This window comes from Carassius gibelio, chromosome A14, assembly GCF_023724105.1.
Source record: "Carassius gibelio isolate Cgi1373 ecotype wild population from Czech Republic chromosome A14, carGib1.2-hapl.c, whole genome shotgun sequence".
NCBI lineage: Eukaryota > Metazoa > Chordata > Actinopteri > Cypriniformes > Cyprinidae > Carassius > Carassius gibelio.
In genome coordinates this window covers 23923675-23986174 of record NC_068384.1, presented here as the reverse complement: position 1 = coordinate 23986174, position 62500 = coordinate 23923675, and the positions used below count along the sequence as shown (strand labels likewise).

General features: G+C 41.2%; 1 long non-coding RNA gene across 1 annotated transcript; it reads right to left on the bottom strand.

Moving 5' to 3' along the window:
• Positions 1-37411: 37411 nt before the first annotated feature.
• Positions 37412-37929, bottom strand: LOC128026917 (uncharacterized). The gene is made up of 3 exons (XR_008186566.1): positions 37815-37929; positions 37626-37738; positions 37412-37550 (listed from the first exon to the last, which is right to left on the bottom strand). It is a non-coding gene; the product is annotated as an uncharacterized LOC128026917 (long non-coding RNA).
• Between the last annotated feature and the right edge of the window lie 24571 nt (positions 37930-62500).

The window sequence follows — 62500 nt, the reverse complement described above, 5'->3', positions numbered from 1 at the left end:
TTTAATTATTGATAAAGCCATTTTACCTGTCCCATGGTTGGCTATCATGGATCAGCAATAACATTCAAATTTTTAAGTCTTAATACATCAATTTAACGTAATGGAAACTCTATGTCATGGTGGAAGAACTGAATGAGAACTGCTTAACAATAAAAGAACCTTGGCTTAGCTGGCTGGGTTAAAGAGGCCCTGGGAGGAAGAACCTATTGATTTTAATTACACTGAACAGCCCTTGGGGACACAAGGACTTTGGCTGTTTATTTAGCCATTGCCTCTCACTGTGATTGTACAGGCTGAGATAAAAATCAGTCTCCTAATTATTACCATAATAAGCTTGAGAAAGGCTGCAGGCCTTGTCTTTTCAATTTAAAGAGAAATCACTAGGAGGAAGAGGAGGATAAAGACATCAACAAGTGCTTAAAAAACAGTTTACTATCGATATATATATATATATATATATATATATGATTTTTTTTTTAAAGCCAATAAAACTGGTTTGGTACCTTTACCACACAACATCAAGCAAATGCCGGTGTAGAGTTAGTGGTAAATTGTAAAGATGCAAAATTTGCTATTGTGGAGTATATCAAAATTTCTGTGACCTGTGACTGGACAAGGTTTATTCCATAAAGGTTCAATTAGATCCAGATCTGATAATAGTCTGGACCAAGGTTAGATGGCAGCAGCGATTGTACTTTGGAGAAGGAAGATTAAAGCAAGATTAGTTGAATCTAGACAAAGCTAATGTTTGTCATCCTAACTCGCAAATCCTGCAGAAACTAAAAAAAAAAAAAAAATTATAGGGCGTCATAAATGGCTTGGAAGTCTTATTTAGAGGGTGAAAACAAGTTCGGAGTTTTAAAGTCTGAGACAATGTTGAATTTGAGTTTTTTTTTTTTCATTTAAATCTGGAAATAAGCAATGGTTTAGGATTAAAAAAAAGTTAAATAATAATAATAAAAATATTCTGTAATAAAGAAGAGAAAATGTAATACTTTGCACTTTTTTTCTAGCTCACTATTCAAATTTAAGTTCGATTTAAAACAATATCATAAGGTTTTGCTTTTATTAAAGAGAGACAATAAAAACAAGACTATAAAAACAACAAGACAGCAAAAGAACGTTTTAAGATTTAATTTTTTAGTGGTCAAAGACTTTTGGTCTCTGCCGTAATAAATATGACATACTTATATAAGTTTTCCCAACAATTTATATTTTTATTTTAACAATAACTGTAGCAATGAACTTTATATTAATTTATGTTAGCTATTGATAATTTTGATATATACAACACCACATAATGAAGTTCTAGTGCAGTGGCTTTCGACACTGGTGAAATTTCAAGCTCTAGTGTGGAACAGAATATTTCAGGACCACATATCGTAACCTTTAAATTCGGTAGCGGCAATAGCATTCCCCTGACAGGCTGGAAACACTGTCCCTTCCTTTTCCTCAGCCACCATGTCTAACAGAGTGAAATTGACCTGTATTAAGGTCCTCTCACTCTGGCTAAATTATTTGATCATGGTCTCTGACAGTTGTTTGAGTCAGTAATTGCTTGTTTATTGGAGCAGTGGGGAGGAGGTCAATGGTGGGCTGCGGGACAGGTGTGGAGGGCTGGCAGACAGGTCCAAGTCGAGAGCTGGCCATTGGAGATAAGCAACTCAGCTGCATGGGTTGGTGGCTCTATCTCACCGCCATAAGCCTGGTAATCTGCCACTTTTTGTAATCGGCATCCCAACCTACCCCAACATCCAGCAAACACTGGCCACAAATACTGTCTTTACACCTGAAATATAGCCTGTATTATTTTCCACTCGTCCAGATATTCCTAAATGTCAATTACATGGAGGTCTGTTGGGAGATTATAAGTACATGGGAGCAGACAGATGAAGCATCCATGTATTTTTCTGCCTATGAGCAAGGATTGTTAGATAATTAGGTGTTTTAGAGACAAATTCCATCCAAAGTCGAAATTGGGAAATTCATAATTAATATATTTTTGTCAGATAATGCAACAAAAGCATTTGATGCTACGAAAATAAGGAGCAAAGGAACTGTATTGCTAGCATGATTTTCAACAGAAAATATTATTTAGAAGTTTCCCAGTTGGAAGTTCCAATTTTTTGAGTTAAACCTGCTGAATATACACCTTATAAATTTCCATGCTTGTCTAGGATGGTTAAATCTGTATCGATATTATTAGTCTAGTTCAACTGGCCGGATTCCAAATCGCATTAAAGATTGTGTGTGCCTCCCTGCCCTCGCTACATTATAAGTGGGGATACACACAGTCGTGGTATGCGTGGTTTGCCTGGGGTCGAAGCAAGCTGAGTCGGCTCTCGAAGGGGCCGACTGTCCACATTGTGAATGATTGCCAATGCGGATGCTTCAATCCTGGAGGGCTATCTTTGAGGAGGGAGCCTTTACCAGCATTCCCCGCGGTAATGGCCCCACTTTTGCCGAGGCAGAATGGCAGCTGCACTCGTGGGGTTCGCAGGGGGATCTAGTAGAGGGAATGGAGACAGGCGAGTCCTTATCTCCTTCATCTGCCAGATCCGGAGCCCAAACCCTGGGTTCAGAAGCACGCTCGGCGGTTTCTTCCCCCCCAGGGTGAGGGATCAACTCTTCAACTCTCTTCCTCAGAGGAGGTTGATGTGGAGACTGTTAGTGGGGATTCGCCACCCCTATCGCCCCAATATGAGGAGCAGTGGGAAGTCGTGACCTAATGGTTAGAGAGTCGGACTTGCAATTGAAGGGTTGTGATTTTGAGTCTTGGGCTGATAGGAATTGTGGGTGGGGGGAGTGCATGTACAGGTGCCCTTGAGCAAGGCAACAAACCCCCAACTGCTCCCTGGGCACTGCAGCATAAATGGCTGCCCACTGCTCCGGGTGTGTGTTCACAGTATGTGTGTGTTCACTGCTGTGTGTTTGCGCACTTTGGATGGGTTAAATGCAGAGCACGAATTCTGAGTATGGGTCACCATACTTGGCTGAATGTCACTTCACTTCAGTTGGAGGTAGTTACTCACACAGTAGATAGATTAAAAATCGACTGGCCTGCCGAGAAACATTATGAGCCACAGAGAAGCAAGCTTCTTTGAACGCTTTCTAAGGCAACCACCTCCACGCTGGAGACTTCTTTCTTTCCCGATCTCCATGATGAAATCGCAAAATCGTGGAATCATCCATACTCAACCCTCCTCTTCGACCCAGATTCACTATATTATGGCAATGTTATGGGGCTGGGAGAGCGGGGTTATAGAGTGATGCCACGGGTCGAACAGATGCTCGCGGGTTATCTGTCGCCCGGATTGACATTGTCTCTGAAGGCTCCGGCGTTGCTTACTAAGCCACTTAAAATGACATCTATGCTGGTGGGCAAAGGTTATGTGGCAGAAGGTCAGGCTGGGGCATGCCTCCATACTTTGGCAGTCGCTTGTGCTCCCCCATGTCGGGACCGAGGGCCTCAGCGATGCTCTGAGTTCTGGCAATCATGAAGGCCAGGAAGTCCACGACAAAGAAATCCTGATGCCAGAGGCTTAGGTTTACAGAGGGCAGCCCCTACTGGGGTAGAGCACGGTCCTCCTCAGTATACAGTCTCCGTCTCACCTCAGTGCCCTCGAGAGGTTGGTCTGCCAAACCCCGCCAGAGTTTCAGGGTGCAGCGGCTTTCAGTGAGCAGTTATTACCGCCCATGAGTGTAGCGGAGCTGGGACGCTCGCTGCCCCTTCAGGGGCCTCTTACACCAGAGGTCAGTCTCGAGAGACTGATTTCCTTAGTAGATTATTTAGCAGCGTGGAAACTACTGCCAAATGTATCTCAGTGGGTCCTGTGTATGGTAGAAAAAGACTACTGCATTCAGTTTGGCTTTCCACCGCCGATATTCAATGGGGTTACACCAACAATAGTCGGCCCCCAGCAGGCTCTGGTGATGGAAGAGGAAGTAAACCACGATGCAGGCACGTCTGTCTCGGATCGAGTCAATCCTCACGTCAGTCGAGAGAGTCAAAGAAGACCAGTTACTCACTGTCAAACAGTTTTAGAGATTGTTAGGTCTGATGGCAGCTGCGTCCAATGTGATACCTTTTGGCCTACTGTACATGAGACCCTTACAGTGGTGGCTCGAGTCCAAGTGTTTTTTCCCAAGGGGGAATCCACTTTGAACTATCAAGGTCATGCGTCGATGCCTTTGTGCCTTAGACATGTGGAAGAGACCTTGGTTCTTTAATCAGGGCCCGGTGCTGGAAGCTCTTTGTTGCCGTGTAAGGCTAGTGACAGACGAGTCCCTCACCGGTTGGGGTGCGGTTATAAGTGGCCACCTTGCCTGCGTTCTGTGGAGCGGTCACCATCTGACATGGCACATCAATTGTGTAGAGATGCTAGCAGTGTTTCGAGCAATAAAACACTTCCTCCCAGACCTAAGGGATCACCATGTGTTGGTGCATACCGACAACACATCGGTGGTCTCTTATATCAATCACCAGGGGGGTCTGCGTTTGCGCCCCTTGTACAAGCTGGCACACCACATCCTTCTGTGGTCCCAGGGCAAACTCCTCTCGCTCAGAGAAGTGTATATTCCTGGGAGATTGAATGTGGGAGCAGACATACTGTCAAGACGGGACAAGGCCAGGGGAATGGAGGCTTCACCCAGAGGTGGTGAAGCAGATATGGAAATTGTTTGGCATAGCCCAGATTGACCTCTTTGTGACTCAGGAGTCATCACAATGTCCCCTCTGGTTCTCTCTAGTTCATCCAGCTCCTCTGGGTCTGGACGCTATGGTACAGACCTGGCCGAGGCTTCGTCTGTACGCATTTCCCCCATCGCTCTGCTCCTGGGAGTTCTGGCAAGAGTACGCCAGGACGGGGTCCTTCTGTTGTTAGTGGCCGCGTTCTGGCCGGGCCGAGTATGGTTCGCAGATCTGATTTCTCTCCTCGACGGCTCTCCGTGGGAGATTCTGATCAGGACAGATCTACTCTCTCAGGTGCAGGGCAAGATAATTCACCCTCGCCCGGAGTTGTGGAAACTGTGGGTGTGGCCCCTGAGGGGGCAGAGTTCATAGAATTCGGTCTCTCAACCGAGGTTGTTGAGACCCTCCTCCAATCCAGAGCTCCCTCTACAAGGAAACGGTATGCCCTGAGGTGGAAACTCTTCCACAGTTGGTACAGTTTTTCAGTTTTTCCAAGCTAGGCTCTCTATTGGGTTAACCCACTCCACCTTAAAGGTGTACGTGGCGGCCATTGCTGTAGACACCCCCTAGTTACACATTTACTCCACAGTGCGCTGAGGCTGAGGCCTCCAGTACGGTCCTGTGTTCCCCCCTGGGACTTGGGTGTGGTTTTAGAGGCTATCTGTAAAGCTCCATTTGAGCCAATACATGATATCTCAGATAGACATCTGACTCTTAAAGGGTGAAATGCTCGTTTTCACTCAATATTCTGTTAATCTTGAGTACCTATAGAGTAGTACTGCGTCCTTCATAACTCAAAAAAATCTTTATTTTTATTATATTTATAAGAGAAAGATAGTCTGTACCGATTTTACCCAGAAAAACACGAGCGCCTAGAGGCGTGAAGTGTGGGCGGAGCTAAAGAACCACGAGCGCCAGTAGGCTTTTGCGTTGAGAGCGCTTGGAAGCTGTGACACACATCCAGAGGCTGAAATTTAACAAGAGCAGCATCAGCAAAGGCGTCTCTATGTGGTATGTACTGAAACTGTATATATTTGCTTAGCGGTTTTGGAAAATGACTAAGTTCCACTTTATGTTTTTTTTTTTTTTTTAAGCTGTACATGTGGAAAGTGCAGTTTGATGACATCGCATGTTGTTTACTTGATGTGCTTACGCGCTGATAGCTAAGTTAACAACACAGAGATATTTGAAGCAGTTTTAGTCACCGCATGTGGTTCCAACACACGATTGTGACCCTTTTTCGTTGGGACTGCATTATCCTTAAGAAATAAACAATGTGCAAATTCGGCGTCAGTTTTTAAAACAAGCAACTTCGAAATGCAGGGAACAAACAAAAACACTTGCACAACTCCGTTAATGCTCTGTAAAAATAAACTCCATCCACTGGTCCCTTAATGCTGTTTCTCTTTTGGTAATCTGTGCAGGGTTGTCTTGCCCTGGCAACCAAAAACACACTTCTTTTGTGACTTTTCACGACGCTCTCGCGAATGCCGCGAATGTGAATGCCTGTGCTCAGCCTGTCAGTGCTCTGCTATACGGGAGCGCGCGCTCTTCCGGCAGAAGTGCCTTAGGACCCATATAAGGAAATTCCGCTCCATCTAACTTCACACAGAGCCATAGTCGAAAAAAACTTTCCGAAACTTGTGACAAACCGGAAGAGGTTTTTTTGGAACAAAAATACTCCTTCAAACGTACAACTTAATTTTTGAAACTTTGTCCATGTTTAGCATGGGAATCCAACTCTTTAACAGAGTAAAAAACTCAGTATGCATGAAATAGCATTTCACCCCCCCTTTAAGACTGCCCTGTTACTGGCCATCACCTCTCTAAAGAGAGTTGGAGATCTTCAGACCCTCTCGGTGGCCCTACCTACCTAGACTTTGCCCCTAGTATGGCCAAAGCATTCTTATAACCTCAAGCGGGTTATGACCCTAAAGTTCCCTCTGTTACGCCACAACCCATAGTACTGCAGGCCTTCTGACCTCCTCCCTTTCGGGAGCCAGACCAGGAAAAGCTCAATTGTATGTGTCCAGTTCGAGCGCTGGACGCATACGTCCACAGAGCTGCCCTGTGGAGAAAATTAGACCAATCGCTTGTTTGCTATGGTCCTCCTAAAAAGGGTTTCCCTGCCTCTAAGCAGACCCGAAGTCATTGGATAGTCGAGGCTATCAATATATCCTATGAGTCCTCTAGTCTTCCCCCTCCTTTGGGAGTCAAAGCTCACTCTACTCGGGGTATGGCGACCTCTAAGGCCTTTTCAATAGGTGTGTCCCTCTTGGACATCTGCAACGCTGCGGGATGGTCCACGCCCTCTACATTTGTCAGATTTCACAATCTAGATATACAAACCACTCCTGACTCTTCTGTTCTCTCACCTCAGCTGTGCTCTTCGGATACACACTAGGCAGGAATTTCGAAGTCTGGCAGCTTGGGCACATCGTTCCCCAAAGCGCTCGACGCAGCTCGAGTTCCTGAAGAGGAATGTCCCAAGGTTACGAATGCATCGCCATACTTCTGGCACCTCTGCCGGCGCTTGCTTCCCTACATGAAGCTGAAGCCAGCATAATACAATAACTTTGTACAATAAACAGATGTAATTATGGATGCTTTGATCCAATACCCAGGATCGATATCATTATCGGATCCGATACTGGCATTTTCTGCAGATCAATCTGTTATTGTTGAGCCTCACAAAATGCACAAAAACATTATAAAGCACCAAAATGTTTTCGTGCACATATTTCAAGTTTTCTGAAGCTAATCCATAGTCCAATGTGAGGTACAGAATAATACTGAAGTCATTAAATTCAGTTCACATAAACTCTTCTTTCCACTGTAGCTTTCTGTCATCCTCCATTCAGCAATCAAACTGCATTGGGTTACTACAGTCTAAACAATGAAACTCCCTTCAAGACCGGACAGTAACTGATGTTTAAAACTAATGCACAGATTTAATACACTACATTCAATATGGTGTGTAAATGTTTGTAAATAGATGCATGTTTGTTTATGTTTGTGTGTTGTAACTTCAATGTAAAATTGTCTATGTAAACTCAGCTGCTTATCTTGGCCAGAACACTCCCGTAAAAGAGATTTTAATCTTTAATGAGTCTTATTTCCTGGTTAAATAAATAAATAAATATCTCTTCCCTTTGTTCTAGCGATGTCAGTTTCGTGAACGAATTGTTCGATTTAACCGGTTCTTCTTAGTGAACCGGTTGAATCAGTTCACCAAATCGGACTGAATTGTTTGAACAAGTTTTCTAGTTTCCAGTAATCATTAATCCACAAATTACTTAAATTATTCACTTTTTTAACGTGAGTGACACTCTCTGAGTCGAAATTAACCAATATCCCGGAGTAATTAATTTACACAAACAGTACACTGACTGAAATGGAAGCTTTAGCCTAAGTTCTGCCAGGAAGACTCAATCACTTCGTCACTAATTACCTTCATCATTATCCAATCACGTCTTTATACTCCTGTATAAAAGGTCATACTTACACATGTTTTGATGCCGACGTGACGACATGGCAAATGCTGATGCGACAACAACCGCAGATTCTGACGCGATTGTTCCTTGCTCAAGCTGTTGTGTTTATTCATTTACTTGCTATAGTTAAGTTCGTGTCCCGCAAACTATCTAGAGTTTGACGTTCCTCTAAGATGCACACAGGATCGTTGGCTTAGCTCCGTGTCACAGTGATTATCTGCAGTCGTTCGTGTTGGATGATATACAAGCTTTTCTCGGCAGAGGATGTGAAACATTGGCGGAGTTCCGTGTGCTTTCCAGGGTTGCCAGATTTTCTCAAAACCGCCAGTTACTACTTAAAAATAGCCCAATCGCATTCAAAAAGGATTTATCGGTAGAATTCACATTCTAGGGGCTATATATGACACTATTGGGGTCACCTCAAACCCCGGACAGAAATAGCAACCCTACAGAATCAAGGCTGCCGTTCTCTTTCGGCATCTCGCCATTTCTTCATCAGTCTACAGCATTATAAGTATCATTTTGTTCTATGCACTTGTGGCGCCTGGGCATTAATTTTATTCTCTGCATGGATTTATACTCACACGTTCAAATGAAGCACTGGGCGTTTTGTGCTTGTTTATCTAGCAGACTCGCACAGCATAATTAAGATGTTGATCATAGTGCATGCAATGTTCTGAATAACTCCTTCGTAATGAGGCACTTTAAGGCTCGTAATAAACGCTACAATCTTTTATACTGATAAAGATTGTTCGCATTTGTTAAAAATATGCTTTGTCTAGCACACTTAAGATTCATTGTTTTAATCCTATGCTTTAATCTTTGTTTATTCAGTCATTGTTCATTTGCGTCTATTCCTGAAATGCTTCATACTCGAATGGGATTCTATGGTTGCAGATGCAGGGAACCGCTGCTCTCACCTCATCTTTACATGGCTTACTCTTGGACTAGCGCTATTATGAACACTGGATCTACCAAGCTGATGCGTATATGGACCCTTTCATTTGAGTCGTAGGTAAGATTCGACTCAATGCTCCGCAGGCATCTTAAAGTTAACGTGACAAGAAGTTGCTGCTGACCTTATTTCAGAGTAGTGACATATCTCCAGTTTAAACCGGATATTAATTAGCAGGCATGGTTTGTTTGCGCTCCTGGTCTCCGTCTCACTCATAGCAAACTAACGGCTGGAGGGGTTTGTTAAGGAGGTTCTGCTCATGCTGTCAAACTGACGTTATCAGGAAAAATTATGCATTTCAGAGTGGAAATGTTCAGATTGTTCAGAAGACAAACAATGTTTAATTGTTTACATCAAGATTAGCAATGTGTGCTAGTAAGCTTAAGTCAATTCAATTCATGCTGACTTTAAACTTCTTTAACTTTTGATACTTCAACTTTTTGAAGAAAAAAAATTCCACTTTTGCCAACATCTGCTAATTTTCTTCGTTTAAAAGAGACCAATCCTTGTTTATATTCCAAAGTGTTCATAAATTACAGCAATTTAGTTTGGATAGTGCACTTTAATGCCTAAAAAAAAACAACAACAAAAATAAATTGGGGGGGGGGGTGACAGTTAAGGGGTTAAGCTACAATCAAGGCTTGTTTATTTCGCGCATCTACTGGTGTTGGTTCATTCGTTCTCTTTACTCTGCTGTTGCGGCCTTGACTTTACACTTTAGACTTTCAGACACCTGTGCCCCTCAGCCAACCCGGATTCTTCAATCTGCCCTCCGTTAGCAGACATAATACTAAACGACCTGCTTACGTCAGCTAGTAATCACATTTCTAAGGCGTTGCTCCCCCTACAATCAAGCCTACACGTCTGCATGGTCCGCTTTCTAATGTTTTTCCTTCCAAATTTCTGTGTTTCCTATTCTAATTTAGACCGTTTGCTCCTTTCTCGCCTGTAATAAAAAAAAAAAAAAAAAAATCACAATCTTAAAATTTCTCTTTGCAGACTCCTTGCCAGCATTTAAATCTACGCTAATCCTAATTTTCAAAGCCTTTTCTGAATATTCAGTTCTATTACTACTTGAGGGGTTAGCTAAATCTTCCAACAAAATTAAAGACAAACGTCTGCCTATTACCCTGCCCATATTGCAAAAAATTAATTACTTCCATCTGCTATGGCCTTCTTTCTAAGTCCCTCAATATTCTTCTCGAGGCAGTGTTTTCAAAATTAATCAATTTGATCCTGCTCGCGGCATTTCCTTTCAGATCTATGATTCGGACCTAAATTCTTCACACTCTTCCTCAAGCACTCAAAAACCGATGTGCAAGTTTCTGGTGTCACCTTAACAAATTCTAAAATCAATAATAAATTCTGTCCCTTCTCTGCATGGTGAAATATCTTAAAATCCCACCTAGAACTTCTAAAAACGCACCACTCTCTATTTTACCTAACGGAGCACCCCTTTCCAAGGCCTGTTTTAGAACTCACTTCACCACTATTCTCAAAAGCTGCAGTCTACCCCCCTCTCTCTATACTGGCCATTCATTCAGAATTGGGGCAGCTACTTCAGCAGCTGAACGAGGGATCTCTACATCAGCTATTAAGATCATGGGCAGATGTTCTTCCTCAGCATTTGAATCATACATCAGACCTTATTCAAAAACCATTCTCGACGCTCCGCAAGCTCTCCTGTAACTAATAAGGTAAATTCATGCAATTACTGGTGGTGGTGTTACTATATCTGTATGGTCTTTCGAGGACTGTCTGTGTCTGGCCTATCGTGGCTATTTCTGTACGGTCTATCAAGGCCTGTCCATGTCTGCCTATTGTGGCTGTCCGTGTCTGGCTATCATGGCTATTTTTCTGTACGGTCTATCAAGGGCTGTCCTGTGTCTGCCTATCGTGGTTTTTTCTGTACGGTCTATCGAGGCCTATCTGTGTCTGGCCATCATGGCTATTTTTCTGTACGGTCTATCGAGGCTGTCTGTGTCTGGCCATCATGGCTATTTTTCTGTACGGTCTATCAAGGCCTGTCTGTGTCTGCCTATCGTTGCTGTCTGCGTCTGGCCTATCGTGGCTATTTCTGTTGGTCTATTGAGGCCTGTCTGTGTCTGCCTATCGTGGCTGTCTGTGTCTGCCTATCATGGCTATTTCTGTTGGTCTATTGAGGCCTGTCCGTGTCTGCCTATCGTGGCTGTCTGTGTCTGGCCTATTGTGGCTATTTCTGTTGGTCTATTGAGGCCTGTCTGTGTCTGCCTATCGTGGCTGTCTGTGTCTGCCTATCATGGCTATTTATGTACGGTCTATCGATGCCGGTCTGTGTTGGCCCATTGTGGCTGTCTGTGTCTGGCCTATTGCGGCTATTTCTATAAAAACTTTATAAGAGGTTTAATCTAACATCATACTGATCATGTTAACTCCCTTTATATTTTTCAGGAACCTTAGGATTCACAACTGGTGGGTATACTTTCATCTACTTATTTTGGGGAGAAGGCTGGCCCCGTCTGGAGGTCTCATAATCCACTTAATTTTGGGGGTCGGCTGCGCCCCTGCCTTCGTCTTCAAGCAGGAAATGCAGATTCGCTACCCTCAGATTACGAACCATGGATGGGACCTTCCGCCAAAGAAATTTATAATTGTGCTTGCTGAGAGGTCAATAAATGTATGCTTCGTACATTTTATCTCCCGAGTCTTTCTGGTAGAACTGCTGTGAAGATAAAACTGAAGATAAACACGAGCAGAGCAGCATGTGACTGTTCACGGGATGCACATAAGTGCTCTTTGCCACACTATATGGGCGCCTTTGGTATTATAATACTTTTCTGCATAATCAAAGATTATTAATAGTCTTTCCTGTTCTGTCCTACTGTATCTATCATATGTTGATGCCTTTATTACCATGCTATACATTCAAAATAAACGTCTTTTACATTTCTGTATAGATGTGTATATACTCGTTTTTTCATGAATGCATTTTACAGTACAAAGAGCAATGTGTAACACTTATTTACTTTTATTTCTATATAAAATATTTCACTAGATTTTATTAAATGATTGTGCGCCAGTGATTTTTCTACAATCTATAGTATCTTTTGCTGCTGAATTATCCACTATCCTAGTTTAAAATAGTATTATATATATATCTAAAATCTATTTTTTAATGTGTTATTTTTCATTGAAATTAAGTTGTTTATAGGTAGTAGATTGTGTTGAGTGGCTATCAGGTCAACAAAGAGAAGTACAGAAATTCAACATTGTTTAAAAAAAAAACTGTGTTGGTATCGAATTGGAATTATATTGGCAGATACTCAGAATTTTTGGTATCATACTGGAACGGTTCTGAAAAAATAAGGTAAGGAATAATATGTCACAGTTCACTTTATTTTGCTATACTCACGCACATTCAGGTGCATGTCAATAAATTTTAATGTCGTGGAAAAGTTCATTTATTTCAGTAATTCAACTTATTGTGAAACTCGTGCATTAAATTCAGTGCACACAGACTGAAGTAGTTTAAGGCCTCGTCCACATGGAGATGCATTTCTGTGAATATGCACACATTTTTTATCGGATAGGCATTCTCGTCCACATGGATCTGGCATTTTCGGAAGGTGAAACCAGCAATTTTTTTTGTAAACCGTGTCCCAGGGTGGATAAATCTGAAAACGGCGTCTTTGGGTTTTCGTGTGGACAGCGAATCCGGATATTTTCTATCAGCCCACGTCTTGCCCTTAGTCAGACACCTCTACGTCACCTAACAGCAACAAAGACATGAACACACACTGAACAATTGTCTTTTTATTAACTAACATATGCATACATGTATTGTTTCATGTTCGTTTGTGTACCACGCGCAAGGTTTATGCACCTAGTCCATGTCTCCTTCTTCGTTTTTAGTGTATCTCTGTGTCAGAATTACAGTGCCACATGGTGGTCTGGCATGTATACTACATCGTTTTGGGGATTGTGTGGACAAGGATATTTCTTGAGACGAGAGCAAAAAAAAAAAAGAAAAAATATCAGATTGGGGTAAGCTCCAGCTTCGTGTGGATGTAGCCTTTGTCTTTGGTTCTTTTTAATTGTCATGATTTTGGCTCACATTTAACAAAAACCCACCAATCTCAACAAATTAGAATATGGTGACATGCCAATCAGCTAATAAACTCAAAACATCTGCAAAATGGTTTTTTAAGTTTGGTTCACTATGCTACACAATCATTGGGAAGACTGCTGATCTGACAGTTGTCCAAAAGACAGTCATTGACACCCTTCACAAGAAGCTGGCTGTTCACAGAGTGCTATATCCAAGCAACAGAAAGCTGAGTGGAAGGAAATAGTGTGGAAGATAAAGATGCACAACCAACTGAGAGAACCGTAGCCTGGATGAATGGTGGAGAAGCTCATAGCCCAAGTTGCGTGAAGTCTAGTGTTCAGTTTCCACAGTCTGTGATGATTTGGGGTGCAATGTCATCTGCTGGTGCTGGTCAATTGTGTTTTTGAAAACCAAAATCACTGCACCCATTTACCAAGAAACCTTGGAGCACTTCATGCTTCCTTCTGCTGGCCAACTTTTTGAAGATGCTGATTTCATTTTCCAGCAGGATTTGGCACCTGCCCACACTGCCAAAAGAACCAAAAGTTGGTTAAATGACCATGGTATTGAGTACAGTACATGTACAGCAAATGAACATAATTTCCAGAAGACCAAAGAACCTAAGACTTCAACTACTTCAGTCTGTGTGCACTGAATGTATTTAATACACAAGTTTCACAATTTGAGTTGAATTACTGAATGAACTTTTATAATTTATAGTATCCTGCACCTACTAATAATAATAATAAAAAAAAACATATATATATATATATATATATATATATATATATATATATATATAAATTATATCGGGTGTCTGAATAATTGTTGGTTTGACTGTGCATTAATTATTTTTAAGTAATTCAATTCAATTCAATTCAAGTTTATTTGTATAGCGCTTTTTACAATACAAATCGTTACAAAGCAACTTTACAGAAAATTATGTTTCTACAATTTTTAGTAGTAGCTAGTAGTTTGTGAACGTTTGACAGGATTTTAGAAAAAATAAATAATAATAATAATAATAATACAAGACGTAGTCAACTAGACGATGAACTATCAATATTAGTAATTAATAGTTATTATATGATGCAGTCACACATTTAGCAATAATTGTTAGTTCTGTTTGTTGATTCAAGGTTAGCATCATCTGGGGTCCTCTGAGGGTCAGCATCATCTATTCTCAGGTGTTCTGGATCCAGACTGGACCTTGTGTTACCACGGGATATAAATCCCGTGGCAAAACATAGAAACAAAATAGAGACATCATTAGCATAGCTTCTGATCCAACAAAGTAAAATTTGTTTAACCCAAGCTAATGAATAAAAAAATGCACATTTGATCAGATGCAACTACACTCACAATTTAAAAGATACATTATTCGTATGTTTGGCGAAAGAGATGTGTTTTTAATCTAGATTTAAACAGAGAGAGTGTGTCTGAACCCCGAACATTATCAGGAAGGCTATTCCAGAGTTTGGGAGCCAAATGTGAGAAAGCTCTACCTCCTTTAGTGGACTTTGCTATCCTAGGAACTACCAAAAGTCCAGCGTTTCATGACCTTAGGGTGCGTGATGGGTTGTAGCGTGGTAGAAGGCTAGTTAGGTATGCAGGAGCTAAACCATTTAGGGCCTTATAGGTAAGTAATTATAATTTGTAACTGATACGGAACTTAATAGGTAGCCAGTGCAGAGACTGTAAAATTGGGGTAATATGATCATATTTTGATTGACCTCGTAAGGACTCTAGCTGCTGCATTTTGGACTTCCTGTAGCTTGTTTATTGACGAAGCAGGACAACCACCTAGAAGTGCATTACAATAGTCCAGTCTAGAGGTCATAAATGCATGAACTAGCTTTTCTGCATCAGAAACAGATAACATGTTTCGTAGCTTGGCAATGTTTCTAAGATGGAAGAATGCAGTTTTTGTAACATTGGAAATATGATTTTCAAAAGACAAGTTGCTGTCTAATATAACACCCAGATTTCTGACTGTAGAGGAAGTAACAGTACATCCGTCTAGTTGCAGATTGTAATCTACAATATTCTGTGTAGTGTTTTTTGGTCCAAAAATTAATATCTCTGTCTTATCCGAATTTAATTGGAGAAAATTATTTGTCATCCAATCTTTTACATTTTTAACACACTCGTTTAGCTAGTTAGCTAGCTTAGATAATTGGGAAGTTTCATCTGGTCTTGTTGAGATATATAGCTGAGTATCATCAGCATAACAGTGGAAGCTAATTCCGTATTTTCTAATAATATTACCAAGGGGCAACATGTATATTGAAAATAGAAGGGGGCCTAGGACGGATCCTTGTGGCACTCCATATTTTACTGGTGATAAATGAGATGACACCCCATTTAAGTAAACAAAATGGTAGCGATCGGACAGGTAGGATCTAAACCATCTTAGAGCCTGCCTTTGAATACCTGTATAGTTTTGTAATCGATCTATGAGTATGTCATGATCTATGGTGTCGAACGCAGCACTAAGATCAAGTAAGACTAGAAATGAGATGCAGCCTTGATCTGACGCAAGGAGCAGGTCATTTGTAATTTTAACAAGTGCAGTTTCTGTGCTATGGTGGGGCCTAAAACCTGACTGAAATTCTTCATACAGATCATTTTTATGCAGGAAGGTGCTCAATTGAGCAGACACAACTTTTTCTAAAATTTTAGACATAAATGGAAGATTTGAAATAGGCCTATAATTTGCCAGTACACTAGGATCTAGTTTTGGTTTCTTAATAAGAGGCTTGATAACCGCCAGCTTGAATGGTTTTGGGATGTGACCTAAAGATAACGACGAGTTAATAATATTGAGAAGTGGTTCTTCGGCTACAGGTAACAGCTCTTTCAGTAATTTAGTGGGTACAGGATCTAATAAACATGTTGTTGGTTTAGATACAGTGATACGTTTATTTAGCTCTTCCTGTCCTATATTTGTAAAGCACTGCAGTTTATCTTTGGGTGCGATGGATGAAACTGAAGTGTTAGACACTGTAGAATCTACATTCGCTATTGTATTTCTAATGTTATCTATTTTATCAGTGAAGAAATTCATAAAGTCATTACTATTTAACGTTGGTGGAATATTTGAATCAGGTGGCATCTGGTAATTTGTTAACTTAGCCACTGTGCTAAATAAAAACCTTGGATTGTTTCGGTTATTTTCAATGAGTTTGTGTATATGCTCTGCCCTAGCAGTTTTTAGAGCCTGTCTATAGCTGGACATACTGTTTTTCCATGCAATTCTAAAAACTTCTAAGTTAGTTTTTCTCCATTTGCGTTCAAGACTACGAGTTACTTTCTTGAGAGAGTGAGTATTACTGTTATACCATGGTACAGTACGTTTTTCTCTAACCTTTTTCAATTTGATGGGGGGCAACAGCTTCTAATGTATTAGAGAAAATAGTGCCCATGTTGTCAGTAATTTCGTCTAATTAATGTGTATTTTTGGGTACAAATAGCAGTTGAGATAGATCAGGCAGGTTATTTGCGAATATTTCTTTGGTGGCTGGAACAATAGTTCTGCCCAGACGGTATCGCTGAGACATATAGTTAATATCAGTTATACGCAGCATGCACGATACAAGGAAATGGTCTGTAATATCATCACTTTGAGGTACAATATCTATAGCAGTAAGATCGATTCCATGCGATATAATTAAATCTAGTGTATGATTAAAATGATGAGTGGGCCCGGTGACATTTTGCTTGACTCGAAAAGAGTTTATTAGGTCAGTAAACGCAAGTCCTAATGCATCATTTGCATTATCAACATGAATATTAAAGAGCCAGTAAGATGAAAATTCTAAGCTTCCTATCACTGTTTATAAGTCCTGTACATTAGGTTTAAATCCATCCAAGGTTAAAAAACATTGTTATTTTGTCAAAATATCATTTTAAAATTACCTCAATTCTCAGAGATCCCCAAACGGTTCGCGCTAAGCTGTTCAAAAGATTCAGTTTCCTTAAACCCCACCTTTCGGTAGCATACTGTGTTCTGATTGGTCAACTAACATATTTAGGTTTGATTGGTTGTTCCGCACACACCTCCACGGTAAACTATGCGTTAGCATCTGTTTGGGGTGAATTATGTCTTATTCCTCTCACCGCGAAGCAAACAGTAAAATAAAAAACTTGAACAGTCTCGCTGCTTTTTCTTCTGTGTGTGTGTATTCAAGCCGCGCGCTTCAGTTTGAATCTGAATAGCGCGTTCAGGGCGGGGGCATGGTCACATTAGATAACGAAGGGAGACATGAAAAACAGACATAGCGTTGTTTTCATATGGATTACTTTATCCCAGGCAGCACTTGTTTAGTTTTAAAGTAGACATGTCAAGCTTTCTATAGATATCTCTCTCATGTCTCTTCGTTGAGTATTCACGGAGTTACACTTCATTTTAATGACGTGTTTGTATATGACGATCAGGTTGCAGACAGCACACATACTGATAAGACGCTCGGGAGAAAACAGACACATACTTCGCGTTGTGATTCGGAGATGCTTGTTGTTCTAAATAAAGTTTGTAATGAACCATCTTTTATGGCCAAACGCTTTGAAAATCCCGCTGTACTCACCGAGATTAGAAAAGCAGTCATCAGTGAAATGTTGTGAACACAACAAAAGGGATTTGTTGTACTGCTCTGGTATTGTGGTGAAAATGAATTTTAGCCATTGGTTTTCTCATCTTCATTCTTTGGCAGTGAAAATAAAACAAACTTGCCTTTACAATTAAAAACACACTGTCTCCTCGACATGATGCTATCACACCAACCAGAGCGTCTGTGTGTGTGTGTGGGGGGGGGGCAGGTCAGAGTTCCGTTTCTCCCAAGACGGTAGGCGGAGATTATTATGCAAAGTGTTCCTAGTGACGTACATAGAGATGGGCAAAAGATTTGAAATCTATAACGACTCGTTTCAGCGATTCAGAGTCGACTCCTTACTTTAGAAGCCAATAACTTTATAAATCGTGTACTTTTTGGATTAATTTACACTGATGGACAGCTACATCATACACTGTAATACAGGTAATTTTTGATTTCCCATCTGTGTGGCTCTTTAAAATCTCCCATGATTAGCGCCTTATCAACTGTAACTAGAAGGTCTGAGAGGAAATCTGCAAATTCTTTTAGGAATTCTGTATACGGCCCTGGTGGTCTATACACAGTAGCCAGAGCAAGAGATACATTAGATTTCTTTTGCATGTCTGACAGTGTAACATTTAGCAGAAGTATTTCAAAAGAGTTAAACCTGTATCCTGTTTTCTGGGTAACATTGAGAATATCACTATATTGTTGCAACACCTCTGCCACGACCATTCTGACGAGGCTCATGCTTATAACAGTAGTTTGGTGGAGTAGACTCATTTAGACCAAAATAATCATTTGGTTTTAGCCAGGTTTCAGTCAAGCAGAGTACATCAAAACTATTATCTGTGATAATTTCATTTACAATAACTGCTTTTGGTGTGAGTGATCTAATATTTATGAGCCCAAACTTTAAAAATTGTTTTTGTTCATTTACTTTACATTTTTCTGGTTTAATTGCGATAAGATTTTTTCTAGATCCTACATTATATTTATATTTTGACCTCACTATTCGGGGAACAGACACAGTCTTAATAGTTTTTACAGTGCAAGTACTTTTATCATTTAAGCGGGTGGAACAAAACTCATCATAATGGTTATTTGACAATTGACTTACTAGTCACATGGAGCGAAGTGTCCTGGAGATGTTGTCAGAAAGCAGCTCCGCTCCGATTTTGCTCAGTCAAGAGCAGTGAATGATTTTTTTCTTTCTTTCATTTTCTTATATTAACATTACAGCAGCTAGTAACTAAATTAGGTGTGGTCACTTTAAGAGATAATGAATGCAATCATTATAATAGACATCTGATTTGGTTTTCTCAACTGTTTACGTTCACTTAAGACATAACAAGACATTACAAATGATCTGTTCTTATCATCTGATCGTGGGTGTATCTCTCTATTAGTTTTGTTGGATCTTAGTGCTGCATTTGACACAATTGACCACAGCATTCTTTTTGCATAGACTTGAACACTTTGTTGGCATCAGTGGAAGTGCTTTAGCATGGTTTAAATCGTACTTATATAACCGCCATCAGTTCGTAGCAGTGAATGAAGATGTATCATATCGATCACAAGTGCAGTATGGAGTACCTCAAGGCTCAGTACTAGGGCCGCTACTCTTCACGCTTTATATGTTACCCTTGGGAGATATCATCAGGAAACATGGTGTTAGCTTTCACTGTTATGCTGATGATACTCAGCTCTATATTTCTTCGTGGCCCGGTGAAACACACCAATTTGAAAAACTAATGGAATGCATAGTCGATATAAAAAATTGGATGACGAGTAATTTCTTACTGCTAAATTCAGAAAAAAACAGAGGTGTTAATTATAGGACCTAAAAACTCTGCTTGTAATAACCTAGAAAACTGTCTAAGACTTGATGGTTGCTCTGTCAATTCTTCGTCATCAGTTAGGAACCTAGGTGTGCTATTTGATCGCAATCTTTCCTTAGAAAGCCACGTTTCTAGCATTTGTAAAACTGCATTTTTCCATCTCAAAAATATATCTAAATTACGGCCTATGCTCTCAATGTCAAATGCAGAAATGTTAATCCATGCATTTATGACCTCAAGGTTAGATTATTGTAATGCTTTATTGGGTGGTTGTTCTGCACACTTAGTAAACAAACTACAGCTAGTCCAAAATGCAGCAGCAAGAGTTCTTACTAGAACCAGGAAGTATGACCATATTAGCCCGGTCCTGTCATCGCTGCGCTGGCTCCCTATCAAACATTGTATAGATTTTAAAATATTGCTTATTACTTATAAAGCCCTGAATGGTTTAGCACCTCAGTATTTGAATGAGCTCCTTTTACATTATACTCCTCTACGTCCGCTACGTTCTCAAAACTCAGGCAATTTGATAATACCTAGAATATCAAAATCAACTGCGGGCGGCAGATCCTTTTCCTATTTGGCGCCTAAATTCTGGAATAACCTACCTAACATTGTTTGGGAGGCAGACACACTCTTGCAGTTTAAATCTAGATTAAAGACCCATCTCTTTAACCTGGCTTACACATAACATACTAATATGCTTTTAATATCCAAATCCGTTAAAGGATTTTTAGGCTGCATTAATTAGGTAAACCGGAACCGGAAACACTTCACATAACACCCTATGTACTTGCTACATCATTAGAAGAATGGCATCTATGCTAATATTTGTCTGTTTCTCTCTTGTTCCGAGGTCACCGTGGCCACCAGATCCAGTCTGTGTCCAGATCAGAGGGTCACTGCAGTCGCCCGGATCCAGTACGTATCCAGACATGATGGTGGATCAGCACCTAGAAAGGACCTCTACTGCCCTGAAAGACAGCGGAGACCAGGACAACTAGAGCCCCAGATACAGATCCCCTGTAAAGACCTCGTCTCAGAGGACCACCAGGACAAGACCACAGGAAACAGATGATTCTTCTGCACAATCTGACTTTGCTGCAGCCTGGAATTTAACTACTGGTTTCGTCTGGTCAGAGGAGAACTGGCCCCCCTACTGAGCCTGGTTCCTCCCAAGGTTTTTTTCTCCATTCTGTCACCGATGGAGTTTTGGTTCCTTGCCGCCTCTGGCTTGCTTAGTTGGGGTCACTTCATCTACAGCGATATCATTGACTTGATTGCAAATAAATGCACAGGCACTATTTAAACTGAACAGATATGACATAACTGAATTCAATGATGAACTGCCTTTAACTATCATTTTGCATTATTGAGACTTTGTTTCATTTGTTTTCCAAATGAATGTTGTTCAGTGCTTTGACACAATGTAATTTGCTTAAAGCACTATATAAATAAAGGTGATTGATTGATAACTGACAGTTTTTTCTAACATACTTTCCAAGATGGGTATTTTTACACATTTTGTATGTATTTGTTTGTACAAGTGCAAAAAGAGGCAAATTTTGTGCCAGAACATAGGGGGTGCTGAATTTGGCTCTTTCACATCCTTTTCTGTTTGTTTAAACACCTGCGATTTGTATTTGTTCGTTCAGGTGCAGGACGAACTTCGAGGAGAACTTCATAAAGGAGAGCTTGGTTCATTGTTGCAGTCTGTGAGATGCGGCTATCAGTGTGCGAACACAGTGTGTGAGTAACCAGCTACTCAGTTGAACTTTTCCGAGTCTTGTGTTTGAACGTTTAAATTGGCAAGTGGCAAGGCTTAAAAACATGTGAAAATGATACGCCACATGATTCTTAAACAGTTCTGATTGGTCATTTTTTTAATGTGCTCAACAGATACGTCTGTGATTGGCCTCATGCTCATTGCTTTATGCTCTTCACCAAGTGCTCACACAGAAACACACGAGAGTGTTTGAAAGCTGCGTCTATCAGTGGATCCATCTTTGTGCAGATATATTAGGCATCCACTGAAGGTGACGGAACAATTTTTAACATTTCAGTACCGAATACTATCATGGTCGTGTGAGCACTTGGTGAAGAGCATGAAGCTTGCATGGGCCTCCTCTGGGGGCAGCGCTTGCTGTGAATCTCTCTAGTGAGATTCCCAATTTGTTGGAAGTGACTGACTGAAAGGAAATTTAATTTGTTACTGTTTATATGTCTTTATATAACATTATTTATTAAAGAACAATGTTTCATGGGTAAGAATAGTAAACAAGGACATTTTTTTTTTTACTTTTTTGTGGTGGGGCCAGTAAGCATTTTTACAAGGTAAGTAGAAATGCCAACCAAATTTGAAACAGATTTGAAACATTTACAATTTTTTGCCTGATTTCTTTCTGAAACCTGGTGAGAAAACCAGCACATCAGTGTCAATTTTAGGAACCAACATAAATAATAAACAACATATGCTGTCTTTGCAGCAGGGGAATGAAACATAGTGAGATATATAGTATATCATACCGATAAGAGTCTCAGCACATTAGCAGCAGGTAGCTGCATGAGAGATCTCTTATCCCAAACAACTCAACGGTTGGCTACATTGACATATACACTCTTCATGTGTTTGCTAGAGTGTAAAGCAGGACAGTCCCATATGATCTTGCTGCTGGAGTTCTGGGCTCTTAGGATCATTTAAAATAAGGAATACTTTATGTTCTCTAAACCACTAAGCAACTTTAGCAATAAATGTGTGCTGGAACATCCACAACAAGAAAAACCAAGAATCCCTCATGCACTTGCAAGCACAAACATGCACCCACCCCATCATTCACAAACACTGCATTGAATGCAACACATGCAGATAGCATTGGCTTTTGCCTCCCCGACATCAATAACAACAGGTTATCCGTTTGGTGGTCTTGACAGCCTCACTGGGGTTGTTTTAAACAGCCAGGTACCCCTCCTCTGTTACACTGCAATTTTAGTAGCACCATGGTCAATTTATCTAAATCTCGTGTCTCCTTAAACAGTTTTATCAAAACTGGCGGTCAGCGGCTGGCATATGGTGGTGGCCTTAATCCTAAATGCAGTAGCTCAGATTTTAATTTTGGAAAGATTAATGTCCTTTCCTGTTCTAAAGCTGCAGGTCTCAGTTATCTGCCTCGATGTCTATCAGCTAATTTCTACAGTTGTGCTGGAAACGACCCAGATTGGTCTGCACTCAAGGGTGGAAAACACAAACTGCAACAAGATGCTTCAGGCCAAGTAGAGAAAAAAAAAGAAAAAAAGATTCTAGCCATTTTACCAAATTTCCTCTAAATTAGAAAGTGTCTGCCCCACTTGGACCATACACTTAAAAATCTGAGCAGGAACCTTTTTCATTACAGAGGCATATATCCCAAGGGGATCCGAGGAAAACAGGTATTCGCCACTGAGGAAAACATAACAGAAAATAAATATACAGTGTATACTGCCTGACATATGAAATAACAATTTTTTTAAAATATATTAATTAAAAAAAATCTTTAGAGAGAATCTAAACAAACAGACATATGTCCAAAAACTATGATGAAATTATGATACATTAGGTTAAATAGCCAGCATAACTAATATATACTATATAACTATATATATATATATGTGTGTGTGTGTGTGTGTGTGTGTGTGTGATATGCGGTATATAGATGTGATATGCTCTTCTCCATCTAAAACTGTTAAATAGCATTTAGCAAATTATTTTATAATTGTTTATAATTGTTATGCATGCATGATAACCTCACAATAATCTGAGAGACTACAGAAAATATTTGTACTTCTAAAAAAATCATGTGCTATTAAAAAAAATAGTGATAGCAAAAATGGTGGGAAAAATGATGAACAACAAAAAAATTCTCTTTAACTACCCATTTACAGTTCTTCTAAAGGTTTCTAACTCTGTGAAAAATTATCATAGCCTCTTAGTTTCCTAATAGTTAACTTATGGTTTAAGTTCGATACTGGCTGAATCATACAGGCACACCGTATGCAATCCATTTAAATTATTATACACTGTTAGTTGCACAGTCAAGAGTAAAATTAAATGGCAATCACAATTAGAAAATTGCAGAGTCAATTACAACACATTTAGCCAGAACTAGCAAATGGGGGAAAAAAAAAGTTCACCCTTTCGTTTGTTTTTTTATTAATTAAAAAAAGGCACTGGGCTCAAGCTATACCTGCCTAAGACGTACAATTAACTGCATTATGCTTCAGCGTTCAATTTAGCTCAGTTATAATATTGCTTGAATGAATGAAACAGCTGTTCACAACAGGAGAGGAATGCTCTCTCTGTAGACTGTTTCTCTCTGAGCACCTGTGTGAAGGTTAATAACATGTCTGTGATGTATAAGTGTTGGAATGCACTCTTGTTCCTTCTCTTTGTTTCTAAAACTGCTTTATGTTCACTGCGCCCGCCTGGGTGCATTATGCTGACTGCAGACTGTTCCCTGGAGAATAAGCGCCCCTGATTGTGATTGTTCTCTATTATCATAGGATGGACTTTGCATTTTCGCTGTCTGAAATGAATCTGTAGTGGCGCAGAGTGTTTTGTGATGGTGCTAGCATACAGCGTAGCAGGGAGGTGGGGGTCAATGGCATTCTTTTATCTGCCGCATAATAAAAATTACCACGCTTACACACCAGCCTCTGCATTCTAAGATATGTTTAATTCCCTAAACATGAAGAATTAATTACATATCTGCATTTAAAAGGATTTCTTTGCCACACCAGGAACTTAAAAGCCTACAGCGAGCATGCCGCATTGATATTACTAACAAAAGAAGAGCCATGTAATAGCTTTTCTTTTTTTCAGAGACATAAACTTTAATCTCACAGCAAATTTACTTGGATATGGCTGTAAAAGAGCATGCTTGGCTGTGTTCTTTTAGTTCAGCTTTTGAACTGGAAAGTGCAACTTGAGAGAAATCTGATTCATGAGAGAAATCTGATTCTGTTTCTCAGGAATGATGTAGTCAGTGGTCAGGAGGAGGACCTTGTGTCCTGTTGATGGCCCTAAATGACCTTTTTCTCTCAAGCTAAACAAACCCTGCTGCTGCTAGGCCCCTAAGAGATGAAGACAAACCAACAAAGAGACAATGTCATAATGCATACTGAGTTTGTGAACTAAATAAAGACTGCAGCAGGTGCATCCAATCACATAATGTTGCTAAATTGAGAATCACTAATTGGTCATGTTTATGGTTATGATTTGTATAATGATAGAATGTGGATATGTTTATGATATATATGGGAATATACAGTATCAAGTAACTCATGTCTGTTGTGACGTGCAGCTAGTATGGGAAATTTGGCAGTTAGAAGGAGCACAGTTGCTAGTAATAAAGGAACTGAAATGGAGAACACATGTATCGCCTTATCTATATCCGTCCTAACATTACAATTTGAGCACATATATTGTATGTATATTAATAATTTGAATATACATAATCATATATGAAATCATAGTCAAAATCATAGCAAATCAGAGTATTATTGAAGACTGGATTAATGCATTACAGGCATAAATTACATTTTAAAACAAACTTAGAAAAAAAGTAATGTCCTCTCACATGTAACTGCTTTTATTTCCAGCAAATTTCTTAACACCTGTAAATATTTGTATAGACATAAATAAAATAAATAACTGTTACATAAACTGAACAAGTTTTACAGACAATTGACAAGGAGAAATGGAATAATGTGACTCTGCACAGCGAGATTGGAAGTATCTGTTGTGGCCACCAGCAGCTTTAAGTACTAAAGTGCATCTCATCATCATGGCCTACAACAATGATCAACTGTCCTTCCTGTCTCTCTGCAGCACTCTCCTAAGCTTCTTACATTACGTACATTGCAGTTTACTTGCCTCAATGTAGAAGGACTATGTCATATTCATGTAGATGAGGACAAAGGGCATCTTCTAGGTTTTTTAGAGTCAGTAGAAATGTCTCTTTAATGTCCTAAGTTATTGCAACTCTGACCTTAATTGTCTGCTTCTTGTAAAGTGTCTTGTGCAATAATTGTTTATGACTGTGCACGTGCAATAATTGTTTGTTGAACAAGCATGAAAAACATTGTTAAAACCATTCTCAATAAAATTCTGTAAAGCTTATTTGAATGCACTGTAAGTCGAATTGAGGCAGTAATTTAAGCATTTTTTATTGATCTTATGAAGTATTCTAATTTGTTAAAATAGTGAATTGGTGGGTTTTTGTTAAATGTGAGCCAAAATCATCACAATTAAAAGAACAAAAGACTTAAACTACTTTAGTCTGTGTGCAATTAATTTATTTAATACACAAGTTTCACAATTTGAGTTGAATTACTGAAATAAATGAACTTTTCCATGACATTTTAATTTATGAAGATGCACCTTTATGTAGCAAACTACATATTAGTGTTTTCAGTAAAAATACAAAATGTCTATTCACTTGCAGGTCAAGGATATTGCAATTATTGATAATAATTAGGATGATAACACATTTTTTATATAAATATTATTAAATTGATGTTTTCTGAGAATATCACACAGTTTTTCCCCATTCAACACTATTTCATTTGTATAGATAATAAATAATCTACCCATTGCTTAATGAAAGTAAAAAAAACATCTTTCACCATATGTACTTTTTTTTTTTTTTTGCTAAAAAAATACAACCCTTGTGTTGTTGCATCTAATTGTGAGTTGACAGAGAAAAACACCACATCAGAGAAAATCTATAGGCTAAAGGAGAACAGTAGAATCAGTCTTCAATAGACAGGCTCAAAACCAGACTGCTTATTGTCCTAATAAATTGACTTTAAAGGAGGAGCTTTCATAACAGACAAATTTTAGGGTCTTCATATCACATTAAGAATGAGTCCAGCTAAATCTCTTCAAAGTGGTGGGTCCTGCTGCCAGGGGAATCCGGCTAATGGCTGGAAGCTAGAAGAGCTGCAGTCAATTGACCTGGGGGCAAATCACTTGACCCTGAGTCCTCCACACATGCTGTCATGTGAGAGACCTCTGAAATGGTGGCATGCACATGCAATGCATTTATATAGACTCACACATGCTGACCTGGTACATGACAACACACAGCTAAAACCAAAGCTATACATTAAAGTTATGGTGCCTGTGCCAACATCAATAACCACAGTGTCTGCAGTGAGCATGCTGCTATCTGCTGTAGGTTTCCATGCAATAACTGCAGGCGCAGGTCACAGGATGCCACAGCCAGTGAAATTAATACCATGTAGCAGGTTTCATATTGGAGCGATATCAGAATGTATTACATGGTATTATTAATATGGTGTTGGAGGAGTCAAGCATCAGGATAAGATTATTACAACTCTGGCTGTTGTCTCAAGGGCCACAAAGTGCCAACAGAGAACTTAACGAACATGAGTTATGTGTGCAGAACACAGTAGAACTGAACTTTGCCTTGGAGTTAGTGATTTGAACAAACCCCAATCCCACTTTATATTACGTGTCTGTAACTACTATGTAACATTTAAAAGAATAATTTGATAAAATGTATTTACTGTGTACATACGTTTTTACTTTGTACTTATATTTTGTATTTACAACTGTAATTAATACAACAATCTTTTGACCCACACTTAAATAACAATAGTTATAATAACCTATTTCCAGAAAAATAGCAGCAAACATGTTTTGCAATATACAATGAACACAATAAGCACACTGTACCAAAAATGTATTTCTTTGTAATTAATTAATTAATTATTTTTTGATGGCAACACATTGTAGTGATAGACACCTAATATAAAGCATGATGCAGATACCAACTTAAAGTATTAAAATGTTCATAAACCCCCTCATGGCAGATAACCGAATAGAAATGTTCAGAAATTCTAATATTGATACATGATATATCAAACATTTGGCTTGTTAAAGAGAAGCGTGCTTTATTTCCTTTTTACTATTTACTTACTTTTCTATGTGACTGAAATATTTATGATTATGGTAAAAATCATTAGTTAACATTTGTTAACTTCAATACTTAACATAAACTAAGAATGAAAAATACTCCTAAAGCATTTATAAATCTTAATTCAAATTATTTCAACATTTACATATACATTATTCAAATAAAATGTGAACTATATGTATCAATTCATATATTTAATGGACCGGAGTTAAAATGAAAATGAAACTGATGTTAACTAATAATAGGACCTTTTCTTAAAGTGTTACAGTGATTTTCATTTGGTGGGTGTTAAGACTTGCATTATCTAAAATCTGTGCCAGAGTTCATGCATGTTAAAAATACACTAAGACCCATGAAGATAAACAGTCAAAACTGTTTACAGTTCAACATTACAGTACCGTCTGCTGCCCTCTAGTGGAATATGCCAATTTCAAAACACTTCACTCATCTGACTGAGTGTTACACTCTCAAGAATTTATGTACATGCTTTGAATATCATGGGCATTCCATACTATAGCCTTTTTTTTACTGAATTGGCAACTGACTGTTGATTAAGTTTAAATATGTTGGCCAGATAAATAGGTATACATCTGCTGTGTAAAAACAATAAAGAATTTGACAGTTATTAAAAATATATGTTACCAAGACCCTGAGGCAAACTGGCAAATCACGTCATCTTTTTTTTTTTTTTTTTTTTTATACTGTACGTAATAACAAACACACAGAGGTCAGAGTGGCTACTGAAGTTATATAGGCTTACAGAGACACTCAAGATGTATCCAATAATAGAAAAATAAACCTAAATGGTAAAACTGTGGACTACAGGTCTGTGGGCATGCTGCCTGAGAGTGAGACTGTTTACTAACAATGTGTTACATAATGTAAACAGGACTGGGAAGCCCGTTTTACAATCTGGAATGCTTTTATCTGACTGGCTGAATCAGTGTGCAATTGTTTTTATCAGCTACCTAGAAAAAAAAGAAATGCACCGGAGTATACAAAAACAATTTTGTAATAATGATCTGCAAAATCCATGTAAATATATTTATGACTAGCATTACATTTTTTAAACAAAATCTGCTTTTAACTGTTGATAAGAATTATTTAATGATCGGTAGTAAATGAAAAAAAAATATATATATATTGTTGCTTATTGTAAGGCAAGTACTAGCCTTTGTCATGCCTGGTAATGCTAGCAGTCGTTACCTTCATAATCAGAGCTAATCATGCAATAATTAAGTCTGCCTGGAACAGAAGGAATTCCTATCAGTTAGGACGACACACCATGGTCCGTGCTGAAATGTGAAGGGCCACATTAAGGCAGACTCATTAAGCTGACTGCCACAGTAGAGAGATTGACATATTCACACTCATCGCACTGGGATCTGTCTCACTGGGAAAGTGACTTGCTGTTAAAAAGCAACATTTCAGTTGGAGAAAATGTTCTTAGAAACGGGGTAGAATTCATGATTCTGCTCCTACAAAAAATAAATATTAAATAAAAGATGCATATTTTCCAAATAGAAAATATGCACAGAAACTCCTATTTATTGTGCCAGAATACTGCTTAGAAGAAAATTCACAACATACAGTAGGAGAGCTTTACTATGATTGTGGATAGTAGCTTTTGGAAGAATTTCCTCATTTCTGTTTGAGTATATTTTAAAATGTAATTTATTCCTGTAATGGCAAAGCTGAATTCAGTGTGTGACATAATCCATTAGAATTAATTCTTATATGCTGATTGGCTGCTCAAGAAACATTTCTTATTATTAGCAACGTTGAAAACAATTGTGGTGCTTAATGCTTAAATGGAAACCACAATTGTTTTTTTTTTCTGGGAATCTTTGATGAATGCAAAGTTCAAAAGATCAGCATTTACTTGAAATAAAAAAAATATATTTTTGTAACATTATAAATACCTTTTTTTCACTTTTGATCAATGCTTCCTTAAGGACACGTCTGAAATTACTATATCTTTTGAAGAGATATCATTTGTGATTTTACTTCCCTATTATCTTCAGGTTTGTGAATATACAAAAGTGAAAAAAAAAAACACATAAAAAAGTGCCAAAGAAGTAGCAAAAGCACACAAAGAGATACACAGCGTGGCAGTCTCTAGCATGCGCAATCCCTCACGCAGGTCCGGCCCAGTGCGACAGCTCTTTCGTGAATCACTGATCCCATGTGTTCCAGTGGCCCAGCACTGCTGCTCACCCTGCCAGTAGATACAGGCTATTTAAATGCTCCATTGGAGAGAGATTAAAGTTTATGCAAGGTCACTGGGGATGTGATAATTATAATCACAGGTTTTTGGCTCTGCAATGACAGCCATTTGTTATTTTCACTTGAGTAATTCCCGCACCCCAAGGATGTTGACAAGCGTGCACTGATTTAGTGGCCTGCAGTCCCCTCTTCCCTACGGAGCCCCCCTACATACCGCCCACCCCTCTGCAACCAACCCCAGCTCAACCAGACCAAAGCAAGAGACTGACACTCCCTCTGGGATGGCGTCATCTTTCAGCCCCCCTGCCCCACGCTAGAGCAGTAAAGGGGTACAGTTGCTTCAGTGGAGACTATGGGGTGGAAAGTCCTTTTGTAGGGAACTACATATAAAATCTGATATATAGATGTTATTTTTTGTTTATCGGTCATACATTGATTGTCATAATTTTAAACATAGTAACAGAAGCAGCACCTAGACTTGCTCATGTTTTAAAAGACACATTAAATAATTACATTTTCAATTTAACATACTCTTTTCCTTTTATTTGGTTTTTGCAACTCGAAACTTAATTTTGCCTTTTAGGTAGCTTTCTTCCGTCATATGTTGTTGTTTTTTTTCAACACGGATATAGATTCAGCTGGGAGATTATTAAAAAAAATATATATATAATTGATATAAAGACCAGAATATCATTGAGACTTGAGGATTGACTTATTTGAATTGGACCAGTAAGTACCGACCTAGCTTCTTGCTAGAAAACTCAAACAACCATATTCAGCAATTTGCTGAAAACAACTCTTGTTAAATACAAAGCATTGCATCATAGCACCCTAAATAACATACTAACATATGCAATACTATCAGAACAAACAAATAAATTCTGCCAAATTAACATCTGCAAGGTCTATTACTTAGTCTGAGCCTAATTGCAGAGCTACTGTAGCACATTTCCTAGTCAAAAAATGGAGGACAACCATTTAAAAATCATTTTAATTTAGCAAAGAAAGTCAAAAAAAAAAAAGAAAAAAAAAAAAAAAAAACATTAGGCATTCCACTCCAATGCCCTTAATCCCAATTGGATTTGTGAGAAATCTGAAGGCAATGCAATTGTGCAATTTGCACACAAAGTGGTCTGAATTGATCTAAAATAAACTCTCAACTTTAAATGTGCAAAAAAAGACTAGCAGATAATTACATCATTTAGGAAATTGATTGGCCAGGAGTCAATACACAAGCTTTCGGAAACTGAAGATAAATGGCAACAGTGTCTGCTTTAAGGAGCCATTGACGTTGACTAGGACCAAAAAGAGATTAAATATTTCAAACGGCCAAAGAAAGGTGAGGACAAAAATCAAAGACCTTAAGGGGGTGGGGGGTGGGGGGACAATGGAAGACAGAATTAGGGCCAACAAAAGATTTCATTAAGCCAAACAAGGCTTAACTACAAAATCAATATGTCATAATTAAAGCTAGAGCCATGCCTATAGAGCAAAGAAAGAGAACAGTTCAAAAGGACTTATTTGGCCTAAATGATGGTCAGGGTTATTAAGATCAGATGATAAAAGTATTTCCTGCACAAAAGACACTACTTAATACATACTATATATTTTCTTTCCAGCTCCTTTGAGGCTGGGCTTTCCTTTCAGAGCATATCAAAGAAATTGCAGTGGATATAACTGTGAGTCCTGATCAAGCAAAGGATTAAAACAAACCCCTCATACTTAAAACAATATAGCATGTAGATTATTTCAATTAGCCATCAATAAACATCATATCCTGTGCAAATCTAAGCAAGGTTACATTTTCTGATGCAAATGCACAAAATTTGCTGTCATCATGTAAACATGTTACTATGCTGTAAAACCTCAAGTCTCTATGACATTCTGGTCTTTCTATTTCTCAAGCCCTTCCTTCAATACACCTCTATTCAAAAGATTGAGGTAAGGATTTTTTTTTTTATTGATCAAAACGTCAGTAAAACCAATTAAAATGCTGTTCTAGTGAGCGTTATATTCACAAAAAAAAAAAAAAATAAATTAAAAAAAAAAAAAAAAAAAAAAAACCTGATCATGGTTTTTAGAAAAATATTAAGCAGCTCAACTTTTTTCAACACTGACAGTAAGAAATGTTTCTTAATCACCAACTCAGCATATTAGAATGATTTCTTAAGGATCATGTGACACTGGAGACTGGAGTAATGCTGCTGGATGCTGGTTTTTATCACAGGAATTAATTACATTTTAAAATATATTGTACTGTATTTTTTTTATCAAATAAAAGCAGCTTTGGTGAGCATAAGAGACTTAAAAAAATCTTTATCTTAATACACAAACATCCGAATGCTAGTTTATGTCTTTGTGATTTTTTTGGTTTTATCCTCCATCTTTCCAAAAGGAATAGTGATAGCAATAAATAATTTCTATAATTGCCATGTCAGATAGTTTGGATTTCATTTAAATTGCATTCTGGGTAATGTTATTGGCCTGGTATTCATATTGCTCAAGGTAGCACTGAGCAGATGTCCTCAATGTAATCACTTTTAGCAGCTTTCAAAGGAACCCACACGTCACTCCGAAGTCATTAGACGCAAATGGTATTTCACAAGCATAGTCCTGATCAGTCTCCATGATGTCTGCTTTATAGGGCTCATCTGTGTAGAAAAAGGTTATAATTTGAGAGGATCCATTCAAGGTATGCTGCACTCAAGGGGTTTTAATACATTAAACTTGAATGGGAGTACAGAATACCTGCACACACATCTGACAAATGAACATTTGTTCTGCTTCATCTGAATTCTATGAATAAAGCACTACAATCCATCTGAAAGCCTTTGTTAGTCTCTTCCCAGTTCTCATCTTCTGAACTGTCCATTAATCTATATTCGTGGGAGTAGCAAGTTGTACAGTTTCTCCAAAGATGTTTTCAAATGTATGTTTCTTGTTGGGATGTTGGAAGGAGAAACAGCTAGAATAAGTACTAGTATGAATTTTTCCCCTGGGTCTTATGTTTGACAAAGCTGTCATTCAGGTTCTGTGAGGTCAAGTGGAAAGCCCTTAGGCTGTGAGAATGGTCAATACGCTAGTTTGTCTATACAATCATGTTTTATCTTTCCATTTCCATGAATTAGCTGTTATCAATTAATAGACTTGTAAATCAAAAAAAAAAAATTTTTTTAGTGTTTGACCTAAAGCTACTTTGTGTGTGTGTGTGTGTGTGTGTGTATATATATATATATATATATATATATATATATATATATATATATATATATATATATATATATATATATATCACATTTTTATATCACATCACCTGAAATGCACAATTCATACATGTAAATTATAACCAACAATTCTTATAGAAAAATCTTTTGTGTTATAACATTCAAAGCTTAACATAGTTTATATTTAGTTTCTTGGTCTCTTAAATGTGCTTGAGTAAATTTTTAAGCCATGAATATTGCTAGTAGGTGTATCTCTAATGAACACACAATTTAGGATTCAGTTATGAAATTATATAAGTATTCAATGTAAAGTGGTGTATTAATCTGAAGTGGGTCAGGAAGAAGGGCTTTCATTAGCGCTGGTGCTCATGGACGCTGAGACAACGCATTATTGGGAATATCTCCTCATAAATAACAAACGAGCCCATACTACTGATAAGAGGAGCTGGTCGCCAGCTGCATGATGATAGTGGACCTCCACTTCATCTATCTAATTTTCAGGGGTCAGATTTCTCTGCTGCCCACACTCCACAGAAATTCAGAAATTATTAGTACACCCAATCACCCTTTTGTTACTGCCACTGAGTTCCACTCACTCCTCTTAAAGGGATAGTTCACCTAGTTCCAAACCTTTATAAATGCCTTTTTTGCTGAACACAAAATAAAATATTTTAAAGAATATTGGCCCGACAAGTACATTTTGATTAACAGCTTTTTAAAAGCCCGAACCTGTTTACAGCCCGACATTATACAAATGTGTGCACGCACACAGCACTTCTGCCTTTTATCACGAATCAGTCATTTATACATGTTTTAACATATTTATTCAGAACTAACTTAGACTAGACCACTCGGAAGTTGGAATAAAGGAATAAAGGAATAAAATAAGTCCTCTGTGCATCTTAACATCTCAGCACTCCAAGGCCCAATCCCAATTCTACCCTTTAGCCCTTCCCCTTTCCCCTACCCGTCCGTTTCACGCATTCACGTGAAGGGGTAGGAGTGTCTCGATTCTCTTTTGGTTGGAGGGGAAGGGGTAAGTGGAAGTGCCAGATAGCCCTTCAAATGAAGATTTTTTGGGACCACACTTCAAATGAAGGGGTATGAATTATCTTGGCAACATCGCTGCTACAGTGAACAAAAAAGACACATACAGTAAATGTAAGCTTTTTTGCATAAATAAAGATTTTACTGAAAAGTAATCATTTGTTTTCTGTTACATTCAATTGTGAGTTTATATTAATGGTCATGTTACTCAAAGAAATGTTTGCAAAAAATTGCTAATATTTGCTAACGTCATATCATTACAGACTGCATGATAGTGCCACATCATATGTCTGATCATGGCGATAACTGCGGTAGACATTGATGGGGGCTAATCCCCCCAATAATTAGAAATCGCTAAACCATTTTCTCAAATATTGCCTGAGAGAGAGAGAGAGCGAGAGAGAGAGAGAGAGAGAGAGAGAAATGAAAGTTGCGTGTATTCGCGTCTGTGCGTTTATCTTTTTAGAGTGAGTTTACTTAAAAACAGCGATTGTATCCTCTCGTTGCTGGAAAATATCATGTAGCGATTCAGTATGTAAACTGTATTTAATAAAAGTCGTGGGGCAGCGTTGACAAGTTTATTTTCTCCTGGATGTGTGAGCTGTGCGATTTTCGATATGCGTGTATGTGTGTGTGTGTGTGTGTGTGTGTGTGTCAGTAAGCAGCTCATTAATACAAAACCATAATTAAAGGCTCTAATGCACACCAGCACACCAGTATATGTGTGTATTGTAAGAGCCAGACAACAAATGATGGCGTGTGACGTCATGGTAGTGGTGTTCCAATCCTTAGGGGAATATTCTCTCCCCTACCCCTTGACACTCTGTTTCAAGGGACAAGGGGAAGTGGTAGGCGGAGGAGTAGGGGAAGGAGAAGTGGTATAAAATAGAATTGGGATTGGGCCTAAATAGACATAGAGACAAACGCACCAATAAAAACAAGTCTTTTTTAACAAATCAAATTAAGATAAAATTTATATTAAGATGGGTATTTGGCAATAACAAAATTAAGATAAAGGCTCTGCCGGATTTTCTTCACCACTAGCAGATGATATTTAACAAAAGAATAATGCCAACATTAGCGTAAAGACTGTCCACATTATGCATTTAAGACTCAATGAATATTTAGTTATCATTTGAAAAACCTTTACCCACAGAGATTAGGCTAAGCCTACATGTTTTTGTGGAGGAAAATGATTGAATCCACTGTAGATGGCTTCAGCGCGTTCCTGCGCTCACTGATGGTGCATCATTATTCACTCATTATTCTCATTATAAACATGCATGGTCAAAACATTTCCACAACTCAGACTTTGCTTTAGTTGCTGGTGCAACCAAAATGTAATCGCCGGAGGCAAGTCTCCGTTACACCTACTCAGCATCCATTTTTGCACTTTCTTGTGCTAATCGAAACATCACATGACTGCTCGTTTACAGCGCAAACCGGAGCGCAAGCCCGAGCCCAGCCCGAGCCCACGTAAGATGATATAAATTAAGACCGAACCCGTTGGGTCCCTTCGGGTCCGGGCAAAAATCTCTATACTGAACATTGAGCAGAACACACCACACAATCTTATACTGGTTTTGAAAAATAAAATGTCTGCTTAAAGTCAAAATATTGAGCAGCTAGCTGTCTGGTTCAGTCTTAACAACCTGGATTTGAACAGGCTGAAAACTGTGGAGATGATTTTGAACTTCAGTTGAAACAACCCAGAACTCCCTCCACTCACTCAGCTTGCATTTTTGGCAAACAATTTTCCTGTTTGATACTGTGAAGCTGCTTTGATTGCTTTTGCTTTTGACAATCAGTACTGTATAAAGCACTATACAAATAAAGGTGATTTGACCATCATGAACAGCACTGTGGCAGCAGTAGAGTCATTCAAGTTCCTGAGCACCACCATCTCTCAGTACCTGCATTGGGAACATCACATTTATGTCACTGGGTGACTAATCCGGGCGGAACTGTAGTGTGGGAAATATTTCCGCCCGGACCAATTTAAGTGAAACATAAGTTCTGTTCCGGTTGGCCCAAGGTGGGGAAATTATCCAAAATACATGTCAGGTGTGGGAAGAGGACGTGTTGGATACCGATTGGAGGATCGGGAAGGATGCAGTGATATAAAAGGGGCTGGTTTATAAACAGGAGTAGGTTTTTTTGTTCTGCTGTTGTTTCACGGGATACGGAAGTGGCTGGTGTGGCGTGGATGTTGCGATTTACGGGCTGCAACGGAGAATCCAAGGAAAATGGATATTGGAAGTGCGGAGGAAGTTAAGTGATCGACCTTTTGTATAATGTGTTTACCTCTTATTGTGGATTGAGTTGAAGGAGCGATCCTACGTTTGGAAGGCCCCTGAGTGAAGGAGATCATTGAATTCGTGTTGGGAGAGGACAACACTGTGCACTGGTGGGTGAAGACTTTACGAACATTTCTTGTACATTGTGGAGAGTGAATGACGGATGTGGAGGGAGACTAACCGCCTTTAAGAAAGGATTCCGACTGCATATCTCTCCGTAGCAGTGGAAAATCCCCCCCCCCCTCTTGTGTTGATCTGATAATCCTCAGTGCTTGTGTGTTTACTCAGTGTTGATAGTAGTGCCTTGCGTTGGAGATCGCTGGGAAAGACGGAGAGACTCCGGTGTACGATATATCTGCCTGCTGTGGTCTGCCCTCCTGCCTTTGTCCATCTGACCCGCCCTGTCAGGACTCTGAGCCCGAAACGGGAATACACCACCGATCTTCTTTCACTGAGTGTGTGGAGTGTGGTGAGTGTTGCTATATTGAAGTGTACACACGAGAAGAATTGTAGTGCCTTTGTGGTGTGTGGTGTTTGTCCGTGGTTGTGTCCCTGGTCGTAGGAAGAGGCCTGACGGAGAGGAGTAGTGTATTGGTGGCAACCACAGTCTTTACCTTAAGTAAGCTGGAGCTCGGACGTGTTGGAGGCACCTCTGGAGGAGGTTGGATGTCGTTGCCCACGCAGCAATCCCTGTAAGCTTTTAAATCAAAGCCTTATCCTTTTTTTTTATCCATGTGACGTTGTGTCCTTGGCCCTGTCGGCAACCGCCGGCCTTGTGCGTGTCGTCTGTGCTGTTTATTTGACGAGGGAAGCGAAGGACAACAGCCGATCCTCCCCCGTGTGCCCCCTTGTCAAGCTGGGCGGGAAGCCCAGTATTGTTTGCAGTTTCATCTGTAAGGCCCACCAGCCGTCAGTCATCGACTAACCCCGTATCTGCTTGGAATACAGACCTCTGAATATCTTCAGTGGTGAGTAGCGCTAACAGCCCAGCCCTGTGAATACCCACCTGTGTATGGAACACTGTACTTACATTGAGAGCTAGAACCCCTGCACGCTAACAGCTCAGCCCTGTGAATACTTACCTGTGTATGGAACACTGTACTTACATTGAGAGCTAGAACCTCTGCACATTAACAGCCCAGCCCTGTGAATACTCACCTGTGTATTGAACACTGTACTTACTTGAGAGCTAGAACCCCTGCACGCTAACAGCTCAGCCCTGTGAATACCCACCTGTGTATGGAACACTGTACTTACATTGAGAGCTAGAACCCCTGCACGCTAACAGCTCAGCCCTGTGAATACTTACCTGTGTATGGAACACTGTACTTACATTGAGAGCTAGAACCCCTACACGCTAACAGCTCAGCCCTGTGAATACTTACCTGTGTATCGAACACTGTACTTACCTGAGAGCTAGAACCCCTGCACGCTAACAGCCCAGCCCTGTGAATACCCACCTGTGTATCGAACACTGTATTTACCTGAGAGCTAGAACCCCTGTACATTAACAGCCCAGCCCTGTGAATACTTACCTGTGTATTGAACGCTGTACTTACCTGAGAGCTAGAACCTCTGCACATTAACAACCCAGCCCTGTGAATATCCACCTGTGTATTGAACACTGTACTTCCCTGAGAGCTAGAACCTCTGCACGCCGACAGCCCAGCCCTGTGAATACTTACCTGTGTATTGAACGCTGTACTTACTTGAGAGCTAGAACCCCTGCACGCTAACAGCCCAGCCCTTTGAATACTACCTGTGTATGGAACACTGTACTTACTTGAGAACTAGAACCCCTGCACGCTAACAGCTTAGCCCTGTGAATACTCACCTGTGTATTGGACTCTGTATTTACCTGAGAGCTAGAACCCCTGCACGGTAACGGCCTAGCTCTTGCTTTAAACTTACCTGGAGTGGAGTCGGCGGGAAATTAAGGGCTGAAGTGGAGTGTTGTCGAGGAAGGGCTGAAGAGGAGTGTTCTTGAGACTGGAATCCGTATTCGTGGATAAAGAATAGTTCGAGTCATCATAGTTTTAAAGTTTCCTTACCCCTTTCCCCAAACTTTTAAATAAATAAAATTGTTAAATTTTAATCTTGGTTGTCCGTCCATTCATTGGGGTAGTTGTGGGACCTCCTCGAGGTGGAAGTTAGAGGGAGGAGCGAGACCCGTTAAATTGGTGGTCCGCTCTGGCCTGTGACAGATTTTGGCGTAGTCGGCAGGGTTCCACCTCGAGTTGAGCGACCGCGGCTCCCCAATGGCGGACGAGGCAGTGCCTGAGGCCCCACCCCGAGTCATGCCCATTTTCTTGGGAGCCCCCTGGGCACCGAAGTATGGAGGGCCGGGATCTGAGATACGGCTGTCGGAATGGAAAGCCCAGGTCGAATATCTGGCTGGGATTCAAGGATTGAGCGCCCCCCAGAAACTGCAGTTTGTGATAAATTCCCTAGAGGGGGAGGCCCAACGGGAAGTCCAGGCTGCCCCAGAGACAGTCCGAGCTACTGCACAAGATGTGTTGGACTTCCTCACAGGAATATATGGGGATGCAACCCCAGTAGCGGTCCTTCGGGCCCAGTTTTTCAATTGCAAGCAAGGGCAGCAACAATCCTTAAGGGCCTTCACACTAAGGTTGCGGGAGCAGTTCATCAGGCTGCGAGGTAAGCGGGACCATGGCTTGGGAGAGGGGGAGACTCTCTTACGAGACCAGTTCCTGTTGGGGCTGCGAGAGGGCCCAGTTCGTCAGAGTCTACGTGTTCAATTTCGTAGAGACCCAGCTATGACGTTTGAAGACCTGAGAGCCGAGGCTCTGGCCCTAGAAGCGGATCAGGTGGGAGTGGTGGATTCCCCAGTGTGTGCGGCAGTGAGTGGAGAAGTGGCAGCTGCCTCTGGAACAGGGGATTGGAAACAGGCCTTACGTTCTGAGCTCTTGAAGGATGTCCGAGAGCAGATGGCAGAGTTATCTAAAACCCTCCTAGAAGAGATGCGACGAGGCCCCCAACGCTTACCACCAATGTCACGGGAGCGGTCGCATTCCGAGGGAAGACGAGGTCTGGAGAGACGTCCAGTACGGGAAGCCCGGGCCCGTTTTCAGTGGGACGAACAGGGACGCCCCATTTGTAATCGGTGTGGTGAGCCAGGGCATTATAGTCGCCAATGCGGCTCTCGACGGGGTTCCGAAGGGGATTTTTAGGTCGGCCGGCCACTGTGGGTCAAGTGGCTGGGACCTCTGTGAGTGACCCAAATTGGATGAGCGCCCCCAGGAATCAGCTGATCGGGCATAGCCCAGTGGTAGAGGTACGGATCCGTGGGGTGAAGATACGATGTCTGGTAGACACTGGGTCTCAAGTCACCTTAGTCTCAGAGAGCCTGTCCAAGGAGCTGTTTCAGGGTAGCCAGGTACAGGGAACAGAAGCACCCTGGCTGACCTTACGGGGGGCTAATGGACTGGAGATCCCCTATGTCGGATATCTAGTTACAGATTTGGAGGTTAATGGAATCACTGTGCCCCAGAAGGGGGTCGTTATTGTCCGAGATCATTGCCTAGGAATCCAAAAAGCCCTGTTGGGGATGAACGTAATTGCAGACTGCTGGGAGGAGTTGTTTCAGGCTAGGCCTAAGAAGACCCTACCACCGGCAGAAAGACAAGAATGGGAAAGGATAGAGGCCGATTGTCGTCGGGTACACATGGCCAAGGCACGGGGGAGTCAAGAAGGTATCGGGCGGGTTGCCTGCCGATACGCAGTATCTATACCGGCAAGGAGTGAGGCCATTGTCTGGGCAAGAGTACCATCGTACGAGTGCGGGTCGTCAGGCTGGGTGCTGGTCGAGCCCCATATGGACTGCCAGAGTGTAGCAGTGGCCCATGGATTGGCAGTGGTTCGCCGAGGCCGAGTCCCGGTGAAGATACGGAACGAGAACCCTTACCCTGTCAATTTACATCGTCACCAGCGGTTGGTCCTGGTGACCATGGTGGATGCCCACCAGGTGCGAGAGGGCCGGGAAGTCAGCTTCCGGCAGGTGTGTCCTACGGTCGTAGAAGTGACCTTGGCTCAGGTGGACTTATCCCTGGAACAGCTCGGAAATGAGGTGCCTGTTCACCTGACCAGAGAGTCCCTGCAGGGAGAAGGGCTAGAGGAAAGCCAGAGTAAACAATTGCAGGATCTCCTTACCAAGTGGCAACATGTGTTCTCCAGACATGATGAGGACTATGGCTGTACCGGTGTAGTGAAACATCAGATCCCCACTGGCGATGCCCTGCCTAGTCGTGAGAGATACCGTCCAGTACCACCCACTCTGTATTCGGAGGTTCGTACTCTGCTGCAGGGAATGTTGGACAAGGGGATTGTCCGGGAGAGCAGTAGCCCATGGGCGGCCCCGATTGTCCTCGTCCAGAAGAAGACGGGAGCTTGGAGATTTTGTGTAGACTATCGGAAATTAAATCAAGTCACAAAGAAAGATGCTTTTCCACTGCCGCGGATAGAGGACTCTCTTGCCAGCCTGACACGGTCTGTATGGTACTCCACTTTGGATCTTGCGAGTGGGTATTGGCAAGTCCAGGTCGAGGGGGTCGACCGAGAGAAGACTGCTTTCACCACTCCCTTTGGGCTTTTTGAGTGGGACCGTATGCCCTTTGGCCTATGTAATGCACCGGCCACGTTCCAACGGCTGATGCAGCGGTGTCTGGGTGGCCAGTTGGTGGACTCTACGCTGGTATATCTAGATGATGTCATCGTCTATTCCCCAGATTTTGAGTCCCATCTGCGACATCTGGAGGATGTGTTCCGGGCCATGGAGCAGTATGGGTTGAAGCTGCAGCCAGAGAAGTGCCACCTGTTGAGGAAGGAGGTGAAGTTTCTGGGCCATTGTGTGAGTGCCTCGGGGGTCTCGGTGGATCCCGAGAAGGTGGCGGCTGTGCAGGGCTGGGAGGCACCGAAAACCGTGAGGCAAGTTCGGTCCTTTTTGGGCTTCGTCGGATACTATCGGCGATTCATCAAGGATTTTTCAAAAATTGCCAAACCCTTGAATCAGCTGTTGGCAGGGACTGGGCGTCCTCGCGGCCGTGGGTCTCCCTCCATCGCTTGGAGCCCGGTGTGTGAATCGGCGTTTCAAAGGCTGAAGCAAGAGCTGCTCCAGGCTCGAATCTTGGGCTATGCGGATTATTCACAACCTTTCATCTTGTACACAGACGCCAGTAACCTCGGGCTTGGGGCGGTGTTAGCTCAGCAGCAGCAAGGGGTAGAGCGAGTGATCGCCTATGCTAGCCGAAGCCTCCACCCGGCAGAGAGGAATGATTCGAATTACAGTTCATTTAAGCTGGAGTTGCTGGCTTTGAAGTGGGCCCTGAGTGAAAAATTCAAAGATTACTTATGGGGTGCTAAAGTACAGGTGATAACAGATAACAACCCCTTGGTCCACTTACAGACGGCAAAGCTTGGTGGAATGGCGAGCCCAGACTCACAAGGTGAGGAAGTTGTTGGGGCAGTGGGCACGCCTTGGCTTGAGAGATGGGGTGATGTGCAGGACGATTAAAGACCCGAAGTCGGGAGAGGAGTTCCGCCAGGTGTTGGTTCCAGGGGGCCAGGTGCAGGCTTTGTTAGAGGCCTACCATACACAATTGGGGCATCAGGGGAATGAGAGGACGTTGTCGCTTCTGCGGCGACATTTCTACTGGCCCGGGATGGAGACCGCTGTGAGTTTGTTCATTCAAGCATGCCCTCGATGTACCCTGTTTAAGGCTCGGAAGGAGGTGAAGGCCCCGATGGTTTCGATACAGGCCAGGGCCCCGTTGCATATCCTGGCCATGGATTATCTAACCTTGGGCAGGCCCATGGACCGCTACCAAAACATCTTGGTGGTCACCGACCTGTTTACCAAGTATGCTTGGGCCATCCCGACTTTGGATCAGACAGCCAACGTGACCGCCACCGCTTTATGGAGGGCAGTGATTCAGCCTTTCGGATGCCCAGAATTCTTGCACAGTGACCAGGGGCCGAACTTTGAGTCCAGAGTGATCAGGGAGTTGTGTCGGGTGTATGGATGTACTAAGACCCATACTACCCCCTACCATCCCCAAGGGAATGGGTGCTGCGAACGCTTCAACCAGACTCTGTTGAGCCTACTGGGTACGCTGGACCAGGAACATCAGAACGATTGGGTGAGTAACCTTCCTGCACTGGTCCAGGCCTATAACAACAGCGTCCACAGCACTACGGGGTACGCTCCGACCTACCTGATGTTCGGGAGACATGTGCGGTTGCCGACAGACTTGGTATTGGGGGTGGCCACGTTGGAAGAGACCTCGAGTTTGACAGAGTGGGTAAGATGCCACCACCAGCGCCTTCACTCTGCCTATGAGCAAGTCTCGGGGAGGATAAATGCTGCCGCAATTAAGAACAAACAGATATATGATCGGACGGCCAGAGAAGCCCCGTTGTTACCAGGAGAGAGAGTGCTGGTACGGGACAACCGGCGGCAGGGGAAAGGGAAGTTGAATGATTGTTGGGAGTCTGTTCCATATCTGGTGCAGCACCAGCAGCGGCTGGGGCAGCCGGTCTATGTACTTCGACCTGAGGGGAAGGCTGGACCAGAACGGGTATTACATCGCAACTTGATTCGGCCATGCCCGAACTACCCTAGACCTCCCCTAGAGGCATTACCAGCTCCGACTGTGTGCGCTCCGCCGTTGCAAGCATGGGCCATAGTTCCGAGGCTCCCAGAGGCTGAACCAAGGGGACTGGACCCCGGATCACCACCTAGACGGTCCCAACGAGAGAACCAAGGACGGCCCCCCGAGAGGTATGGGGATTGGGTTGAACAACCACGTTCTAGGGACTAGAACGATTTGGCGGGGGAGGATGTCACTGGGTGACTAATCCGGGCGGAACTGTAGTGTGGGAAATATTTCCGCCCGGACCAATTTAAGTGAAACATAAGTTCTGTTCCGGTTGGCCCAAGGTGGGGAAATTATCCAAAATACATGTCAGGTGTGGGAAGAGGACGTGTTGGATACCGATTGGAGGATCGGGAAGGATGCAGTGATATAAAAGGGGCTGGTTTATGAACAGGAGTAGGTTTTTTTGTTCTGCTGTTGTTTCACGGGATACGGAAGTGGCTGGTGTGGCGTGGATGTTGCGATTTACGGGCTGCAACGGAGAATCCAAGGAAAATGGATATTGGAAGTGCGGAGGAAGTTAAGTGATCGACCTTTTGTATAATGTGTTTACCTCTTATTGTGGATTGAGTTGAAGGAGCGATCCTACGTTTGGAAGGCCCCTGAGTGAAGGAGATCATTGAATTCGTGTTGGGAGAGGACAACACTGTGCACTGGTGGGTGAAGACTTTACGAACATTTCTTGTACATTGTGGAGAGTGAATGACGGATGTGGAGGGAGACTAACCGCCTTTAAGAAAGGATTCCGACTGCATATCTCTCCGTAGCAGTGGAAAATCCCCCCCCCCCCTCTTGTGTTGATCTGATAATCCTCAGTGCTTGTGTGTTTACTCAGTGTTGATAGTAGTGCCTTGCGTTGGAGATCGCTGGGAAAGACGGAGAGACTCCGGTGTACGATATATCTGCCTGCTGTGGTCTGCCCTCCTGCCTTTGTCCATCTGACCCGCCCTGTCAGGACTCTGAGCCCGAAACGGGAATACACCACCGATCTTCTTTCACTGAGTGTGTGGAGTGTGGTGAGTGCTGCTATATTGAAGTGTACACACGAGAAGAATTGTAGTGCCTTTGTGGTGTGTGGTGTTTGTCCGTGGTTGTGTCCCTGGTCGTAGGAAGAGGCCTGACGGAGAGGAGTAGTGTATTGGTGGCAACCACAGTCTTTACCTTAAGTAAGCTGGAGCTCGGACGTGTTGGAGGCACCTCTGGAGGAGGTTGGATGTCGTTGCCCACGCAGCAATCCCTGTAAGCTTTTAAATCAAAGCCTTATCCTTTTTTTTATCCATGTGACGTTGTGTCCTTGGCCCTGTCGGCAACCGCCGGCCTTGTGCGTGTCGTCTGTGCTGTTTATTTGACGAGGGAAGCGAAGGACAACAGCCGATCCTCCCCCGTGTGCCCCCTTGTCAAGCTGGGCGGGAAGCCCAGTATTGTTTGCAGTTTCATCTGTAAGGCCCACCAGCCGTCAGTCATCGACTAACCCCGTATCTGCTTGGAATACAGACCTCTGAATATCTTCAGTGGTGAGTAGCGCTAACAGCCCAGCCCTGTGAATACCCACCTGTGTATGGAACACTGTACTTACATTGAGAGCTAGAACCCCTGCACGCTAACAGCTCAGCCCTGTGAATACTTACCTGTGTATCGAACACTGTACTTACCTGAGAGCTAGAACCTCTGCACATTAACAGCCCAGCCCTGTGAATACTCACCTGTGTATTGAACACTGTATTTACCTGAGAGCTAGAACCCCTGTACATTAACAGCCCAGCCCTGTGAATACTTACCTGTGTATGGAACACTGTACTTACATTGAGAGCTAGAACCCCTGCACGCTAACAGCTCAGCCCTGTGAATACTTACCTGTGTATCGAACACTGTACTTACCTGAGAGCTAGAACCCCTGCACGCTAACAGCCCAGCCCTGTGAATACCCACCTGTGTATCGAACACTGTATTTACCTGAGAGCTAGAACCCCTGTACATTAACAGCCCAGCCCTGTGAATACTTACCTGTGTATTGAACGCTGTACTTACCTGAGAGCTAGAACCTCTGCACATTAACAACCCAGCCCTGTGAATATCCACCTGTGTATTGAACACTGTACTTCCCTGAGAGCTAGAACCTCTGCACGCCGACAGCCCAGCTCTGTGAATACTTACCTGTGTATTGAACGCTGTACTTACCTAAGAGCAAGAACCTCTTCACATTAACAAGCCCAGCCCTGTGAATACCCACCTGTGTATTGAACACTGTACTTACTTGAGAGCTAGAACCCCTGCACGCTAACAGCCCAGCCCTTTGAATACTACCTGTGTATGGAACACTGTACTTACTTGAGAACTAGAACCCCTGCACGCTAACAGCTTAGCCCTGTGAATACTCACCTGTGTATTGGACTCTGTATTTACCTGAGAGCTAGAACCCCTGCACGGTAACGGCCTAGCTCTTGCTTTAAACTTACCTGGAGTGGAGTCGGCGGGAAATTAAGGGCTGAAGTGGAGTGTTGTCGAGGAAGGGCTGAAGAGGAGTGTTCTTGAGACTGGAATCCGTATTCGTGGATAAAGAATAGTTCGAGTCATCATAGTTTTAAAGTTTCCTTACCCCTTTCCCCAAACTTTTAAATAAATAAAATTGTTAAATTTTAATCTTGGTTGTCCGTCCATTCATTGGGGTAGTTGTGGGACCTCCTCGAGGTGGAAGTTAGAGGGAGGAGCGAGACCCGTTAAATTGGTGGTCCGCTCTGGCCTGTGACATTTACTCCACTGTTTAAAAAGGACCAACAAAGGTTGTAAATCCTTCACCAGATGAGGAACTTCAACCTGCCACAGGAGCTGCTCACACAATTCATCATTGAGTCTTGTGAGTTTGTAGCTGTCTTTGGACAGATAGAAAAAATAAACTACAGAGGATGGTTCAGACTTCTGAAAGGATTATTGTTGCTCTCCTGCCCACCCTGCCCAAGAACTGTATACACCCAGAGTGAAGAAAATCACTCTGGATCCCTCATATCCAAGCCATCCCTTTTTTGAACTTTTGCCATCTGGTCGGTGCTACCAAGCTTCGAACACCAGGACAGCCATGCACAAGAAAAGTTTCTTCCCTCAGGCAATCTACCTCATGAAGATGTAAATGCTCTCCCCATTGTGGAGGAGTGTGTTTCATGATTAACATGAAATGGTGTGGAGGAGTGTGTTTCATGATTAACAAGAAATGGTGTGACCCCAGGAATATCTTCACTCTGTCGCACTCCTCCTCGCCTCATCTTGAAAATGTATCCATTATCTGCCGCCCATTCTATCTGCCCTGGGAGTTTTCATCGATCATCGTTACTGCTGTTTACATCCCACCACAAGCAAACAACAGTTTGGCTTTTTCTGAGCTTCACGATACACTCAGCGGCAACATCAACAAACATCCTGATGCTGCTATTATCATTGCTGGGGACTTTAACAAACCAACCTCAGGCAAGTTATGCCTAATATTTATCAACATGTATCCTGTCCAACCAGAGGACCGAATACACTGGATCATTGCTACACTCATTTTAAGAATGCCTACAAAGCTCACTCACTAACGACTTTCGGCAAATCGGACCATGCCACCATTTTCCTCACACCGGAATATAAACAAAGGCTTGTTCAAGATCCCTCGGTGCAGATGGTGGTGACGCAATGGTCTGCCCACTCAGAAGCCATACTACGGGGGGCTCTTGATGACATAGATTGGGACATGTTTCGGGCAAGTTCATCTGAAGTCAACGAGTTCACGGATGTAGCATTAAGCTTTGTAAACACGCTAGCCCAACAAGCAACGGATAAAATAACTATGAGGACCTTCTCAAATCGGAAACCGTGGGTGGACAAAACAATCCGTGCAGTAGTAAACAAATGCTCTGCTGTTTACAATGCCGGTCTTCTGTCAGGAAACATGAGCAAGTACAAAGCATCGTGCTATGCTTTCCGAAGCACAGTAAGAGCCGACAAACACAGATACAGGGAACACATAGAGTCAAATTTCCAGCTAAATGACTCCTGATGCATGTGGCAACGACTAAGGACCATCTATGCCTTTGGAAACATATCCTCTGCAAAGGTGAGAGCAGATCCGTCGCTGGTTGATGAGCTAAACACTTTCTACGGCCGCTTTGAAAGCAATCTAAGCAGTGCGAGTCTGCCGATCAGCACGTCAGGAAGCAGCAGTCAGAGCAGCGGTCATCATGTGATTACCGTGTCGGAGGACGAGGTTCGGAGGGCACTAAAGCAAGTTAATGTAAGGAAAGCAGCCAGACCTGATGGGATTTCTGACCAAGTTCTGCGGTCCTGCACTGATCAGCTTGCTGGTTTGTTTACATCCATTTTTAGTGAGTCTCTTGCTACTGTTACGGACCTGCCGGCTCCCCCTCCTCGTTTTACCTTTGCATCTCCCCTACAGGTGAGCAGAGCACAGGTGTGGCTTGTTGCCTATAATTGCTTCCAGGACTGTGGGATTGCTTCTAGTATCCTGGATGTTTAAAAAGCTCTCCAGACTGGGTTGAAAGAGGGCCGCCGCTTCTCCTTCTCTCCCGCACCGTTTTGCTGATTTTGTTTCCTTATACATGACTCTTCATATATCCTGATTGCATACGTTTTCAGTTCTTTAGTTTAACACTTATACTGACTTTTATTTACTTTACGTTGCTTATTCTTTATCATTAATACATATATTTTCTTTAAAGCAAATATCCGCGTGGTCTTCCCTCTCTGTTGCTTAGCCCGGCACAGGCTGCACATAACAGATTGGTGGCTCGTCAACGATCGGGATCAAACGACAAAAAGATTTGGGGGGCTCGTCAAAATATGGATCCAAAACGAAGTCGGTAAATATATAATTTTTTATGCTTATAACTAGGTAAAAAAAAAAAAAAAAGAGCCTAGGTGTTAAGCAGTAGCGTAGCCAGAAAAGAGACTCTGGGTGTGCATATGAAAATCTGGGTGTGCCACATTTATTGTCAGATTACTGTGCAAAATTATGGGATAGTGTTTTTTTCACACTGCTTCCGTCCAACCATACTCCTAGTGGTAATTTGCAGGTTGTGTCAAAATGTAGTTAATTATTAAATGTTATAATTTTCTTCCAAATACGATCATTTTGAACTTCTGGTACAATACTTGGACATTTCCAATCTGGCAACACTGTCTGTTGATGTTGGGCCCGGGGAGGGAGAAACATCCTCATCAGCTGTAACGTTAGGCCCATAGACTGTAAAAAAATATGGACGTAGTGTTCGTGACGTCACCCATAGACTCCTCAATAGCGGTTTTGTAGCCTAAAGTGTGCAGAGCATGCCATCGCCATCTTGGCAGCGCGTCACCGCGTGACTCTCCCGGATAATCGAAAATGGGCAAAAAGGCGGGAGCTGATTGCTGAAGCCACACCCACCTAGCGCGACGGCATTGTCAGCAGCGGCAATCCACCTGTCACTCAAGTGGCCACGCCCTTAATTATGCAGAACTTTAAGGCTTAATATAATTTAAACGGATGAGTTATAAAAAAATTCACCCCCCTCACAGTTGTTATGAAGGGCAAAATTAGCAATATAGACCAAAATAATTTTTTGAACCAGGCTGTAAACATGTTTTTTTCTGCTGTAAAGTTGGGCATTTTAACATGCAGAGTCTATGGGACTGACTCTCTTCTGCAGCCAGTCTCAAGCGGCCAGTCAATGAATTGCAGTTTTAGTCACTTCCTTATTGGCTTCTGAGAGAGAGCGCGAGGTTGCCACTCAGTTAGTGGCTGTCCATCAAGCCAAGGTTTTTTGCTAAAAAAAAAAAATTAAGAAAGGAGCTCTGCGACATATTGCTAGCTAGCAATGTGCAATCAAAAATTATCTGTTTATATCATAGACTGCTGGGGTCACAGTCAGCTTCTGTTTAATGAATGGTTGGCAGTCCAAGTGTCGGCAGATATATTTTAACAAAAATAATTAAAAATGTAAATTATATTTTAACATTTCTAGCATTATTGCACCATATATTGGATTCTTATTCTGTGTCAGTGGTTCAATGTTCAGTGGCATCACAGAACTGCCAGATTCAAACAGCTTTCACGCGTTGGCTGCACTGAGCCAGAGACGGATGCGCTCAGCGCTTGTCATATATCACAAATATTATGCAGTGTTTTCAACCACATAATTTTTATTTTAGGTTTTATACATTTAAATATACATAATCACTAGTAAAACAATACATTGGTAGTTTGTAAAATAACACTATGGAAGCAGCAAAAACTATCTAATCAAATGTAATTTGCCGACTTGTTTTATTCATATATCAAATACACAGAGCAGAACAATAAAGTTTACTCTATTCTTCATCCAGTTCAACAGCCACTTACTTTCATGTATTTCAGTAGACCTGGGGAATTCAAGTGCTGTAAGTTAAATCTGGCTGACAGGACTCTGAACTGCAGCGCTCATCTTGTTATAGATCAATAGCAAATAGCGATACATCTGTTAGTGGCTGCAGTGTGTCACGTGACAATCATGACGCGTCGCCATGGAAACAAGGGGTCAGTTAAAATATTTGTAATTTACGCGTTAAAGGGTTGATTAAAAAAAAAAAAAAAAAAATATATATATATATATATATATATATATTTTTTTTTTTTTAATCAACCCTTTAACGCGTAAATTACAAATATTTTATATATATATATATATATATATATATATATATATATATATATATATATATATATATAAAATATTTGTAATTTACGCGTTAAAGGGTTGATAAAAAAAAATATATATATATATATATTACATTTATTGATTTTAGCTGATGCTTTTATCCAAAGTGACTTACAATTGCTATATATGTCAGAGGTCGCACGCCTCTGGAGCATCTAGGGGTTAATTGTTTTGCTCAGGGACACATTGGTGTCTCACAGTGGATTCGAACCCAGGTCTCCCACACCACAGACGTGTGTCTTATCCACTGTGCTAACACCAACCCTATATGAACACTGTCCTAAATATGGACAGTGTTTTCTCTACTTCCTGTTGGCCTTCTGTAGCTAATCATAGCTCCGTGTAGCTGTTTTTATTTTTATTTTTATTTTTTTTAATTTTTTTTCTCTATAATCTTTCTTACTATCACTGTCTGTTTGTTTGTTTTTTAAATTGTAAAATATAACTTAATTCACACCATATTTCTGATATTACCGATCAATCTTATCAGATTAACTTTGACCTTCACTCTTCCATGACTGCAGTACACCTGCAAAGCGTTAGCTCTCGTTAGCTTGTCATTAGCGTTTTCTTTTCTCCTCTCCTCTCCTCTCTCACGCTGCAGTTGTCCACAAGTTCATCAAACAACCGCAGTAAGAATATTTCATCAAGCACGGTGAGTAATGGCTTCTCCTACAATTGTTATTTGCACCTCTTGCCACATGTACAGTTTATCTATCTCTGTCGCTGATGAGGGATTCACATGTGATAAATGCAGGGAAATAGTTAGGCTGACAGAGAAGATTTCAGAATTAGAGACACGCATCCAAACTTTAATTGAGGACAGTAAGAATGTCAGGGCTCTAGATACGGCTTTGGATGCGTCTAGCTCAGGGACTCCTGTACATTGTCCGGTTCCAGCAGAGCCCCTGCAGCAGGGCAACTGGGTGACCGGTGAGCCAGCGTAGTCGTGGGTCAAAACACCGCTCTTCTGTTCCGATCAAAACATTAAACAGGTTCTCCCCACTCAGTGATGCACCCACTGAGAAACCTGATGAAAGTGCTCTAGTTATTGGCGATTCTATTGTACGGAACGTGAATATAGAGACACCAGCCACCATAGTCAAATGTTTACCGGGAACCAGAGCGCCTGACATCTTGGCAAATTTAAAAGTGCTGGCTAATGCTAAGCGTAAATACAGTAAGATTGTTATTCATGCCGGCGCTAATAATGTTCGACTTCGCCAGTCGGAGATCACTAAAAATAACTTTAAAGAGGTGTGTGAACTTGCAAGCACGATGTCAGACACTGTAATATGCTCTGGTCCCCTCCCTGCTTACCGTGGTGACGAGATGCATAGCAGATTGTCATCACTCAATGGCTGGATGTCTAAGTGGTGCCCACAGAATAACATAGGTTTCATAGACAATTGGACGAGCTTTTGGGGCAGACCTGACCTGTTTGTGACACCAGTCTGTGTCCAGATCAGAGGGTCACTGCAGTCACCCGGATCCAGTACGTATCCAGACCAGATGGTGGATCAGCACCTAGAAAGGACCTCTACTGCCCTGAAAGACAGCGGAGACCAGGACAACTAGAGCCCCAGATACAGATCCCCTGTAAAGACCTTTTCTCAGAGGAGCACCAGGACAAGACCACAGGAAACAGATGATTCTTCTGCACAATCTGACTTTGCTGCATCCTGGAATTGAACTACTGGTTTTCGTCTGGTCAGAGGAGAACTGACCCCCCAACTGAGCCTGGTTTCTCCCAAGGTTTTTTTCTCCATTCTGTCACCGATGGAGTTTCGGTTCCTTGCCGCTGTCGCCTCTGGCTTGCTTAGTTGGGGTCACTTCATCTACAGCGATATCATTGACTTGATTGCAAATTAAAACAGACACTATTTCAACTGAACAGAGATGACATAACTGAATTCAATGATGAACTGCCTTTAACTATCATTTTTCATTATTGAGACACTGTTTTCCAAATGAATGTTGTTCAGTGCTTTGACGCAATGTATTGTATTGTTTAAAGCACTATATAAATAAAGGTGATTGATTGATTGATATATATATATATATATATATATATATATATCTCAATCAATCACCTTTATTATATATATATATATATATATATATATAAGTAAACAACAATAGCCCAAGTTTAGTAAACAATAATTCTGCATCTATTTTTAGGTGTGCCAGCTGCCACTGTGGCACTGCTACGCCACTGGTGTTAAGCTTTAAATGTATTGAGACCGTTTCGTTTAAGTGCGTTTGATTTGCAAAGTGCTTTGATAGTTAATTGAATTGAAAGTTTTTGTTTTGATTCATTGGGAAGACGCATGTGTATTATTTTGAAAATTAATTGCGTTTGGAATAATGTGTTTATTTATTTTTCGTTGTTGGTGCTTGAGAGGAGGAGAACATTTAGTTAATTTGTGCCTGGGATGTTTTTTTTTTTTAAGTGAGCCAGGCTGAAGTATTGGCGGTGGGCTATTGTTTGGTAAGTGTGGGTCTGCACTGCACATTCAAGATTGAGTTTATTGATTAAAGTATTCAATAATTATTTTATTGGAGATTTAAGAGTGCCCGTTAGCCTTAATGTTTGTTATTTTTTTTATGTTAGTTTGTTGTTTTTGTGCTATCCTGGGCAGAGGGCACCGTCGTGGAAGCCTGCTTTAACGGCATTTTGTCGGAGGAGTTGAGGCTCCGCTGATATTGTGTAATAAAAATCTCTGTCCTTGGGAAATGCATGAAGAGGATCATTGTTTTTCTTATTTCTTTTTATAGGGCAGCTCCGTTGTGTCTCTTGAGCATAAGATGAAAACCGCAGCGGAAGCCACAGTTATGGCTGATGATTTTGCTTTGACACACAAGTATAGTTTAAAAGAAAACAATACAGGTAATGTTTATCAGGAACAACGTTTTGGATGTTTCAATAGAGTTTTGGGGTCTTCTTCTTTAGGTTCATTTGAGTCACCAACTCAGAGTAGAATAGATTCACACTCTAATCATTCACACAAAGGTGCTGTGAGTTTTCGCAGAGCTTCTAGGTTTTCTGCATTTACACCTGCCAGTCAGGCTAAGAATGATGCTGATATGTGTCGATACTGCTTGGAAAAGGGGCATTGGAAGAAAGACTGTCCTGTTTTATAGGGGAAAAGCAGAGAAAGGGTACTGAGGTTGTTAGGGGAGTCACACTTGCTGTATCTGAATCTGTTAGACCTGCTAAAGTTTTGATGGGTGAGACTGAGGTTGAACCTAAGGGCATTGTGACGTCATTTCAGCTATCAGGCCTGAGCTCTGTTGGGGTAGTGAGAGAAACGGTGGAGCTGATTCAGTTGTGACTGGAGGGAGTGGTTACTTTCCTTTAGTTACAGATGGTTTAGTTTAACTGGTGGGTAGTTCCAACCGAGTGCCAGTTAAGTTACTTAGGGACACAGGGGCGTCTGAGTCTTTTATCTTGGAGTCTGTATTGCCTTTTTCTGCAGACTCGAGTACTGGGAAAAATGTTTTAGTCCGGGGGATTGGGTTAATAAAGTTAACCCAGAGTGATAAAGGCTCTAACTTTACGTCACATGTTCAGAGAGGTGCTCAAGCAGTTGCGTGTGAAACATCAGCTTAGTAGTGCATATCACGCCCAGAGCCAAGGTGCTCCCATGGCTAATGTTGGCGGCACGAGAGGTTACCCAGGAGAGCACGGGTTTCTCACCTAATGATCTGGTCTTTGGCCATAGAGTTTGTGGGCCTTTAGCAGTCTTACGGGGGAACTGAAGTGTCCTGAGTCTCCTGTTAATTTGTTGGACTACGTAAATGGTTTTTGTCATAGGCTGTTTTTAGCCTGTGAGATGGCGAATGACAACCTGACTAAAGCCCAACAGAAAATGAAGAGTTGGTATGAACGTCGAGCTGAGCCGAGGATGTTCAGTCCTGGTGATAAGGTGTTGGCATAATTGCAGATAGCAAATTCTCCTTTCCTTGCAAAATACACAAGTCTTTATAGGGTTGTTCAACAGTTGTCAGACCTGAATTATTTACTTGCTACATCAAATTGTAGGCGTTCCACTCAGCTGTGTCACATAAATCTGTTGAAGTCCTACAATGACCGGTTTTCAGTCTCTGGGGCAGCAGAGTCTGGTGAGCGGGTTATGCTTGTGTCTTTAGCCACAGTTGCTGAGGCTCATAGGGCCCTTGGGACTCCCTACATGGCAGAGATGGGACCAAGTCACACATGTGCAAGTCTCAAGTAAGTCTCAAGTCTTAACCTTCAAGTCTCAAGTAAGTCCCAAGTATTTTTTTCTTGGGCAAGTCAAGTCAAGTCACAAACTATGTCAAGTCAAGTCCAAGTCAAGTCACCTTAATATTGTTATTTTACCTGCAGAATCTGATCTTAATAAAGTTAAAAGACAAGATATAAGTAACTGTCAGTAAATTAAAATAATTTGGATTTGCATTGTAAATACTCATGTTCAGTAAAATACATCATGGAATCAAACAAAATTGTAACTTCCTAAAATTATTTATTTTTCACTTCTGCCAACAGTGTTTGAAATGTTTTACATTTTCAACATTGAGTCCATAAAACTAAACATCCAACAGACTCCTCTCTGAACACCTCTCTCGCGCTCTCTCTCTGTCAAACACAGTTTACATACAACATTAAACTGTTACATTTCTCCTCTCTCTCTCTCACACACACACACACACACACACTCTCTCTCTCTCTCTCTCTCTCTCTCTCTCTCTCTCTCTCTCTCTCTCTCAGAGTATAGAATATAAATATTACGTATTTTCAGTTGTTTCATACTTTTTTGTTATGTACAGTACAGACCAAAAGTTTGGACACACCTTCTCATTCAAAGAGTTTTCTTTATTTTCATGACTATGAAAATTGTAGATTCACACTGAAGGCATCAAAACTATGAATTAACACATGTGGAATTATATATGGAATTATATACATAACAAAAAAGTGTGAAACAACCGAAAATATGTAATATTCTTGGTTCTTTAAAGTAGCCACTTTTTGTTTTGATTACTGCTTTGCACACTCTCTGCATTCTCTTGATGAGCTTCAAGAGGTAGTCCCCTGAAATGGTCTTCCAACAGTCTTGAAGGAGTTCCCCGAGAGATGCTTAGCACTTGTTGGCCCTTTTGCCTTCTGTCTGCGGTCCAGCTCACCCCTAAACCATCTCGACTGGGTTCAGGTCCGGTGACTGTGGAGGCCAGGTCATCTGGCACAGCACCCCATCACTCTCCTTCTTGGTCAAATAGCCCTTGATGCCTTCAGTGTGACTCTACAATTTTCATAGTCATGAAAATAAAGAAAACTCTTTGAATATATGTGTATATATATATATATATATATGTAATATATATATATATATATATATGTATATGTAATATGCACTTCTCATGATTGGGTAATCGCGGCAGCTACATTTGTTTTTCTGATTAATTGTTTTGCTCTATGAGAAAGACAAGGTAACAAAATATTCGGGGCTTATGCCCCCTTAGCCCAGCCCTAGCGCCGCCCCGGGAATGCGTTTTTTTTGACGGCCTACTAGCGGATCATTAGGTGCCGTTCACATCACGTCTTTTGCGCGCGCAAGTTCGTTATTTCCAATGTAGGCGCGGTATGCGCGCTCATAATGGAAGCAACGCGCTCACGACGCGCACCGCATCGAGTTAAAAACATCTAAACTTTTCATGCTGCAAGTGCACTGCAGGTCATGTGACAATAACTAACCAATCAGCTTCATCCTTTCCCGTATCAACGTTGAAAGCTCAGCTAACATGAAGGAACAGCTGTTCATCGCTGTATATGGATTGCCATTTTGAAATGAATTTAGTAGCAGAGCTACTGCGAGGGATTTTTAGTGCTGCAAATCCATTTATCCGTTGCTGAAATTTCTACGTCTTTATTGAGAGAGAGCGTGTCATGGATGCTTAGCAACGACAGATGCCCCAGGAGCACTTCTGCCCGAGCGCTTTGGAAAGAAGGAGAAAGCGGCGCGACTAGCGTTTTCCACGCGTTTTTAGTCGCGAACTGAACTATTGAAGACAAAAGCGATGACCCTCGGTACCTCTCAGGCTGACATGTTGATGTGATGTGATATCTGATTTAAGTGGGCGTGGTGTGTGTAAGGTAGAGAGGGCATGACTGATGATAGTGTCCTGATCCAGTCACGACGCTATTCTCAGCCTGCGCTCCAGCTGAGTAATCAACTTTATTTAAAAAAATAATTTATACATTTTATATTCAAACTGAAAACATGATTTGATTAACACTCAAGTCATCATGTCTCAAGTCAAGTCAAGTCCCGAGTCTTTAACTTCCAAGTCCGAGTCAAGTCTCAAGTCCTAAAAATAGCGACTCAAGTCACCAAGTCACAAGTCCCCATGTCTGCTACATGGTGGCAGCAAGTAGTGGGGAGGATGTGGTAGGTCCTGATGACTGTGTGCTGAAACCTCGTTTGAAGAACTCTGAGAAACTGGCAGAGTTAAATGCTTTGTTTGGACATTTGCCAGAGGAGCGTGCATCAGAACTGTCGTCTTTGTTGTCTGATTTTTCTTCTTTATTCTCAGATACACCATCATGTACTCATTTAATTGAGCATGATATTGATGTTGGTGATGCAGAACCAATAAGACAGCGGTTCTATCGGGTGTCACAAGACAAACAGCGACATCTAGAGGCAGATGTGAAGTACCTTTTGGATAATGGGTTGGCTAAGCCTTCTTATTTGAGTTGGGCTTCACCCTGTATATTGGTCAGTAAACCTGATGGAACACATACATTCTGTACCAATTATCGTAAACTGAGCCATATAACTTGCAGATACGGCACATTCAGGGCGTGGACAATGTGATGGCTGACGTCTTGTCCCGTGTTCCGGGTGGGCTGGAGTGAATGTTTTGTCTTGTCCTATATCCCTTTCTCTCTCTTCCTGTTTCTCCACTCTTCTTCTGCCTAGTCTCTTTAAATGTAGCTTTCCAGGTACCGGGATTTACTGGAGCTCTCGGTATGGAGGAGGGCGACTGGAGCTGTTTGAGAGTAGAAGGGTTTTGGGCTTCTGTCCAATCCATGTATATGGGCTGTTAAGATCCCTTAAACTAAAGTCAAGTGCTCACTTTGTTTATAGAAATTATTTAAAAATAATTAAAAAATAATAATTAAGAATATTTTGTCATTTGTTGTGTGGGGTTTTGACTGTTTTTGCAGAGGTCTTTTAGGGGCCTCTGTCTTAAAGGAGGGGCTGTTATGGACCTGCCGGCCCCTCCTCCTCATTTTGCCTTTGCAAAAGTCACTTATACTGACTTTTATTTACTTAACGTTGCTTATTCTTTATCATTAATAAATATATTTTCTTTAAAGCAAATATCCGCGTGGTCTTCCCTCTCTGTTGCTTAGCCCGGCACAGGCTGCACGTAACACAGATCCAATCATCATCCCTGTGCCTAAGAACTTTAAACTCTCTTGTCTGAATGACTATCACCCAGTTGTCCTCAGATCAATAGTCATGAAGGTCTTTGAGGGACTGGTTAAAAAACGTCATCTGCTCTTCCATTCTGGATACTTTAGACCCTCTTCAGTTTGCCCGAACAGATCCATTGATGATGCCTCTTACATCCTGCACTCTTCTCTCACACACATTGACAGCAATAATGGGAACTAAGTAAGGCTGCTATTTATCGACTATAGCTCAGCTTTTAATATTATAGACCCCATAAAACTAGCTTCTAGTTTTTTTTCTAGTAAACTCATAAACCTCGGCCTGAATCCTTCACTCTGCAACTTGATTCTTGATTTCCTCACAGGCAGACCTCAAGTGGTGAAAGTAGGCCAGTACACCTCCAACTCCATTACCCTGAATGTGTCCCGAGTCCCCTGCTCTACTCTCTCTACACACATGACTGCGTGTCTTCGTACAGCTCCACATCTATAATCAAATTTGCTGATGATACTGTGGTTCTGGGCTTCATTCACAACAATAATGAGACCGCATACTTGGATGAGGTAGAGAAATTAACATCATGGTACCAGGACAACTGTCTCTCTCTGAATGTGAGCAAACCTAAGGAACTGATTGTGGACTTCAGGAAGAGTCAGCAGCAGCCCTACACACCTCTTATGATCAACAGGACACCTGTGGAGAGGGTGAGCAGCTTCAAGTACCTTGGTGTAAACATCTCAGAGGACCTGACTTGGACTACACACATTCAAACACAGGTTAATAAAGCCAGGCAAAGACTGTACCATCTGTGACAGCTGAGGAAATTCAGGGTCTCACCAGAAATCCTGAAAATGTTCTATTCAGGGGCTATGATAGTGTATTGACTTAGTGTATCTCAGTGTTGTATGGGAACAGCTCTAGTCAAGACTGCAAAGCCCTGCAGAGAGTTGTACGCTCTGGGTCTGCTTTCCCCTCTCTGCAGGACATCTACCTGAAACGCTTCAAAAGCAGAGCTGTTAAAATCATCAAGGACTCTATCCACCCCAGTAACCCTCTTTTCACTTTGCTGCCATCTGGTAAGCGCTTCCGTAGCCTGGTGGCAAAAACCGAGAGACTCGGGAGGAGTTTCTTCCCCCAGGCCATCAGGCTCCTAAACTCAAAACAAGCCTCTTAACATCTTCATGTCTCCACTTAATATTCACTTTATCACTAAGATCTTCATCATTCACTACCTCTCATAGACACACTGAGAGTGTCAACCTGTTTGCACATTTGCCTCTTGTACATTCCTGTGTATCTTAATATTTAAGACTACAGTATAATGCACATATGCACATTGTACATCCCTGTGTATCTTAATATTTAAAGGGGGGTGAAATGCTATTTCATGCATACTGAGTTTTTTACACTGTTAAAGAGTTGGATTCCCATGGTAAACATGGACAAAGTTTCAAAAATTAAGTTGTATGTTTGAAGGAGTATTTCTGTTCCAAAAATACCCCTTCCGGTTTGTCACAAGTTTCGGAAACTTTTTTTCGAGTATGGCTCTGTGTGACATTAGATGGAGCGAAATTTCCTTAAATGGGTCCTAAGGGCACGTCTGCCGGAAGAGCGCGCGCTCCCGTATAGCAGAGCACTGAGAGCACAACAGACGTTCACTGATCAGAGCGAGAGCGTCGCGAAATGTCACAAAAGGAGTGTGTTTTTGGTTGCCAGGGCAAGACAACCCTGCACAGATTACCAAAAGAGAAACAGCATTAAGGGACCAGTGGATGGAGTTTATTTTTACAGAGCATCATCGGAGTTGTGCAAGTGTTTGTGTTTGTTCCCCTGCATTTCGAAGATGCTTGTTTTACAAGTTTGACGCCGGATTTGCACATAGTTTATTTCTTAAGGATAATGCAGTCCCAACGAAAAAGGGTCACGATCGTGTGTTGGAACCGTAAAGTAAACAACATGCGATGTTGTCATCAAACTGCACGAGTAAAACTGCTTCAAATATCTCGGTGTTGTTAACTTAGCTATCGGCGCGTAAGCACATCAAGTAAACAATGTGACGTTGTCCTCAAACTGCACTTTCCACATGTACAGAAGACGACAAAGTGGAACTTAGTTCTTTTCCAAAACCGCTAAGCAAATATATACAGTTTCAGTACATACCAGAGACGTTGTTGCTGATGCTGCTCTTGTTAAATTTCAGCCTCTGGATCTGATTCTGGATCTTAAATATACGCTGAATCTGACTGTTAGCCATGGTTTGTTTTGGTTGGTTTTGTCCTCACGGTAATGTCACAGCTTCCAAACGCTTTCAACGCAAAAGCCTACTGGCGCTCGTGATTTTTTTAGCTCCGCCCACACGTCACGCCTCCAGCCGGTCGTGTTTTTCCGGGAAAAATCAGTACAGACTATGTTTCTCTTATGAGTATAATAAAACTAAAGACTTTTTGGAGTTATGAAGGATGCAGTACTACTCTATAGGTACTCAAGATTAACAGGATATTGAGAGAAAACTAGCATTTCACCCCCCCTTTAAGACTACAGTTTACTTTCATGCACATTATTTTGCGTTCTATATTTAATTCTACAATATACATATTTTTTATATTTTATTCTTATATTTTTATTGTTTATTTTATTTAATTCTTTCATAGCTATATTTATCTATATTTTCATCTGTGTTGTTTTCTTTAATAATTGCACTGTCCATGGAGTGAACCTGACTCACATTTCACTGCTGGTTATATATGCTGTATATAATTGTGTATGTGATGAATAAAAATCTTGAATTTTGAATCTTGAATATTACTTTCTGTCAAAATCACCCTGTGACTTTTAACATTAAAATAGCTTCAATATTGAATCGCAACATACTACTACTACTACTACTACTACTACTAATGCATATTATTTTTATTGCGCTTTTCTTAAACACAAAGCAGTACAATAAAACACAAAGACAAAAATAATACAAATTACAAATTACATTTCTCAACAACAGGGAGGTAAAAGTATAGGAGTGTGGCAGATCATTGGAAGAATTTCAGATATGGGGGGAGTGGGGGGGAATTGGGTGGCAGATTGGCCATTTCTAATTATTGGGGGGACTTGTCCCTCTTAATGTCTATGGTGATTATGGCCCTATTTTTTATATGAACGCATATGTGTATTTTATTCATACAACTTTATTTTTTATCATCTGTGTGTTGTTGTTGTCTCTTCCTTGTACAGTGTGTGCAAGAATACTTGGCAACAAAGCTCTTTCTGACTTCTGACTATTATTATTACTACAACTACTACTACTGTTACTGCTATTATTATTACTGATCAATATATATCAGTATTATATAGATCACCAGTAGAAATCTAATATCAGTCAAAATGACAAACAAATTTGAGTGTAGACTTTTACAGTATGTGTATTTTAAGTATAACTATTTTCCTTATATCAAGGAATATACACATTATAAACATTATATAAACATATACAATGTTAATATAAACGACATATACAAACATTCTGAAAAAACAGAGGTGTTAATTATAGAACCTAAAAACTCTGCTTGTAATAACCTAGAACACTGTCTAAGACTTGATGGTTGCTCTGTCAATTCTTTGTCGTCAGTTAGGAACCTAGGTGTGCTATTCGATCACAATCTTTCCTTAGAAAGCCACGTATCTAGCATTTTTAAAACTGAATTTTTCCATCTCAAAAATATATCTTAATTACAGCCGATGTTCTCAATGTCAAATGCAGAAATGTTAATCCATGCATTTATGACCTCAAGGTTAGATTATTGTAATGCTTTATTGGGTGGTTGTTCTGCACGCTAAGTAAACAAACTACAGCTAGTCCAAAATGCAGCAGCAAGAGTTCTTACTAGAACCAGGAAATATGACCATATTAGCCCGGTCCTGTCATCGCTGCGCTGGCTCCCTATCAAACATCGTATAGAATTTAAAATATTGCTTATTACTTATAAAGCCCTGAATGGTTTAGCACCTCAGTATTTGAATGAGCTCCTTTTAAATTATAATCCTCTACGTCCGCTACGTTCTGAAAACTCAAATATCAAAGATATTTTATAAAGGCGGCAGATCCTTTTCCTATTTGGCGCCTAAACTCTGGAATAACCTACCTAACATTGTTTGGGAGGCAGACACACTCTTGCAGTTTAAATCTAGATTAAAGACCCATCTCTTTAACCTGGCTTACACATAACATACTAATATGCTTTTAATATCCAAATCCGTTAAAGGATTTTTAGGTTGCATTAATTAGGTAAACCGGAACCGGGAACACTTCCCATAACACCCTATGTACTTGCTACATCATTAGAAGAATGGCATCTACGCTAATATTAGTCTGTTTCTCTCTTATTCCGAGGTCACCGTAGCCACCAGATCCAGTCTGTGTCCAGATCAGAGGGTCACTGCAGTCACCCGGATCCAGACCAGATGGTGGATCGGCACCTAGAAAGCACCTCTACAGCCTTGAAAGACAGCAGAGACCAGGACAACTAGAGCCCCAGATACAGATCCCCTGTAAAGACCTTGTCCAGGCGACCACTAGGACAAGACCACAAGAAATAGATGATTTCTTGTGCAGCTGCAGCCTGGAATTGAACTGCTGGTTTCGTCTGGTCAGAGGAGAACTGGCCCCCAACTGAGCCTGGTTTCTCCCAAGGTTTTTTTCTCCATTTTGTCACCGATGGAGTTTCAGTTCCTTGCCGCTGTCACCTCTGGCTTGCTTAGTTGGGGTCACTTCATCTACAGCGATATAGTTGACTTGATTGCAAATAAATACACAGACACTATTTAACTGAACAGAGATGACATCCCTGAATTCAATTTAACTATCATTTTGCATTATTGACACAGTTTTCCTAATGAATGTTGTTCAGTTGCTTTGACGCAATTTATTTTGTTTAAAGCACTATATAAATAAAGGTGACTTGACTTGACTTGACGTTTATATAAACATTAAAATGTTTAGTAAGATGTTTATCATGGCTTCACTTTTTTCTATTTACAAAAGCTGTCTATGTGTACAATTCTATTGTTTTAATCTTAATATACAAAAATCCATTGAACAAATATGACTTTTACACAATAACTGATCATCTAAATGAAGGTAATATTTAATATTTATTGTATAAAAAAAATTGCGACTTTCCCACACTTGTTGTTCACATTATTAGTGCACACATTAAATACATTTGTGAGAAAAGTATGC